The sequence below is a fragment of the Daucus carota genome, chromosome 2 (assembly GCF_001625215.2).
Source record: "Daucus carota subsp. sativus chromosome 2, DH1 v3.0, whole genome shotgun sequence".
NCBI lineage: Eukaryota > Viridiplantae > Streptophyta > Magnoliopsida > Apiales > Apiaceae > Daucus > Daucus carota.
Window position 1 is genome coordinate 29607031 of NC_030382.2, and position 72089 is coordinate 29679119.

The following is a 72089-nucleotide window of genomic DNA, read 5'->3' on the forward strand; positions in this document are numbered from 1 at the left end:
GAGAAACACTTGTAAGTACTACCTGTATCAATGGATACTTCCTCTCCTTGGAGTTCAAAAACATACCAGAGCTTGTCCTCACATCACTCTTGATTCCCTATCCATTTAGATCAAACAAAACGTTGCAACAATTCAGAATTTGCAGCAGTGCCTAATTTGGATATTGAGCAATGTTTTATACTTTTATAATATATACAATAAGACTAAGAAACTTATGTGTATAGTGCTACTTTCATAATTAGCAGTGTCTTGGTCCTTGTTTGCACTTCAAGAGTTAATTGTGGACCATCCTACGGTAGCATGTAGAAACTTATATGTGTAGTGGAACTCGAAAAAAATAAAATGGAGATATGCTAAAGCCCCTTATATACACCAGTACTTTAAATTCTGATTTAGTCATTTAGCTCTTCAGATTAATATTTGATAGCATATTATACATATATAATTATATCTTAAAATATACATAACATTTTAATACAAATAAAAATAATACAAGTACACATTCACATAGTATCGTCTTACCTGGTTTAACTAGTAATAAATCATCGATCCTAATAACTTAAAGTAATTATTAGTTATAAAAGATATAAAAATTCATGGGATATCTAATGATCAAATATGATCTGATTGATGTCAGCACAAGGACACGATTGAGATTTTGTAAAATAATTTAATTAATTTGGACTGAACATTCTGCTACGTAAAAATCTAATTGAAATTTGTGCAACACTATTCACTTGCACCTGAATGGTTCAAGTTACAGAATCTGGTCAAAATTTCAAATAACACAAAAATGATTCCAGACCGTCCTCGTCGTGTTGCATTGCAGTTGCCCTTAGGAAACTATCTGGATCCTATCCTTGTCATGCATTTCTAAAAAACGGCCACGGAGCAATATTTTTGCAAACCAACAATCACTTAGTCATAAAACCACATATGGGCACAGTCATGACCAGAGCCTTGTGAAGAAAGCAGCAAAAATGTATATTTTTTAAGTTGAAAGAATTTTAAGTTAATAGGAATAGAATTGTAAAGGCTAATATAACGACCTTTCTCAAACCCAGGAATGGGTTGCAATTTCGGAAAAAAATAATTTGGATTCAAAATTCTGCCATGCAGATAATCTTGCACAAAATTTTGTGCAATACTATTTACCTGCACCTGAATTTGAATGATTCAAGTTATAAAATCTGCTGAAAACTCATATTATACCAAAATGATTCCAAAGCGTCTTGTCAAGTTGCAAAAAGAGTTGCCCTTACGAAACTATCTGGATCTTATTCTTGTCAAACATTTCTAAACAACAGCCACAGAGCCATATTTTTGCAAAGTAACAATCAACGAGTCATAAAACCACATATGGCCACAATCATGACCAGAGCCTTATAGTGATGAAAACAGCAAATACACAAAATTAATATCTAAAAAGGTTTTAAATTACTACTAGGATAGCTTTATAAAGGCTCATATATTAAACGTTCTCGAACCCAGGAATGGACAAAGGGTTCTGTAAATACTTCACACAATATATATAGCAGCAAGAAGCCCTTAAGATTTTTTCTTGATAAAACTGATGAATCTACTGATAAAAATAATGTAGAATAACATTCCACTAACTAGCTATAGTGATATCGAATTTACCTTTCCTGTTTTGGCATCTACAACAGTTGAAACTTGAAGTCGAGGCTTTGCAAGTGCTCTAAGGTAATCACATTCCTATAGAGCAAATGGAGTTACTTTTCAGAACACGGCAGTGTCATATGCAACTAAAATTTACCCTGTTTAATATTTATATGATCACCTGAACTACACTGAGATAGGAAACAGTATTCATACATTTTTTAGGCATAAAATTTTTTACGAAAGGCAGCTGACATAGAGTATTTGATTTCATGATATATTTTTGCATATCAGTGTAAACTCATGATCATAGGAACACTGTACAATATTGCTGAGTAATTAAATTCACGAAAATTTACTGATAGTGCAAGGCTATTATCTTCTGATATTATGTCTCAGATTTTCCAATATCTTCTTCTCCGAAGGTCTACCTAGTCTCTGGATTAAATCCAGGCATAACATTTGAAAAACAAACATTTCATATTACTGTGATTTTCAGTGACCAAATGGTACTAGTATGATCTTGGCTAACCTTCAAGCAATGGTGATAGAATCCAAGTATAAACATAAGCAAAATAAATATTTACCAAGTACTTGAGCAGTACATAGATTTTAGTTAATTATAGTCTCCAAAAGGTCTTTTATACCACAAAAGACTTCACTTTCGGACAAGCCTCATTTCTATTGAAGGTACGAACCATATCCAAGGATATTTACAGACCAACCATGAAAAACCCCAGTTATCATAAAAACAAACACTAACAATAGCCAAGAGCACGCTTGGTCTAAGCTTCAAGAACACGCTATGATTTAATAAAAACTTAAGCATTTTCACAAACACATAAACTACCTACTATAAGACATGTAAATTGGCATACAACCTATTTAAAGGAAAAATTTTGATGTGGTTCAGCAAAACACTGAATTTACCACTATTTCCATGCCAGTAAGATATTTAGCAGTATCTACAAAACTTAATTACTTTTGCATCCTTTTTCTGGCTATTCGGAAGAAGTAGAGTTTTTGAATCCTTTATAGTGCAGAAATTTACTCCAGATCAACTCTAAATCTAGATGACATTTGTCCTTTATCTATCTCTATGTCTTAAATATAAATTCATAATTATCTCATGTATCTCAAAATTTTTCCACAAAACAAATATGCAACTTAATGCCACTTACTTTCACTGCTTGTAAACGACTTCATGAGAGAGGTGCATGTTTTCCAAAATCTACCTTCACTGAGTGTATGCTTTACCAAATATCCCCCCCCCCCCCCCCCCCCCCAAGCTCAAATATTCTGGAGCAATGGAGTTAGGAAATTATGATATACAAACCATTAAACGTGGCATACTAATATACTATGCACCTAAGTTGAGCACCAAGATTGGTCACAGATTTCTCCACTAAAAACAAATATTTGAACAGCAAAGTTTTATGATCCTATTTATCACTGAGTACGAGACAGCATTAAAACACGAAAATATATATCGTATGTTACGGGCAACCAGTTATTCAGTGAAATAAAATTATTAAGATATGCAGGAAAGAAATTATGATAACCAGATGATGCTTCCATACCTCCCTACTTAAAAAATCATGTAACACGATAATGCGAGGTGACCAGCTTATTATTTCTGGTTTGACCTGCATGAAAAATATAACAAAACTTTCAGCTACAGGCAGCACAGACCTTAAACTCCCCCGGCAAATCATGTTCGAAAAATTAATGATAGTAAATTGTCTTCATATTTAACAAAGACAACTGAATTAAGAATAGATGATGAGCCCGTTTGACTAAAAGCTAAAGGCATTGCTTGTTACTTGAAGTTACTTAGGGTGTTTGGCAGTGCTTATAGATACGAGCTTAGAGTGATTTTTGACTTTGTTTGAAATGGTGTATTTGTGTAGTAAGTCGAAAAGTAACAATAAAATAACTCACAAGTCACCTTCATAGGTAATTTTAATGTTAAAGGTAACTTATGAGTTATTAAGAAAGTTATAAACCTTGATAGGTTGTACATGCAAATGATGATATTGGCTTTTATCAAATAAGATTACAAACATAATATGAGCTGCACAAAAAGGTAACCTCGACCAAATTCTGACTTTGGGCTATTTTTTTAACTTGCAAGTAACTTTTTAGTTGACTGAACAAACACATACAGTATTTTTTTTAATTTAAACCCAAAATCACTTTATATCCATGACTTGAAACTAAGACAAACAGGCTCAACGACATGTACTGCTGCTGCCGGTATAAATTAAGTATACAGATTCAGTTGGGGGCTGCAGTTCGTCAATTAATCTATCACATAGATCTCCCTTTAGGGTAAGAAATTTTAGATTTGTATCAAGCTCGATATGTGTTGATTTCAACTTCTCTTCTGATAGATCTTGTTAGGTCCAGTTGTCAAATAACTGAGCAAATGTCTTTATTAATTGAAAATCCCTCTTCTTAGACTCAATGTTAATCCAAAATGAAGAAGACTAGTAACACAAGACTCTAGAAAGTAAAAATTATAAGTGACATAGCTAGCTCAGGAAGCCAAGCTCCAAAGAGTGTTTGTTAAAACAAATTTTATATATAAGCACAGATGCTTAAATATAGATAGCAGTTACAGAGTGAACAGCCATAAAAGTATGGGATTTGATCTTGACAAGACTCTAATGTCTAATAGTTACAGTAGCAATCAGGTGTTGGAATCCCGATATCACACCCTTCTTAGATGATGTGATGCCATTGTAATGCACTACTATAGCATATTAAGTTGGGTATCAGACAAACTATTGATTGTTTAAGCTTGTTTTCAAGCACAAATTTTAGATGAGGCTTACAAACACCGCTATAAAGCTTAATATCTTAAGTAAGTTGATCTAAAGCAATCTGTGAACAAATCTTTTTCATAAAAATGTATTCTTCTAGCACTGAACACGGCAACAGTACATGCTATAGTCATGGACTAATTTTATCCTTCTAAACTTTAATATAGATATTGATTGGGACTAGATATACTCAATTTCTTCCCCGCGGTAGTGAAAATGATAAAACATAATACCGACCTCAGTTAGAGTAACTAGAGTTTAGGTAAGACCTTTGATGACTGTAAGACTAAATAGTAAATACATCAAAATACAGATGCTTATGTAAGTAAGATACTGGGATTTAATAAATGATGTGTGATAACACGACACAGAGAGGATTATGAGAAAAGGTTATTTATTAAAGTAGATAACTACTGGTGAATTCAACAATGATTAAGCAGGTATTTCATGATTGTTAAAAAGATGCCTGATTCTTGCACAGTGAAGATATGCAGTAATGACAAATCAACATTCAACTTCATCCATAAGAACTAAGGCGGAGAACATACATAACCAACACGTAAAGTTATTGCATCTTTGTCATTCGCCCAGGGAGAAAATCCTGGAAAAGAAGGCAAAAGAAAAAGTAAAAAAACTTAAGTAGACTCATTTGAACAGCCATACTCCCTCATATGGAAATTAGACTCATAGCTTTCCTGATAGGACGTGCATTGACAAAATACAGTTGGAGAAACATGTTTTCTTCAAAATATAATAGGGTCTATGATAGAAGATAATTGGTAGCAAGAAAAAAGAACAACAAAACTATTACGAAAAGAACTGAAACTTTTTAGTTGGATGCCAACATAGGTGTAAATGTGATATTATGAGGCACATAATCAATGAATATGTGAAATAACGAATAAACTGAAATAAATTAGAAGGTTAAGTGTAGCTACAATAGGAGACGCACCTGGCAGTTTGAGATTGCCTAAATTACCGCGTACATGCTTTCTCCTGAGTGAAGGAAATTCGGACCCTGGAACAACAAAAATCACATTGGTTGCAACAGATGAACAAGATTTAAATATTAAATGATATGAAAAATTAAGATCCTCTACAGCAAGCGAGAAAATAGGGCGTAACTGAAGAGAATTTTGTGGCTCTATATTCATTATTATCTAGGCCCCGGCCCGGCCCTACTAGGCCCCACTTAGACCCTGTCTACGCCCATCTCGGGGTCCATCGCCGGTCCCAAAACCACCATCATTCTACTAAATCGCATTGGTTTCTATTTAGTTTCTATTGGAGTAGGACCCTATATGTGTGTGTGTGTGTGTGTGTAGTATTATATACATACATTGAAAAAGGGTGCAGGGAGGTTTAAAGGACCAGATAAATGCTCTAAAGCATTAGTTGAAAATGTTAGGATCTGATAACACACAATAAGAATGACTACCAGATAAAACATAATTTTGTAGTGGTCACCCCCTCAAGGAAGGGTAAATCTGGTATGAATGTAAGAACGCCACTGGAGTGTTGGCACTTTTAAATACAATGAATTCACTAGGATGCAAAAACTCAATTTCGTGCATCTTGTTTTTCGAAGGGGATAAAAAAATAACAAATAGTGGAGATGAGACAGTAATTTGTACAATGATAATTTGATCAAGGCACAATTCAGTATTTAGGCATATAAGAAAATTTATAATGCACCAAACCAACAGGCCAAAACAGTAAACTAAGAGGTCTTAAGATATCAACCTGTAGAATCTTCGAGCTTTCGGATGAACGCTAGTTGAACCAAAGCTCCTGCATGCAAGGCAAAAGATATTACCAAATTTATATTTATGTATACAAGTAGGAGAAATTTTTTGGTCGTCATGGCAGTCTGACACTAGTAAAATAAATAAGGATCGTAACTACATAATATTATATGATATCTATCAATATAGTAATTATATACAATATATATATTCTATGCTTTTATATTTTGAACTAAATATAAGTAGATTTCCTAAATAGAATAAAACTTCAATTGTAAAATTTGTAACTATCCTTTTTCTGAAATTTCATTTATATTACAATTGTTAAATCACCAGAGATTTGAAGATTCTTTGTGAGTTCCGTGATGTGTAAAATTGTAAAAATGTTTAAATCCAAACATAAGATATTGCGAAAATCGTAAAGATAGTGTTCCCTCTAATTCCACCAAATTTAGTAATTATCTACTAAAGTTGAAAAGTTTGGTTTGACATTTGTAATTAGTGATAAAAAAATATTAGTGCAGTACTTTCTTAAACATTATTAATATTTTTTCCTCTTTTCGTTCAAAATTAAATATTCAATTTCAATATTAAATACTAATTTTAAATGATATATGAACATACAATGAATTGCTATATGATATGTTATATCACCCGATTATAAAATAAATAACGCACAATATAATATTATAACTATCGTTAACTATAATTACAAAAAAATGATGTGTTAGTACCATTAAAGAGTTTAAAATATCATCTTATATGTGAAGATTAGTATTACATTCCCAAAAGACAAAGAGGGGCTATTTAGATTTTCTTCGAAGTTATTTCTTTCAAAAGAGACTTTTAGTATTTTAGAATCTAACTTGCAAGTTAATCCACAAGTCAATTCTAATAATTATACAAAAAATTCAAAAGTAACTTATTTTTTACTTACCTGCATAAACAAACATAATAGAATTTTTCATATAATAAAATATTTGTGTTTTAGGTAAGTAAGCAAAATTAAAATACAGAATATAGTTTTTTACTACTCTCCCCGTCCCTTTTTAGTTGTCACATTTGGTATTGTGCCCGTCAAATTGACCAAAGTTTGACTGGAATTTATTAATATTTTATCAATTGAAATAATAAAAAAAATATGTTGCTGGAGATGTAATTTTCAGTTTTTTAAAATAATAAAAGAGTAACTTATAATCTTTGGTCAAAGATTAGTCAATTTGACCAATAAAAATAGAAATGTGACAATAAAAAGGGACGGAGGGAGTAACAGTTTTGTAATACTAAAACTAAATTTGGTAAGTGATTTATTTTGGGTTACAATGAAAATTAACTTCTGTAAAACTATCGTACTTTTTTCTAAATAATATATTTTAAAACAAATCATTGCATCTCAAATATCAAGAAAACTGAACTTGTAATGCTATTTTAGTCATAAATTATTCTACATCACAAAACAAATCTCAGCTTGCAGCAAGCATTTTACTGTTTAGTACTCTTTCCCCCTGTAATTAGAAATTTAATGCGATTATTCAATAATTGTATTCAATTCAAATCCTAATGGACCAAAAAAATTCTGAATTTGATTGGATTCTAGTTGATTTTAGTGATATACAATACAAAATCGTTGCAGAGTCGAAAGATTATGATTGAACTTTCGACAAAGCCTTCCGAAGTTGTGGAATCTGAAAAATCGTTTGAAACTCGATTAAATGTAGAGTGAGATAGAAGAAAGAGTTACCTAAGATCATGCCGAGAGTTACAAGAGTAAGCAATCCAAACACGATTTTCATTGGAGGAGCCATTGGACCTGCTGCCCGAAAGCAATGGATGCGGACCTGTTATTGTGTATGTATTTGTATGTATATGCTGTGTCTGTATATATGTATGTGGGCGGAGACGAAATTTGAAGCGAAAAGCGGTATGCGTGTATATATACGCCCCGAGAAATCGCCGTTTCTCTTTCAATGCTGTCTTCAATTTGACATTTACTCTCTCGCTCTTGTTTTTTACTGCTGTTTAGAAACCAAGTCCCTGCATTTTTTGTCTGATTCCGGATTGAGCTGTCTATGCTCGAAGGAAGGACACACAGCGAGAAATGTAAAACTGTGTATTTACGATGTTGTATTCGACTGGGATTTTAATGGATTATTGTTAATTTATGCATTTTAATGAATTATATGTGATTTTGATTTTGTGTGGATTTTTGATAAAATGTCGCAGAGTTTATAGGATTTAAGTACAATGCTTCAAAATCTCATTGATCTTGGTGGAGTTTCAAAAAAATTAAAATACACTGAAGAATGCCACAAAATTCATCGTTTTATGAAATCCAAAAAAATCCATCAACATTTGAATACCATCAGATTTTAATGTATTTTAAACAATCCCAATGAAATACTATCGGATTTTAAAGCAAAATTTAAAATCCCAATTGAATACCACCAGATTTTGTAGCATAATTTAAAATCCTAACTGAATACTTCAAGAATTTAATGGATTTCAAACAATCGCAATCGAATACCCTCGGATTTCATGAATGAAAAAAATGCTTTAAAATCCTAATCCAATACAACCCTCATAAATTGACTTTAAATAAAAAATAAATAATGAACTAATTAAAACTTTGGAATTAGTTTGTGGTATTTTTTTAATAAAACTTATATATAAGTTATAAGTTACTTACAAATCACTTTTTTTATAACTCACAAATCATTAATAAGTCAAAATTAGATAAACATATATTTTAACCTCTCAGCTTATCGTATTAAATCATGTTAAGTCATAAGTTATAATTTTAAACACAGCTAGACGGTTTGAGCGCAGACAATTTGAGTACTTGGGTAGTTGGGTTACCCTGGGATGATGGAGTGCGCAAACAATTCGGTTTACTTTGAAAATGAAAATAATTCAGTTTGATTAATTGTGTTTAGAGGTGTGCGTGGGTCCGGTTGAGAGCGTTTTAACAAATTAACTAAATTAAATAGTTTTGAAAATTTTCAATCCAATCCGGCAAAAATATATTTATTGTAGATCGGTTCGGGTCGTTAATAACGTCGATATTATTATATGACAATGTTAACTCATATTGGCATACTTAAACTTTATTCTTTGAAATTAATTTCATCTTGCGGGACACGCCGTCCGACCACCTTTGTCGGAAAGACTTTCGACACAAGCCGTCCAAGACCTCCAATCGTAGTTCTGGAGAGCCTCCCCCACATCACACAACTGCAACCCGCAACCCCAAGATCAACTTTTTAACCTCGGCACTGATACCACTTGTTGGGCCAGCTAAGCGAGCCTAACTCCACAATAGTACGATATTGTCCGCTTTGGGCTTAGCCCGCACTGCTTTGTTTTTGGGCACCTCCCAAAAGGCCTCATACTAATGGAGTTTTTTTTGCTGCTTATATTCAAGATAAATCTCTTTTATCTTTCCGATGTGGGACTTGGGTTGGCACCCACTCAACACTTAGGTCGCTGTTTAGGTGGTTCTGTAGGACGCTTCAGCTGTAGTTATATGTTCCGGCTGTCAAGCTTAATAAGTAGTTTAGGTTGGTTGTGTCTGGTTAGTTAGCGTTGTTATGCTTGCTTCATGTTCTGTTTTCTCTAGGTCTGCTGTCTTCTGCTTTCTTCCCAGCTTCTTGTTGGAGGCTGTGATTAATAAAATTGTCTGCTTATCTAAAAAAATTCTTGTTGGAGGCTGTGATTAATAATATTGTCTGCTTATCTAAAAAAAATAAAATATATCAAGCCTGATCTCCACGGCGACTGATTTAAACCATTAAAGTTCTATTATATATCATTTTGTTATCTTTTTTTTTTCAAATCCAAGAATTAGCCGTTGTTGGTTTGTAAGATGCATCATATTCCACACTACCAAGAATCTAATACATAAACTGACTAGTTTCACTTGAACAAGCAGCTTTATTTTTATATTTTTCTATCTAAGTTGAAGTTACAATTGAGATAGTCTAAAAAGTTTTAGTTGTAATATCAGTGCTTTCTTTGATTCTATTCACAAGGTAACGGAATTCTATTATTACGTCAACAATTTCGTTAATACCAATGCTTTATTTAATTGTATTCTCAAGGGAACGGAATTTCATTACTACGTCAACAATTTCGTTACCATATCAATGTAACACTGGTGCCAATTTTTTTTTGAAAAATTAAAGTAATGATATATAATAGTATTTTAGCGGTTAAATGAGTTGTCGTGGAGATCGGTTAGCTACTTGATATATTTAAAATGTATAATAAAAGAAAATGTTAATTAGTGAGAAATTTGTAATTTTGATTTGCCTTTAATATGGCCCAACATAATCTTGAAAATATTGAAAGTAAAATTCAAAAATATTAAAAAGGAAATATAAATTGATGTAAAGGTAAATTATATAAAATAAAAATATTGACATAAAATATTTTTTTATTAAACCTGAAAAAAATACTCAATCTATTATATTATGACATAATAAATATCGGTATTATCCAAACAGAATTATGCTAACACTTAAATGAATTATAATTCAGATTATCTAAACATTTTAATAATGTATTTATAATCTATTTATCATTTACAATTCATTTTTCATTTAAATTAACAAATACCCCCTCCGTCCCTTTGAATTATATACATATGGAGTGAACACGGAGATTAAGAAAAATGTGTAAATTAGTATTAGTATATAAAATAATGAGAAAGAGAATAAAAGTTACTAAAGTGATGAGACCTATCAATATTATTTAATAAATAAATACGAAAAAGTAGATGAAAGTAGCGGGACAGTGAGATTTTTACTATTTTTCATAAATTTGAAATGTATAGAATTTAACTTTTACATCCAAAAAAGAAAAATGTATACAAATGGGGACGGATGGAGTAGAGTTTATGGATGTGAAATATGGAATGGAGTTGTACCGGTTGGTCCAACATGACCAACTATGATTTAACTGTCTGTCTCTCTCTTTCTCTGTATCTCTTTCCCACCGGGCTCCTCCTAGTTTGACTCGCCCCGTGTATTCAAATAAATACAGTTACACACATACAAATGATCGGATAATCTTAACATTAAAGTCAACTGAAACAAATTATGCGATGATTGGAAGAGCAATAGGCGTTGGGTTTTTGATCCCGTCGTTATGGGAAGTGCAAGTTACAGTAGCCGCCGCCGCATTTGTTGTAGCCGCTTACTTCTTCTTCTCTTCATTCCGCCAACTCCCCGCCGCCCCCCTCCCCGATACCCTCCACCACCAGGTTACTGACTTCTTGCATATACAATTTCTTTGTTCACTGTTTTTCTTTCTTTGACATACTCATCATTCTACATTTATTATTATTACCAGCCTGCACGGCGAGTATATAGTTCGATATTTGTTACTTATAATTTAAAATTAAATATCTTTTTATTAGTGTTTTAGTATTAATGAATTGAAATTAATTAAATTATAGGGAAAAATATCAAAAACATCATTCACTTATTTAAAATGTCTCAAAATCATTTGAGTGATTTTGAGACATTTTAAATAAGTGAATGATGTTTTTGATATTTTCCCCTTAAATTATTGTTGGGCCTCAGCCCACTTGGAGGATAAAAGCCCAAATACCAAGCCTAAATCAGGAGCTCTATAAATAGAAGAAAGGAAGACTAAGCAAAGGGTTGGAATACTTTAGAGTAAAAGAGCTTGTAAATGGAGGGAGCCATATAATCTCAACAATTATATTAAGTTTTCTTTTGAAAATTTAGCTTTTACACTAATTTTTTTATATTGTACATCGGTAGTATAAACAATAAACATTATTAATATGTATTTGTAAATGTTTTTCTAATATTAATATGTGATAATGTGATTTTCAATTAATTGTAAATCATATTTTTCATATTTCATATATCTTCATTTGTAAAGAAAAAAATATTATTTATCGCTTCTTGTTTGTGTTGGAGGGACAAAATTAGAGTTAAAAAGGGGTACATGATGGTCATATCAGGCTGATTAAATGGACTGCAGCAGATGGAATTAAAATTTCATCTTTTTTGCTCCAAATACTAATTTATTTTTTTTATTATGGAATTGATAAGTAGTATTATGCAATACAACTACATGTATGTTTTGTAGGATCTGAACTTCAGCTCGTTACTGTATTATATAGTTTTTTATATTTTTCTCATGAAAAATTAATGTGTCACTATGATAAAATCACAATATTGTGAGGGTTTTTTTTTCCTTCAAATTTTCTGTTCATGCAGTAGTTTTCCAGGCTCTTGACATGCAGTTCTTCACTTAATTTGTAGATGGTTCAGCTGAAAGGAGAGTCTCATGCTAATTCTGCATATATAGTTAAGGTAAGTTTATTAATAATGGAATTAAAAAAAATTATTAACATGCATTATGTTAGTGATTGGATGCTACCCTGTGGTACATGTTTTGGATTTACTCTTATGAGTAGTAGCACAATGATGTGTCATATATCGTATATCTTTTTTGTTTAATGATATCCGACCTGGCTTGCCTAAGGGCAAGGCCAATGGTTCCGCTAAAATAGATCTTTTTGGGGCTAAAATAGCACCATGTCCCCAATGCATTGTTCTATATCTTGTTTCAAATTAAACTAACTTCCAATACACCACGTTTTTTAATACAAATTTAAGTAACTTCCAGGCACCCCACACTTTCAAGTACCTCCTTTATATATTTGCCTCTCTCCTTTCACTTTTTGATGAGTTGGCAAATATAGCAACATCTATAATTTGTTCTATATATAGCACAAACTATAGCATTGTGCTATTTTTAGCACAATGTTAGCACAAACTATAGCATTTTGGCTATTTTAGCACAATGTCTAGCGTACCATTGGAGTGGTGAATTTTGTTTCTGGAGTTGTAATATAGATATAGGCATATAGCACCAAGTATGGCACACCATTGAACTTGCTCTGACATGAGTAGCATATCAAACTGTATACAGCTTGCATTTAAATCAGCAAGTGTCTGAATTTCATGTTTGCTGAGCTCGGTTTTTGAATTTTTACAGGTAGAATTGCTTGCAGCTAAGAATCTTATTGGTGCCAACTTAAATGGCACATCAGATCCCTATGCAATCATCACATGTGGTGCAGAAAAGCGATTTAGGTGATTGGATGTAAAATATTTCTTGATGCACAAACTTTTTGGTATGGATTAATCATCTGTCGTGATTCTGAAATTCAGAATTCAGTTCTTGATTTTTGGGGTGGTGGAGGATTTTTTGTGGAAATTATATGTAGCTGACCAATCCACAAGCAGTGCCATAATAATGTATGGTCATACTAACAACAACAATATCATTAAAAGTTATCAAGTAAGTAGGTTGTTTTCCCTAAAAAGCTATATTTAAGTAGGAATGCAGAATGAGTGGCCATGAACATTTGTGGCTGCACAAGGAACACCTGCTTTTCTACTTATCATACTATACGTATTTTACTTTGGAGATTGCTCTAGTGCCGTTTTTGGAAGAAAATTGCAATACCGTATTGCGTTTTTAGTCTTTATTGATACTGATGCTTTATTAGCTTTTCTGTCTTAAAAATTTTTTTATCATTACTTTATTGCTGCTATAATCTGCATCACTTCCCTAATTTGGTCTTCATGAATCCTGGCCATATATAACTCCAAAAGATTATATCTATATAAATATATATAAAAATTTCCCCTCTTCATCAGTATTCTGTATCTTCCACTCATACATACCTTGTATAAAGATCTTGAACTTGCGATGGTACGAAATTATTCTTCAAAAAATAAAGTATAAACTTTGTATGGTAAATTACTAAGCTCTGTTGTTAAGCGGGACACTTGGTTTGTTTATAGTGTACATTTACATAAGACTAAACAATATCCTGCACATCAGGCACTTCCATTAAAAGTCTGTATGAGATCTTTTTCAGTGTGCATGCTGTTGAGACTCCTGGCTAGTTGAGTTGGGTATTACGTATTACTAAACCTGAGGCTTCCTGCTCAACCTTTAAAAGACCTTTGTGTGGAGGTAGAATCAGGAAGCAGTTTACTAGTAACATAGTGGTGAGTAACAGTAAGGTGTTGCATAAGATTAGAGAAAGCTTGGAGATGAAGCGAAAGTACTCGGTTAGTATATATGGTTTTGGAAGTGAAAGGTTCTTTGGTTCAACTTGAGGTCCTTAAATGTTATTAACATATTACGGAGTACCATCTTATATTCTATTAGATAAATAAGTATTATATGATAATTAGAGAGATTTATCTGTCATTTTGATCAATTGAGGCAATTACATACATTATTACTTATTAGGAGTGTTTCCTTTATTATTGTTAAGATGTTGGTTATATAAAAAATTGTTATATTGTGATAAAATCAAGGCTTATGTCTTCAAGGTTGAATTCAAAGAGAAATCGATTATTGATAGAATTCTATATGTATTAATATTTTATCAGCTGTACTTTCTTTCCTTCAGTTGAAAATATATGATTTGTATGGTGAGTAAGGTCAAGTATGTTTACTGGTTATGTTGTTAACCCCATTACTTTGGTAGTTGATGCCTTGATATAATAATGCTTATGCAGGTAGCAAACCTCGTAGGAGACTGAATGAGGTGTATATGTTTGAAGATATTTCCACTAGTCTATTTGGATCCATTCTTGTAGATTAATGATTAACCTTAATGTTTGTGCCCTGTCCACCTTGAACAATACCAATCACCTTGAACAATGCAAATATGTTCTCAAGGTGGTTATTCAACTAAATAAATTAATTTCGGTTCACGTGTCGGCCAGCTTAATATTCGTGCTATCTTCATCATGTCTAGTTTGCTATATATGTTTCCAAGGCAAAACGAAATTTTAGAATAGATGTTTGGCTAAAATATTACAATGCTATGGCATCAGAGGTTATCAAAGATCTTGTTCAGCTCAGGAAGTTAGTCCCCAGAGTATTATGTTTGTTTGGTTTTGGTCTTTTAACTATTTGATAATGGATACATTTCACATGTCTACAAGCCATCTGAATGCCTCAAACCTACGCAGAGATAGATGTATTATGCTATCATAGGGTTTTTAATATGAAGTGCACTTGCCATGGGATTGGGATTTATAGGCTTAAACTCAGATCTTGGTTATAGTAACACAGGAGCCTTGTGCTTTGCTTACAACCTAATGTTATGTATTTGTTGTTTTCATGTATAATCCCTTCTTGTAAATCAAAGTTAGGTACCCTTGTAGGGTTAATTTAGGCCGCACTAATATCTAATACTGAATGAAGGGTCTAGGAGTTTCTTTGTTTGGGAGGAGACTGGTTCTGCTTAGCAGTTTGGCTACCTCCATATAGTATTCATATTATAAATATATATTACTGATCTCTGTTTATTAGTCTCTGGGGGTGAACCTTATATATTAGGAGGATGTTTGGATAGAATGTTTAGGGTAAAAGCTTGCAAGGATAGGAGATTAATTTGGATTTCAGAAGTTAGTCCGAAGAGTGCAGGTTTATTTGGATTAGTCCTTTTCACATTTGGACTAGGAATGAAATTTCTCACATGCCTTGCATGAACAGTGTGCCAAAACCTACTTCGAGAGGATTATTATGCTTAGAAGCAATACTCTATCATTGCCCTAGTTACTACTTCATAAGCTACATTATGGATAAGTTGAAATCTTAACTCTTGCACTCTTGAAACAGATCTGCCTGACTTCATATTGTGCTACAACTTCTTCTACTCATCTGTATTGTTCACTTGTCTTGTTGTCCTGTCTATTACCTTCATATACAATTAATTACAAAATGTTGCAGTGGTCAGGTTAAGTTTCTGTGCTCATGAAAATGGTTCAGTTAGTCACTTCTTTGTCCTAGACTCCTAGCTGTTTCATTCTTGATAAGGGTAGACAGTTGTGCATGAATGGGTTGACAATGAGAGATATTGACCTCACCCTGTAGGTATCTGCAGATCTTTCTTAACACATTCCTCAATCCATATGATTTAATGCTGCCATAGTATGAAGATTTAAACTTTTTGAATAGTGTTCCTAAAAGTTGGAGAAAAGGTAACTACTCCAAATTATTAACTATTACCATATACTTAATAATACAAAATTTATGATGGAAGAATAATCTAGTCGTATCATACTTCCCAAACTAAACTAATCACAACTAATTTATCTTTTCTGATAATCCAACAAATTATATTTATAAAAAAAATAGAATAACTTGTAATCATCAACTTGATTCCATGCGCTACATCACCTCTTTAATTCAGTTTGGCAAGTGATTGAGGGTTTAAGTACCCTAGATGCAAAGTGTATGTAGTCCAATTAGCTAAAAATTATGTTACAATAAAATGATTTTGAAGATATCCTTTTTCTTGGCTATTCTAGTCCTTGTTCTGGTAGACTGTTGTAATTGCTTCATTGTCATTGCTTGCTTGATAACTTGTTTTTTTTCTGTGATCTTGGTTTTTGATTCTCCTCTTCTTCTCTTTTTATAGCAAGTCTGAAGATTAGGTTACGTTCAGCCATTACTGTGCTTTCTGACACAAAATATGTCTTTTCACCATCTTTTTGTAGTTCTATGGTTCCTGGATCACGGAACCCCATGTGGGGAGAGGAGTTTGATTTTCCAGTTGACGACCTTCCTGTCGAGGTATGAACCTCAAATGATAATGGGCATTACATGGTATTGGTATACTAACTGTTACTAAAGGATGTACATAACCTTCTATATCAGCTTACTGTATCCAAATTGTATTGCCTTACTTCTGTTTGATTTCGCATTACAATAAATAATATATAACTTGTTATATTTTTGCACTGCAATATGAAGATGGTGAAAATATCAGGAAATGGGTGTTTATAAACCGCGAGGTGTTGACAGTTATTATGTTGTGAGTAACTTTACAAAGTAAATCTTATGTCATGTGGGGCTAACGTGTAAGTGCAGTTTGGTCTTGTCTTTTATGTTTTTGTAACTAATATTGTGATAATGGGCAGATTAATGTTACAATATATGATTGGGATATAATATGGAGAAGTGCAGTTCTTGGCTCAGTTACTGTTCCTGTCACAAGTGAAGTTCAAACTGGAGCAGTATGGCATACTTTGGATAGCAGTTCAGGGCAGGTAATTAGATTGTTAACTTTTGTAGTTCAGCACTCGATAGGTACTATATTTCCGTAGTGTCCTTTAGAAATTGAATGTTGGTTTCATGTTGATTTTTATTGCCAGGTTTGCCTCCATATACGGACAATAGATCTTCCCATGAGCTCTCCCAGGTTACGTCGCTTCCACTTTTGGTTTATCCTGATTCTCTATAGTTCCGACTTTAATTTGCTGTTTACTACTGTAGTATTTACTGCATATGCATTGATCTTGGCATGCTTAGGGGATATAGATATGTATCATACAGATATAATTTCTGATCACGTCAAGAGCAAAAGAAAGTTAGAGTTTGTATGTGGGTTGCATATTACAGTTCAGCAAGCGGCAGAGTTTGGGCACGCTACTATGTTCAAATTTGGTTTTAGTGTTTGAATTTCTGATGCATGCACTTACTTTTAAAAGGCACTTTAAGCCAAAAGCCTTAAATAAGCCAAAAAAAATTCTTCGCTTTAATAAAACTACATCAGATAAAGAAAATCTGAAAAACGCTTAAGATAACACACACACACACACACACATATTATTATTATGTATGGATAAATTATATCTGACATTTAGCGCACTTATAAAACCAATTTTGCACTCCCTCGCGAATTTTTTCCGAAACTGCTTGATGTACGACCTCTAAACCTTTAGCCCTTGTGAGCCAATTTGATTGCATGTTCCATGACAAAGTAGTTCTCATCTGCTCGTCACCTTTTAATTTTTGAGCATCAAATTGGAAAGGAACAACAGTTGGCAAGATCCATTTGTCTGTAGTTTTGTGACTAAATAATATCTAGTTGCCAAGATATGTATCTTAAAGATATATAATTGTCGTGAATATTCTTGTCGTCTCAGCAACTCTGGTATTCTTCTAGATTCTAGAGAAACCTCCTTGGAACTTATTTTACACATTCAGCCCCAATTAAGTTGTTGAAGTTCCCACTTCATGCATTTAGCCATGCTGCAATTGAAAGGACAAGAATGTTTACAACAATATGTGTGAAAATATTAGTAACTACCAAAGCAGATATATAACTTTAATTTTTTTTGCAAATAAGTTCCCACTCCTCTGAGGTTGCTTGACAGTGTGCATTGAGTTTGAGAGTTGGGGATCCATCACATTCGGAAAGAACACTTATTAAATACATAATAACTACCAAAGCAGATATATAACTTAAATTTTTTTTGCAAATAAGTTCCCACTTCTCTGAGGTTGCTTGACAGTGTGCATTGAGTTTGAGAGTTGGGGATCCATCACATTCGGAAAGAAAACTTATTAAATACATAATACTAAAAAACATTACATAAATATAAAATATCCCCTCGACATAAGTCCTTATTTTTATCATAAGAGACCAGCCAAACCCGAATGCTAAACTCCCCTTAAAAACTTAATTCCAGAAAATAGTATGTAAATGTAAATTTTTTCCTCAAATTAAGTCCTTATTATTAGATTCTATCAAGTACTGCAATGAGAAGCGTAAGCACGCTTATAGTTTTTTTCACTAGTCAATAATTTCTGTATCCTTGTTCCATGGCTGTATTTATTGTCAAATAGCTTGGGGAAAGAGCTGGATAGTTTCTCAAACATGGTCGTGAAATAAGGGGTAAATCATTCAGTGATACATATGAGTTCAGGATTCTTCATAATGTAAATGAAGAAATCATATTTTGTGGGGAGGAGATGTGTACTAGATCTGGTTTGATAGTATTATATTTACTTAGTAGCCAAGGACAAGAGGATATAGTATTTTCAATGATACATATATGCAAAATTGACGATGATGCAAATATTTAGAATGATAGTAGGGGCAAAAGTATAAAGTTATCAACACCGTGACCTTTTTCCATTAGCAACACCACATACTCGACCAAAGGACTGCTGCTTAATCGTTTTAAATATCGAAAGCACACTTATGTGGTTTTACGAGAGACTATAGTACATGTGTACCAAAAGAGAGAAGGTCCAAATCGCCAAATATGCCATTAATAGCCGGACCATTCTCACTGGAGAAATGAATCATTAATCTATAACAAACTCGTGTATTGTTGTGACACAGTTCCAGAGTGTTTCCACTCCAATGAAGTGTTGAATTATGTATTCAGTATTTTAATATGGAAATGTTTTAGAATCCCTTTCCTTTTCCCATTAACCTTGTTGGTAAATTGCATCTGTATTATTTAGGTCAATGTCTTTAAGTATATAAAAACATACAAATGGTGTGTTGATAAAAATGTATAACTTGTTTATGGCAATGTGATATTAATCAATTTGTGAGCGTTTTTTTCAATAATCACGCGTATATTTTGGTAGATGTATTACATTTAGCCGAACATTCTTGAAACACCAATGCATTAGCTGAATATCTACAATTGAAACGCAGTCCTAAGTCTAAACAAGTATTTGAGAATATGATATGACTATATGACTGAACATGGTGTTTTGCAGATGTTATGATTACATAAAATTCTACAAATGAATATATATAAGTGCAGACTTAAAGTTTTGAACTGTTGAAAAGGTTTACCTCAAATTTTTATTGTTTTTGATTCTGTCGAACGCTCATAATCAACCCAAATTTCTTGCAAAAAAACTTATAAAGTATCATTTGATTTACTAGTCGTCCAGTATATGTCCAGTCTCTTTGAATGATTATTTCAATCATTTTGTTCACGAGGAGTACATTTCCTTAAGACTGATGGAGGGGAGACACTTCGGGAACCACTACTTCAGAACAATACAGGAGTTTGTTACACGTTTCACCTTATCTCTATCCGATGTGCACCTAGATAGACAAGTGCACTTTTGAAAGCTGTAACGATTAACTGGCCACTGCTTTTTTAAGTTCGAGTATGTGGTGTTGCACACTTCTTATTGTTTTCCTTGATACTTTTGGATTTTTGTATCATTGTCAATTTCAAGTGTGTTTACCATATTCTTTCTATGGTTCAAGTATTGAATTGGGTATAAGCTTGTATTCATAATAATGATAATATATCATCGAGCGACTAAAACAATTTCATTTCATTTCATACTTAAACATTAGTATGTACTTTAATGAATGTAACTTAAATTCAGAATTTTAGATAGTACAATAATCTTAAAGTATTAGTGTTTTATACCACCTTGACATTATTAGGAATGCTTTAACATTTATTTGATATATGTTCTGTTCAGTAATGTTCTAAAAAAACCACTTTTGTAATCTTGTGCTTGCCTAACTTTCTTAATAGGCAAGATTTTAAAGATAAAACCTCAAGATATATTAATGTTTGCAATTTTACATACAGTAACCAATACAGTAAGAACTTTAAATTCTTCATTATAATGGAAGATTTTGATCTCAAACTTGATTCTTGGTTAATCAATTATGACTCAGTTAAGTAAATGGTATTGCCTGGTGAACCTTTTGGCTGTGTTTGTATGTCTTAATAGCATTTAATGTGGTTGTGTAGTAGTTAGTGTGTAAATGGGTGTGGTATAAGCTATGATAATAGTGGCATGTCATACATATTCAAATTAGTCTACAACGTGAATGCAGAATGATTGTGTTCCACATTGTCTGATTTCTGGATTGTTGCACAATCAATATGCTAGGGGATTGAACGGTTATGCTGGAACTAAGCCTCGAAGAAAACAAGGACCCACAGTAGTTCATCAGAAACCTGGGCCACTTCAGACAATATTTGATCTTCTTCCTGACGAGGCAAGTTTTATGTTGCATCATCCCTCATTCGTATTTATATGCCATATGTTTCTCTTGACATCCTACTGAGGTGTCATGTTGCATCGTTATGGTGACAATGAGGAGCTTGTAATTTTTAGGTTGTTGAACATAGCTATTCTTGTGCACTTGAGAGGTCATTTTTGTACCATGGCCGAATGTACGTCTCTTCCTGGCACATCTGCTTCCACTCTAATGTATTTTCAAAGCAAATGAAGGTTAGATTGTCTTTTCCTTTTTGCAATTTGAATTCACCGTAGAGCATTGGTGGTTCATAACATGATATACCCTGACCTTTTTTCTTTCTTACGAGTAAATGTTGAACTTGATGATTACAACCGAACAGCTGCTACAAATCTTTCTATATACTAAAACAAAAGAAGGCTGATGTCATCCATGCTTATTATTCAGCTTCTCATTAAATGGATGACATCAGCATTCCTATGTGTCAATCCTCATTAATTCTCCATTTTTAAAATAAGGGTGTTTCTAGTGTGTGCCCACACTAACAATTACTCCCTCCGTCCCTCTGATTTCTATACACTTTCCTTTTCGGGATGTCCCATTCAATTCTATACATTTCAAAACTTTCCTAAAATAGTAAATTTTTATAATATTAAAATCCCACTCACCCACTAACTTCATCTACTTTTCTAAATCTATCACTTAAATATTAATGGGTCCCACCACTTTACCTATTTTTCTTTCTCTTTCTTATTACTTTACATTACTTTATACACTTTTCTTAGTCTCCGTGCCCGATACAAATGTATACATCTAAATGGGACGGAGGGAGTACTTTTTACCTAGGTGGAAGAATTTAATTGGTGGAGATTTCTGTGCATGCAAGGGGGGCCATCATTAAAAATGGGATTGGAGCCATAGAAATCCACCACCTAACTAAAAAGTGGTTGTTGGGCACACATTAGAAAATTTTGTTAAAATAATTATTCTATATAATCTTATCTTACTCTACTAATTCTCTCTCATCCTCCACTAATTTTCTCTCCTTATTCTCATTCTTCTATTATTTCTCGATATTATTTGCACATAATTTATTTTATATTATTTAATAAACATTAATTTTATATTTTTTATATTATCAATATTTAGTTAAATGTTTTGATCTTATATTCAAAATAATTACACTTTTCACAAATTATAGTTATCATTAATATTATCACACGTCACCTATATATTATAAAATTATTTTTTCTCTAAATTGAAATACTCCCTCCGTCCCTTTTAGTTGTCACCTTTGGGTTTGTGCTGGTCAAATTGACCAAAATTTGACTGAAATTTATTAATATTTTATCAAGTGGAAAAAAAAAATGTCACCGGAAATAACTTTTAATCTACTTTAAGATATAATTTTCAGTTTTCTAAAATAATGAAAGAGTGATTTATAATCTTTGGTCAAAAATTAGTCAATTTGACCAACAAAAATAGAAATGTGATAACTAAAAAGTGACGGAGATAGTATAAGATAATTATAATATATTATAATTATAATATAACCGGGCATCCGCCAATGGACTAATCTAGTTTTCATACTAATAAAGGTTGGCTCTTTTTCGTTGGACATATTAGGTATACTTGTGTAGGTTCATTAGCAGGTTCATGATATTGTTTAATCAGGAGATAACTTGACTATGAGTCTGTTTGTCCCGACTTAAAGCCAGGACTTAAAGCTGTTTACAGCTTTAAGCTGAAAAATCTTTATTTGTGTAATAAGCAGCCAGAAGCCGACTTAAAATCAGAAATAAGTCAGAAACTTAATTAAAGCCAGAAGTTAGTTTGAGGTTCTTTTTATAGTGAATTAATTATTTAAAACTTTTTTTTGATAAAAATTAATCATATGACATAAATTATCTATAAATCACTTTTATTTTTAATATTATATTTTTAATAACTCATAAGTCATCAATAAGTCAAAAGTACCCAAACAGATATTTTAAACTCCCAGCTTATCACATAAATCGCGTTAAGTCATAAGTCACATTAAGTCATAAGTTCAGCCAAATAGGTTCTATAGCATATTAACGAGTCATGTGATTCGAAAGTAAATTCACTATTAATAAAGGACCCTAATCCATGACCAAGTCAGCTATAGTTAATAATCTACTATGCATGTTAAGAAATTATCATTCTTAAGAACTGCGGGTGGTTATACTTTTTATATTTTGCATTGTTGTTGTTGATCATACTTAAAAATATGAACTTTAAAAATCAAGGGAGTTGTTACGACATTTTAGTTTGTTTAATGTTAAAGCCTCGTTTGGTTCATCAGTTTTGTCGTTACTCGTTACATAGGTAAGCTGAAATTTAAAGCAAATAGTTTACTATATAGATTTCCTTGAAAATTATAAAAACATGTGTTTGGTTCAGAGTATGTAACGAATCTTATAAAATTTCAAGTATTATAACAAAATGACTTAATTATATAAAGAAATAAATAAAAGTAGTTAGATAAAAGTAAGAAGTATATATATATACACATTATTTAAAATAACTTTCAGAAAATAATTGATTATAATTATAATTATATTAAATTAAAAATAAACTAAAATGATATATATGCATATATCAAAATGATTATAAAAATTATTGACATATGTAGAAATGTTATCACAAAAAATTATTATAAAATTAATATTGAAAAGTATTTATTAGATATAATAGTATAAATAATAATAATTAAGAGAATTAACATATTATAAATGGACACCGTAAACCACGTTGGGAAGTAGGTTCTTGTGTTTTACTGCAACTTGAAATACCGAGGAAGTATGAGTTACATTATCTTAAATTAAAAGTTACAAACCCAAACACTGTAACTCGTGTCAGTTCCAAGGCAGTAGAAGCTACAGGGTTGGGTTACATCCAAACAAACGAGGCTGAAGTTGATACACTAATTTTGTGTATATTTGGCCCTTAAATTTGTCTATCATGAAACTTGATTCTGGGGTTTGGTGAGCAAAATTATTTTCCTCATTCATTTTGTTGTCATGCTTGAAATGCTTTGAACGATCAATTGAATTTGCTGAGTGGAAGAACTTAATTTTGGATTCATTTTTATACATTTCTATTAAATAGTTTAGTATATCTCATTTTGCATTCCTGCTCATGAAGTTTCTTGATGCGACTCCGTCTCCACTAAAGTGATGAGTTACACATATGGAGTCAGCTCTAGTGGACTAGTAGGATTTTGCCCATATACGACCTGAAAAGGACTCTACATGTCTTGTTGATCGGTTATTCGGTTGTAAGCAAAATCAGTTGAGCTAACGTGAGATCCATTGCTGAGGATTGTTGCCTACTAGTATTTTCAATAAATTCCCAAACTTCTATTATTTGCTTCAACTTGTCCATCTGTTTGTGGATGATAGGACCAGCTAAACTCTAGAAGAGTTCCTGAACTTCTTTTAACTGCTTCAAGTTGTCCATTGGTTCGTGGATGACGGGACTAGCTGAACTCTAGATTAGTTTCCCTTTTTCTATATGTACCCCACTAATAACCCGTAAATTTGTATCACAATCAAAAGTTATTATTCGTGAAACACCATGAAAATTCATAATCTCTTAAAGTATAGATCAACCACATCAGAGGCAATTAATGTTTTATGACGTGGCATAATATGGAGCAATATGTGAATATTGATCAACCACCACCATTATTGCATCTTGCGTCGCTGAGTTCTTAACCGCAAACTCTAGACTCATGTCTGCCCAAGGTGCACGCGGAACAGGGAGTAGAGTTTTTAGTCCTTTGTTGGCAAGTTCCATTCTAGACCAGTAAAAGTTATTTGTACACGGACAAGAGAAATCTTTTGTAAAAGGGCAAGAGTGTGTCCGCCATATTGCTCAGCAAGTCTCTATGGGTAGCTTCTCTTTTAATGAACAAACTGGAGCGCAAAGATGATTATTTTAAAAAGAAATCCATTTTGAATGACAATAAATCCATCTCAAATAACAAATATTATGACCTGAATTTTCCCAATTCTGACTTAAACTCTTATCATCATTGTATAATTCCGTTAAAGTGCTAGCCTGACTTGAAGAATATATTACCTTGCTTAGAGCGCCAGATTTGTGCTCGATAATTATTTAAATAAATGAGAAAATTCAACCTGTCAGGGATGGGGAGTACTCAAACTTCTGTTGGAAATGATATTTCAGCGCCTCAGGAGTAGGAAAAGAGAATAAAATATCTATGCAGAAGATAATATTTCTAATCTTTCAATACCCGAACAATAGCTTAGAATCTGTTTATACTTTTTACTAGCATCATGTTTAGCCTTTTCATATATTGCCTGGGTCTGTCAAGAAGTAAATGACATGCATTCACTGTAACATCACACTTTGTCCTAATGCTTATATTCTGTGCGAAATTTCACTGGCCATTCTTTATCAACTTTACCTCATTTCCTTTGTGGAACTAGGAAAGCTTATTAGGACATGGATGTTTTACCGTTTTAACCATCTCTGTTGGATATAGTTGCGAGGCCAAACTTCTGTTATACAGAAATTTCCTTATGAAGTGCATAGCGTACAGAATATGTTGCCATGGAGCCGAGAAACTTCTTGAGATGACATAGTATTTTAGCTTTTTCGAATACCAAAAGATTTCCTTAAATTTCATAAGTAATCTTATCATCTTTTTAGTCCCCAATTTAGTTTCTCTTGTATTTTCTACTTTAAATATTGTAACGAGTTTACGCGCTGGACAATCAGAGGTGATTTGTTTTAGGTATTCAATAACCATCAGTTTTGCAAGAAACTAGACTATATCTTTTCAGTGGTATATGGAACAATACCTAGATAGATAAAAGCAACTCATTGTGCCAAATTGGGTCATTAACAGCTTGAAATTTGTTATTTTCCGTGACTCTTTATCTCTCCGTCAATATATCTCTGAGATCTTAACTTCTTGTGTCAATCTGAGCATCTTTTTCTGATTTTAGTCAAATTTTGTAATAGCAATATGGGAGCTATGCCTTGCTTCATGCAAAGAGAGAAACAATAATGTCTTTTTTGTTATATAATTGTTTGTCTTCAATAATTACTTTGTGCATATCTTCAGGGCATTTCTCCTACTAGTATATGTAGAGATGTAGAGATTGAGAAGCTCTTTTGTATTAAGTATATGCTCTATATTTTTGGTAATTAAATCTGTTAATGTACAAAGGAATATAATAAAATCTTGTAGTGCCTTCTTTGAGGTATGATTTATCTACCTCCGAGGATAACCACTTTTTTCTTAAAATACAAGAATGACTGATGTTGCTCTCATTTTGACAGGTTATAGTACCAATCGGAGATATAGACGAGGTATTTTGTTGTAACTCTTCACTTTATAGTGTTAATTGGCTTAATTGGCTTGGCTTACATTGTAATCAGTTATACAGTGAAGGCTAATGTTATGTCTAAAATCCAGATAAAAAGGAGCCAGCATGCATTAATTAATCCTGCCATAACAATAGTTCTTCGCATGGGTGCTGGCGGGAATGGCGTTCCTCCTTTAGGAAGTCCTGATGGTTAGTTAATTACATTTGAACTACCTGTAACCCGTCTCTTAGTGGTTAGCAGTATAATCTTGTTCTTAACTGTAAATCAGGGTACCTAGTGTTGTACTGTTGATCAGGGTAATATACTTTGCAGTTTGCCTCATACGATCTTTTATACTGCAGCTCAAGTTTTGTCCAGGGATTTTCACTGATTGATATTTAGAAGGCCATGGGTTTTAGAATAAAATAATATAATATAATTTCCCTTATTGACCCTGACACCCTTCTATTATTTTTGCCCATCTGATCTCTTCTTACCTTCTGTTTAGCACCTTTTAAAAGGAGATGAGAATATTTTTATGCCTGCCTATCTTATGAATGTTTTCCAATTACATGATTAGTGAAGTTTCTATAATTGCTTAAAAATACAGTTTTGTTGGCAATGTTCTTTCTACTCATGTGCAGGCAGGGTGAGATATATGTTTGCATCATTTTGGAACCGAAATCATGCATTAAGAGGTTTACAACGTGCAACCAAGAACTACCATGCAACTTTAGAAGCTGAGAAGAAGGTACACTATCCCATGTGTACTTTAACCATTTCCCTGATGTGCGTATGATCTTATATCTTATACTCCCCTCCTTGGTTCAAGCACTCTTAACATTTTAAAGGTAGCTTATCCATTTTTAAAGAATAATTAAATAAAGAGAAAACGTAAATGACCTAAAATAGAAATTGCTAGTGTATTATGGCACATGTTAGTGATTTAGAATCTTGAAAGAGACTCTACCTTTTCTAGTTTAATATTTGTTTGCATTGCATTTGGTAAGTTTAATCTCCCTGTATTTTAAGTAGGGCCTATGGGGTTTCTGTTTCTCAAGGCACGCTATATAGGTAGAACACGAAAGTCTTATAGTAGTAAACAGCTAATAGTGCTGAAGGTTTTCTCCACGTTTTTTTAAATTGATGTATTGATTGGCATAAGCAAGCATATCTGAGGTTTCATTTCAAATGAGATGTTAAAATATGAGACTGGAAGAAGAAATTGCGGATAAAGATTACTAAGGAGCACTGCAAATCAGAGGCAGCTGTCTAATTTCTAGATCTGAATTTAAGTATATGTCAGTATAGTCACTCAAGTGCTGACACATTACATGTTACTTAGTACCCTTTTTAATTTAGTGCATACTCCTAAATATCAATTTTGTGTATTACTCTTAGTTGTAAAGTCTTAAATAATTGTTAAATATATTGTGTGTATTTATATTAATCCTAGAAAATGTGACACAAGCCCCTTGTTAAATTAAACGTTCATTTTCAAAATTATAGTGGCAAAAAGAATACTCCCTTCTATTCAATATCTTTATGGGGTAGAGAAGATTCAAAAAGAATTAACAAAAATTTTAGTTTATTAACAATGAAAAATCCTGAGATTTTTTCTTTTTTATCAAAAAAAAACGTATCAAATTGATCAGAATGCAAGAAACATCACACAACCCTTTATTACTATTACCCGTTTTGGAAATAAGAAGTTTTTTTTCGTATCCTTATGAATCGGATAATACTATGTTATTTCCTATACTTGTATTGGTTCTATTTACGTTGTTTGTTGGATCCCTAGGAATTCCTTTCAATCACGAAGGAGTGCGTTTGGATATATTATCAAAATGGTTAACCCCGTCTATAAAAAAACCCCATTCTTCAAAACATTATATAAAATGTTTTATCATATATAATTAATAAAACAGAACAAAAATTTTTTGTGTACGTGTCTATCTAGCTGGTCATACTTTAATAATATAAGATAGTGTTTGAGAAAATGAAAGTCATTTCAAATGATATGAATAGAGTAGTCGTTTCAAAATCTCAAAGTTATGCTTATATCTGATTGTCTGAAAGTAAAACAAAATACTAATTCTTTTTAGGTCCCCTGTTTTGAGGGACAGTGGCAGCAGAGTTAGAGTACATCAAGCCAACTTTAAAGAGGAAAGCCTCTAGCATAGATGTACTCTAGCTTCAGGATCATAAATAGTTTCTTTTATTTAGGGTACATCAAGCCAACTTAAAAGAGGAAAGCGTCTAGCATTAATACTCTAGCTTCAGGATCATAAATAGTTTCTTGTATTCAGTGGGATCCACTCATCTTTACTTTATAAAAGTATTAAAAATGCTATTGATTTTGTGACATTTGTAAGCATACAATTATGGAAGGGATTAACTTTTGATAGCATGTGTCTGTAGATTCTCAAAAATATATCTTATATACCCTTATATACATGTGAAAGTCGCACAGTACAATAGTTCTGACAGGTATTATGGTATTAAATGTTAACATGAATTTGTATTGCTGCACAGGAGAAAGAACAGTCTGCACTTCGTGCTCATAGTAGTTCTATCAGATGCACTGAAGGGCAGATTAAGATTCTTGAAGAAAGTGTTCCCACTTCTGGAAAATTACAGCCTTTCATCAAAGATGAAGTTCTCGTCGATATATACAATGTACCTATCTGGTCTCCAAGAAAGTTTTAACACTAAACTCATATATTAATTGGCTAATTTAAAAGGGTTACTTTCTTCTAGGGTGTTTTTCCAGCAACTGCTGATCAGTGCTTTGAGTTGCTGTTTAGTGACAATTCCAGTTATACAAATGAGTATCGCTCAACTAGAAAAGATACCAATCTGATTGTAAGTGTCACACATTCTCGATTTTATGCTAATTTCTTTTATTTAGAACTGGAAAGTCCTTAGATTTGTGAATATTTTTTTGGAATTTTAAAAGTCTGTAGAAGTATACTGTGTTATGGGGATAACAGAAAGAAAAAGAGTAGAAATTCAATAGAGTCTCCTCTGGAGAAGGAGCTTTGCAGATTGCAAGTAACCAACCTTAATCATTCAGAGGCTGTGAAATTTCTTTTAGGGCATCAGAATGCCAGTTTTATGTGTGCTGTTATATATGTGCAATGTCTGGTTTGTTAGTGCCGGATAATATATCGTAATGCTGAAAACATGCAGGGTAATGCCACATATACACTATTGACTTTTCTTGGATAGTTGTTCTTCCTTCTTCTTATTTATGTGTGGACTTGGTTCGGCTCTGGTCTTATACAAAGTGTATTGAGGCATGCTAACATCTCCCATATTTTTAAAAAGAAGAAATACGTGAAGTTTATAACATTATGTCTTTACTCATCTTCTCATTGTTTTTTTATACAGACTCGTGTTCATTTCTGTGACCTCTAATTGTTTTACTTTTGACATAAAACATGTCAGTATCAGAAGCATATGAATATATTATTATTGTGACGATGTGATCTTTTGCCTGCAACTGGATGCAGAGTGATCCAAAGTTTCTAATATTGGTTTATCTTATCGTTAGATGGGTCAATGGCATTCTGCTGATGAATATGATGGTCAGGTCAGAGAAGTAACATTTAGATCCCTGTGTAACAGTCCTATGTGTCCTCCTGACACTGCAATGACTGAGTGGCAGCATGCTGTTCTCTCACCAGATAAAAAAACTCTGGTAAGATTTGCAGCTTAGTTACTTATAGTGATTTCTGCTTTGATTTTGAAAATTGTTGTCAGTTTTTATTAGTAAATCATCCGTATGATGTCCTCTATTCTCCTGAATCAGGTGTTAGAGACTGTATCACAGGCGCATGATGTTCCATTTGGATCTTTGTTTGAGGTATGATTACAGTATTATATAATGTGATTCCATTGCTTTGCTAGGCCTTAACTTAAAACAGTAGAAAGCAGTATATTTATGCCAAATATATTATCTCATTATGCCTTTTCGAAATGCTTTATTAGTTTCTTTTTACTAGTCGAATATCGTACTAATGTTTTACCAATATAATAATATCGTAAACTCTGCTGTAACCCTCTTAGTGTGAATACCTCAAACCTCTCTGTGTTTAGACTCTTCTATAATATAATGAACCAATTATTTCAAGTTTTTAATTTTAAATAAAAACAGTGTAGAACTGTGTGATGAATTCAGCTCTAGTAACAATTAAAGAATAGCAATTAACACTTAAACAACACTAATCCTTAAGCTCCAGGAATTTCAAATTGAAATGAACATATAAACTAGGTTTTCAATTGCCCCAATTCGAGGAAAGGCAGCCTCCAAAGAAAAAGATACTACTAGGTAACAGATTTCTCAATGACCCACTCTACATCTCTTTCCCCTATCTGTATTTTCCCAAATTATTTCTTTTACTTCTTACTATCTGCTGCATTTCCCCTTTGCCCTTCCTTTTAAAAGTCAGCAATGGCATTTGACCATTTAAGTTCCTTGCATTACCCCGGCCCAAACACTGACCTTGTACTCAAGGTAGAAATCCGGGAACAACCCATTGATTTGCTGAAAATCTTCCCACGTTGCCTCCCATTCCGGTAACCCTTCCCCACCAATGAGAACTTGCACTTCGCTCACGGTGTTGTGGATGCCTAGGAGAGCAGCTGGTTGTACATTCAACACCAAAACAGATGTCCACTGTGGTGTTATTGACGGATTTGCCGGCCTAGTGCTTGTGGCTGGTTTCAGTTGGGAGACATGGAATACATAATGAATCTGTGCTGAAGCTGGAAGTTGTAGCCGATACGCCACTTTGCCAATTATTTGCAATATTTGAAAAGGCACGTAGAACGTGGCCCCCAGGATTTCAAATACAAATAGAAGTATATGGTGACATTGTCCCGGGTGTGTCTCAGCAACCCAGAAAACGAGGCAAAACGTGTAGGGCTAGTAAATGGAGGAATATATAAAATACTAAAAACTAGCTTACACCCCCTTTCAAAGTTCGTATATATTTTTATATTTATTATTTTTATTTTTAATTATTTATTTTGTGGTGTTTAAATTAGCTAAAGTTTCTGGTTTTGTTTCGAGACGAGTTGTAATTAGAATGTTACTTTAAAGATAGAAAAGCTATTGTAGTAATTTGGAGACGTGTTTAAATTTAAAAAGCTCTTATAAAAAAAAGGACCATGATCTTGAAGGCCGATTGATCAAAAAGCTCAAATACCGACCAACAAGTGACTACTTAACTTTTAATGTTTTAGTTTAATTAACATAGTACAGTACAGAATGTGGGACCCACAAAAGATGCTTCAAGTTTTTTCAAACTGGTGGTAGAACTATGTTCCCCAAGTATATTATGAAAGTAAAGCTTAGTAAATATTAAGTTCTAAATGTTCGCTATAAATTGTAGTGAGGGAGTCCTTTTATTTTTTTTTCTTACAAATCTATTTTAGTATATGGCACTCTCTTTCAATTTGTATTTATTGATATTAATCTTTGTTGTTCAGATACATTGTAGATGGTCAGTTGAGACAAACTCCGAATCCTCATGCACAATTAATGTAAAAGTGGGTAAGTGTCTACAGTAATTAAAATTATTCTGGCACATGTGTTCTTCTTTCTTTATACAAGGTAAATTCTAACTTGTATTTCTAGTAATGTTTAGTTATATCTCTATATCCTAATTATGTCCTGTTGTTTAGTTGCCATCCTACTGCTACCTGCTGCAATGCATCTACTCTTTAATTAATATATAAGTGTTGTCCTCTGTATGATCCAAGTTATTAAAATGCCATCTTGACTGACCCTCGCCTTCCACAGTATCAAATTTATCATAGTATTAATGTATTTACTAATTAAAAGTTTTTCTTAACAACTCTTCGCCACAGAATTCATCAAAACTGAATAGAAACAAAGAATGAATAGTGGGATTCCAAATGTTCTGCTGAATATTGATTGCATGCAGTATAGGACGTAGGAAATACATTTTTGTTTTTAAAAATTTAGTTGAACTAGGTTGTTAAACTGGAGTGTTGTTAATTATTTTGAGTGTATTCGATAGTGCTTTTAAACTTAATCCACTTGCAAAGTGAAGTTAATCATTTCATTGGGTATATATACACAAAAATGAATATATCGAGATCAATATGCTACATTTTTTTAGATGGTCAATTTATTAAATTTGTTTACTTGTAATTTTTGTTACCTTTGCATATCCTTCACCTGTTTCACTTTGTTGAATGGTTTTTCTTAACCTTTAGTCAAGAAAGATAAACTGGGTATTGTTTTTTTTCATTTGGCAATACATAAGGCAGTACTAGTACATAATTATTTAAGTATGACAGGACGGGGGTGTGAGTTCTAGCCCATTGTTTGAGAATGAGGCGGGAAGTTCTACCCCCATGCTGTCCTTAAATCATTTAACATTTATTTAACAATATGTATCTGTTCACACATATTTATCTATATCCATGTGTAATCAACAGAAGGCCACATTTGAGTAGGAGTTTCTTATATTTGACAGGTGCACATTTAAAGAAATGGTTAATCATGCAGTCTAAAATCAAATCCGGCGCCATAAATGAGGTACACTTAGTATATCAGACACTTTTTCGTGTTTTAAACTTTATCAAGTTTCCCAACGCTTCAAAATTCAGTAAATTGCATAACGATCAATGCAGTATAAGAAAGAGGTGGGTGTGATGCTTGATGTGGCACAATTGTATATTAAGTCGAGAACGACTGCCAGTGTTGTTAATGATGCTGATGCTCCTGGTTCGAAGAATCAACAGACAATGTTAACACATGCTGAAACTGAAACCATCTAAAGTTGAAGTCATATTGATTGTTGTAATCTTGTAACTTAAACTTTCTTCATTCTGTATAAATGTGAAGGACAGAATCTACGACGAGTGAAATATGTTTACATGTATCATATGTGCTTTCATCCTATCTTTGCAGTTGACAAACAGCTGTCTCCGTTTGTAATCTTTCTTGTGCAATGAGAATTGTTTGATGTCTCAAATTTGGAAAGAATTGCATGTTTTATGAAACTACAGCGGGTTTTCCTATTCTCTGGTAAATGATTTGTCGTACAGTTGTTAGCAAATAAAAATAAAAACAAGAATTTATCATACAGTTTATAAATTATAATACTTCCTCAATCACATTTTAAAAGCGTCTCTTACCGAAATTCACCTCTTATCTAATCAAATCATTTTCACATTTTCAAATGTTTACTATATTGATACTTCTTAACATATAGGTTTTTTTTTAAAGGTTACTCTTTAATAAATCATTAACTGAAATTCAAATAATGAAAATTATTAGAGGTATAAGCGTTAAAAAGCTAAAAAAAATTACGATAGTTATTAGGTCTGTTCTGAAAATCCTAGATTTAATCGATTAATCCCCGATTAATCCCATGCAAGGTCGGCCACTGATCTAATTTTTGAAATCCGATTAATCCTTATCTAAATAATAAATAATATTTTATTATTAAATAAATCCGATTTTCACTTTGATTAATCCTTTTGATTAATCCCTGAATTGGTAGTTAAACCAATTAGTTTCGATTTCTGATTTCTGTAACACTATGTCTAACCATTACTTTTTGACAAGAAAAAATTTGAAATAGGGAAAAACCTGGAGGAAGTCTGACAAAATTAGAAAGCTGGCTACTTTTTTATCTCCTAGCATTCTTCTAGATTTATGTTTCTTGAGTTTATACTTCCACATATTCCAAATTTTCTAGTGTTACTGCCAAATTAAGTCATGTTTCCGTTTAACTGTCAATGTTACTGTTATGCAGGAAAATTTAACTTTTTAGCTTCTTGCTTGCAAGTAGAGTCGGACTAGACACCGCTATCTTCTTGCTTGCAAGTAGAGCCGGCCAGACTGGCAGTTTCAAACCCGCTAGTTTTGTCAAGCCAAATACAATTTCCAGATAGACCAATTCCATAATAATGCCAGTTTTTATACTCTATTATATTATATTTCAGGAGGGCACAACTTCAAATATCATTTAGCTTTAACCCCCATGTTTCTTTAACATAAAACCGTTGGCAATCATATGTATAGGGAAAGAAAATAAAGTGAACCTTCACGGATAAATTTTGTATAACAGACCTACAATAAAGAGGAAGAATCCATACACAAATGACGCACCTGAATAATATTTAAATAAGAATTAAGACTTCAAAAAATGCACCTGATTATATTTCGAAAGAGCCGAACTTTAAATATTGGTTACAATTTATACGTCACCAAGAATACTACTCTCCTGATTGACTTTCATTTGACATATTTCAACTGTCCTCAGAGACAAATTTCTAAATTGTACTAACATGCTCCTCAAAAAAAGCGAGTCTCAACCAAGCATTCAACATTCTAACAACAAAAATTCAAGATGAATCATATTCTTCATTATCAGAAGAAGAAAGTGATGCAAGATACGCTTTTATCATGCGTTTATACTTTGTTGGGCTATCCCACCATGTAGGGGTATTAAGAATCGCTTTCTCCAAGGCATACGGATCTTCCTGGTACTGAGTTTGGTACTGTCTCCCAAATCGGTAAAACATGTTGCTAAAACGATTATTTGGCCGTCTTGCAAGGAATCTAAGTATGTCTTTGAAAAAAGCAATCACTTCATCTCCAGCAATGATATAAACATACTGAAATCCAACAGATGGGAGAAGCCGAGTCATAATTGGATCACTACTGCATGCTTGTGCACAAGATGATAAGAGTAAAGGCCGGAAAACATAACTACCATCCATGTCAAATTTCAAACAGTAACTACTTGCATACAACGTAAATATATGAATACACTTCTCCATTTAATATTTTACTTGTTTCTTATACCAATGACATCTCCACAAAGATTCCTCACATATGGTATGTCAAACCTGTGAGATCCTTTTCCACTTTAATTGAAAGTACCCTATAAGTGCTAAACACAGCAAAGCTCACATGCTGGGCTTTTCTTTCAAAAAACTTGTAGAAGAACAAAAGCCTTGCTTAAGTTCGCCAACTATCTAAGCGAAAAGCACAAAAAAAACCTAAGAAAAGCAAGCTTCTATGTAGATGAGAGTTCTGAGCTTGCTATCTAAGCGAAAAGCACAAAAAAAGCTAAGAAAAGCAAGCTTATGTGTAGGATGAGAGTTCTGATCAGATCTGAACATGAATAAAAAAACTGAGCCACTCTATTAGTTTACATACAGGAATGAGTATAATGCTTATGGAGTTAAAAAGCCACAACAGAGATCAGTTCCAAAATCAAGAGCAGTGACCAATGCAAACAAAATATATTGAGACCGAAGAAGAAAAGGAGGTTAAATTTGCAGAAAATAAGCATACTGATCCCAATTATTATGAAGATAACTAAAATTTCAATGATGAAGATGTTGATGCATAAATTTACTTTTTATTATCTTCTTAATGTCTTAAATTATCATGAAACGTGGACCTAGCTCTTTCTTTAGAAATTAGAATAGGCTAGTAAAGTTATTGTAAAGTTTTAGCATGTGTAGGTTTTTATACCATGAAAAAATATACATGAATTCATAGAGCGCACTTCAAAAAAGCCAGAACTTCGCACTTAAGCTACAAAAGGCCCCTTGAGCTTCAATGAGCTTTTTGCCACTAATAACACTGTCTGTCCCTTTAGTTTATATCCAGACCTTTATCAAATTGTTCCAAAATAAATGATTATGGAACAGTGAAGGATATGATTATGAGATCAGTTTTGAACTTTTTTATTTGTGGAGTGCAAAACAACTGTTATTCTTTGTGCCATTTCAGAGATGAACATGACTTTCACTAGTGTATGGAGGTTATTGATCACAATTCACAACTATGTGCTAATTGGTTACCTGTGCTACCTCCAAGCTAATTGATCACAAAGATTGACATAACGCCACCTTTATTTATTAGAAAGGCTAGATCATCTTGTTCGGTATTGTTAATGGAATAAATTAATTATATTTAAAGTAGGTTCAGGATTTAATACTGTATATGGTATGGAAGTTAGATATGATATCGATTACAATTTCTAGTCGGGGAATTTTATATAATGAAAAGTCTAGCAATTGTAAAGACTGCAAAAACTATATATATATAGAGAGAGAGAGAGATAGAGACAGGTAAAGCTTTATATATGTAAGAGAATTACGAAAATTACCAGAAGTATGAATCCCAGTGTTGCCATGAATACTTGAAATGCCTCATCCAATATACCAGAAAAGCCTTCATCTTCTGACTCACCGAAACCATCACCTCCACCACCTCCACCTCCACCTGGACGTTTTCCACCACTACCTCCATCATCATAGTACTCTTTCTTTTCCATCTGCTCCCTTAGTACATCCTCTAGTGATTTCTCCTTTTTTAAACCACTCATAGCTTTCTCGAGTGATTTCCATGGGGATGCCTAGTACAAAAAATTGTCCACGAATCTTAAAATCAGTAAAAAGAGAAAGAGAGAGAGAGAGAGAGAGCACGTAAATTAATTTTCCACTTCAAGAAACACACTATGGTGTCCAAATTTTTATTAACTCGTCTGCAAGTAACTCCACACTGTTGATGCAGAATTTATAGTTTTCAAGTATTTTTAACTATCGTCCAGTTTCCATTACGTCAATCTTAGATGTTTGTTATGGAAATTAGATTTTGGTAGTAGCTAATAAAATCTTCGCTATCTGCACAAGAATGCATGTTATGTCAGTAAATGTTTTAAAACTTATTTTTCCAACAAGTAAATGATGGCACCTAATATATTTGTGTTTGAGACTCTCCTTCTTCTGTAAGATATAATTCTTCCTATCTTCTGTTCACTCCCTAATATCTATAAACTCTTGTGGTCTCTCTAAATGTCAACAATTTGGTAGAAGAATACATTTACAGGTCACTTCTACAATTGTTTTATATTTTTTCAATTATATAATTTACTAGATCCATGTTATGGAAACTCACAAGTAACCTAAACTGCTTTATGAAGCTAAGATGCTCCTTCCTCTTCATAAAATGACCAACAAATTCATTTGCTATGACCTTCTGGTTGGACATATATGTTTAACCATCCATAAGCTCCAGAGACCATATCTATCTAAGGAACGAATCCCAGCATGATAAAAATTGACAAGTTCTCCGATAGAGAAAAACAGAAAGGAACAGTTGATCAACTTTTCACAAGATACCATCAGCATACGACATCTATAAGTGGAATTATCAACCCTGCCTCGGGAATGTCAATATCAGAGTCAGAAATGAAGTACTAAAACAAACCCGATTTACCAACCCAGTGATAATAATATTTATCTTGCTATTTGTTATCTTAATATTCTATTATTTTCTTTAAAAAAACTATCAGTTGAATCTTTAATCAGAGAGCAATATGAGTAGATAAATCATAAAAGATATAAGGTAATATTCATGAATAATTTCCTCACATCATTATCGTCTGTCGAGTTTCCCTTGCCACCAAATACGAATACTGGTGCACATCTCTGAATTCCAGAAGTATACGTCTTTAGCCTGGATGAAAACTCTGGAACCTGGCAAGCTGAATCCCTAGAAAATCGAACGACAGAATGCAACCCTAACGAAGAATAGCGCCCACGAGGTATGCTGAAGACATTAAAGGACGGCTTGCAGGCAAGCACTTGAAAGCTGCTCATCTCTTACAAAAGTTGAAAAATCCAGCGCCCTAGAATTTGTTCATAAAAGAATACACAAATTAAACTTTCCAATTAACCAATAAGAACTAGCAACGGTTGATATCACCAGTTTAATAAAAACTCAATCACCAGGCAGGTAGAAAAACAAAGCAGTATATTTGGGGGACTTTTATCATGATTGATGGTCTCCTTAAGAAAATGAATTAAACAATAATTGGGACAAATGAAATCAAGAAATGAATTAATACAACAAAGCAAGATGATTACCCGGCCGCAGGCCCTTGTATTCAATCAATCCTCAGTCCACACTCATGAGCGCAGATGGATAGATATTAAACCCCAAAGTTATTAAACCCGGAGCGTTTTCAATTAAAAAAACCCGCTAGATTAATGTTTTAACGACGGTAAACGTCGTCTATTAACCAGATGATAAAAAAACCGCTCAAACCGCATAGACCACCCGCACCGCACCAAACCGCACCACAAAACGTGGCTTTTAATTTTTGTGGTGCGGTTGCGGTTTGATTTTTTCACAAACCGCGCGGTGCGGTGCGGATTGTGATTTGACATATTACTAGTGCGGTTCAAACCGCATCGCACTGCACCACAATATTATAATATATATAAATATATTAGTGATTGTCAAATAAAATTATATTATATACATATATTATTTATAATTATATCAAATAAAATTATATTATGTTAAATTATATTATATATTTTAAATCTCTTTAAATAATAGTTATTTATTATTTTATCAATCTCACATTACTATTATACCAAATTTGTATGAAATAATTATATTATTATAATATGTCTGTTAGTACTCATATTTATTATTATATTTACACTTTTATGTGCATTATTTTAGTAGTCGTTGTTCTGAAATGATAAATATCATATAAGTTCATTACAAGAAATTTTTTTAGTTATTTTATATTTAAATTTTATTACTAACTTCAACTAAAAATATTTATTCTCAAACATACACAAACCGCACAGCATTTTTTGGTGCGGTTTACGCGGTTCTTATCCTAACACGATGCGGTTGCGGTTTGAGTTTTCAACAAAACCGCACACACCGTTTGGTTTGCGGTTTTGAAGAAAAACCGCACCGCCCGCACCGCGATCACCCCTAACCATAACAATCACTTTTTTATATAGACTAAAGGGTCGCGCTCTAAAGAGAATCATGGAATCAATTCTCAGCCGTTAGATTCATTTAGATTTAATGGATCAAGATGATAATCTTTTAAAATGTTATGACAATCAGCATAAAATATGTATAATCAATTATAAGGATAGTGGTGTAATTTCACATATATTGTCATTTATTGAAAATCAATCAAGATCAATCATAAACGATAGTTACAACTAAGCTATATGTAATACTTTGATCAGATTAATTTTCATATTTCGCCATCACTACATCCCGTGTTCTTTCATTTGATACTCAATGGAGGGCGTTCATGAAAAAACAAGTATGTATACTCACGAGTCACGTCTCTTTATTTTAGGTTCTATTGCTGCTAGAGGTGTGCAAACGGTTCGGTTAACCGAAAACCGAACTGAATAATCGAAATAATTTCGGTTCAGTCAACCAAATTTCATAATTCGGTTTAATTTTCGGTAGCAGATTTTCTGAAATTCGGTTTTTCGGTAATTCGGTTTTTAACCGCGGTTAACCGAAAAACCGAATATAAAAACCAAAATATATGTTACTAATACTTGATATATTCATTCTATTCTTAATTTACCTAAAACAAAACATACCCAGCAGCCAGGCCCAGCACAGCCGCAGTACAAGACGATCTAATTTGGAGTCTAAATCTGAAATCACAGCAGACCCTAATACCTAACAAGTAACAACGACGCTCGGAGCACCTTTAATCACAATAAGCAAGGTGGGTTTAAATCCTTGTGAGTGTGTGTTCTCAGTTTTGTAGAGTGTAGAGACATTGTAGATTTGTAGTAGCTGGGTTTGATTATTATATTCTTAATCTTTGAGCATAGAATCTCTGCTTTGATCTTTGAGCACACTGGCCGGTGGCCATTGCAGTATTGCACAGTAGCATATGCACTGCATCTCCAAGTAGCACAGTAGTCACTGAAAATTTCGGTTTTAATTTTCGGTTTTCAGTATTAACCGAAATTTAAACTTCAGTTCGGTTCCAAAACCGAACATATTTCGGCAGCAGTTTTTTCATTATTTCGCTTTCGGTTAACCGAAATTCGGTTCGGTTCGGTTCAGTTTTTACCGAATGCACAGCCCTAGTTGCTGCACACCAATTTTTATATATTTTGACGATCTACGTGTTTATCTTACAATGTAGTTGTTGAAAATAACAGATCACAGTCTGCTACTCAGCATTTCATGAAGACTAATGAGTTCAATGAAGATATTTATGTGGATTCATACGAGTACACATCACCTGACGGAGAAGAATATTGGATACCGAAATGTGATAAGAAGTCCAAGCCATATGTTAATCAGATTTTTCCAGATGTTGAAGCTGCATTTGAATTTTATACTGAATATGGGCGACCATGCGGGTTTGTTGTGCGTAAGAGCTCATACATCATGACTCTGAGGTTCTGCAGTAAAACTTAACGGTCCATCAGCTAAAATAACCTCTTGTAGTATAATTCTTACAAAATGAACTCCACCAATCTTGTCAGCTCTACTATTCTTACTCATTTTCTCTTCAAATTTAAGGAAGTCTCATTGTACTTTGTTTTTACCTTTGCTTGATTCCTTTTTTAAGGTGAATATACACAAAGATTCTACTGTAGGACCCTAGATATTAAATAGATTTTCATGATCTAACATGTTTGTATCACTTTTTTAACGTGAATATACACAAAGGTTCTGCTCAGAACCCTTTTTAAAAGTAAATATACACAAAGGTTCCGCTACAGAACTCTTGTTAATACTTGAAGATTTAAAGGGTTCCTAGGCTAAGGGTTCCAAGAGGAACATGACCTCTTGTACCACGATTAAGTAATGAGGAATAAAATAAAAATCTTCAAACATAATCAACCCACTATATCTATGATTCACAGGATCGAAAATGCATAAATCAATAAAGGTAGCTAATAGAAACTTGTAAGTTTCGCATCGAAAATTTAGCTTTTGTGATGATATTTCAATCAAATGATCTGTAATGTATCACTTTTTTCCCAATGAAAACAAATACTCAATCCATCATAACTATGCTCAGTCATTTTGAACAACCAAATTGTAAACTTGGTGGATTTGACTTCTTATAGGCAGAGGTTTAGCATATGAACTCCAATGTTAGTACCACTTTTTTCCAATTCCACACAAATACTCATCCCACCATAGGTATGCTCAGTCATTTCAAACAACCAAATTGTAATCTTGTTGGATTTGACTTCCTGTATACAGAGGTTCATCATATGATCCTTTATATAGTTCTTCTGAATTTTAGAATTGTAATAACACTTCAAATCAAACGCCTTCTTCATTACAACATTCTTTTTCATATCAACACCAAAACTTGTTGGATTTGACTTCCAATAGACAGAGGTTCAGACTATGAACTTTACTATTTGTGCTACTTTTTCCCCATTTCACACAAATACTCTTTCCACTATAACTATGCTCAGTCATTTCAAACAACCAAATTGTAATCTTGTTAAATTTGACTTCATAAACAGAGGTTCCGCATATGAACCTTTATGTAGCGGTTCAGTTAAGGTGGAATTTTATGTGCCGCTTTATGTGCCACTTCAGTAATGGGGTAATTTTAGATTTGTAATAACACTTCAATTCAAACGCCCTTTACTGCATAACATTCTTTTTCATATCAACACCAGTACTCATTCCATCATAACTGTTTTTAATCACCTCTGACAAAACACTTGTAAACATGGTGGATACGACTTCCTCTAGATAGAGGTTCAACATGTGAACCTCAATATCCCCTTTCGTAACTTTAGCTTTGTGATAAGACTTATAATCAAACAACCTCCTTCATACACTATTTTTTTCAAATTTACACCGGTATTCATTTCACCATAACTATTACTGGTCATTTAAGACAAGACACTTGTACTCTTTTTGGATACGACTTCTTATGAACAGAAGTTCGGTATATGAACTTCGACGTGTTATATTATATATTTAGGTCTTATACTAGAACTTCAGTTAAAACTACCTCTAGTGTGCCACAATTCACCAACTCAATACCTATACTCATTTTATCATTACTATGCACAATCATTTTCCGACAACAAACTTGCAAGTATAATCAATGAGTCTGATAGTAGATGGGTTTCGTTAGTACATTGACGAGTGTATGTATATTCTCACCTTCTGCAAAGAAGCTTGATTCGAGGATGCTAAAGATTTTATGATTCGAGGATGATTCGATGCTGCTAATGTAGTAGCGTTGGTGAATATGGAAAAGTTGTCAATCAAATCGAAATTGGGCGCTGATTTTTATCCTAAATATTTTGGGTCTATACTGCCCTTGGCTATGTACCAAATATAGAAAACATCAATTAAGTAAAACAGAAAATCTTTCTTTAATTATATTTTAAGAAACCAAAATGGATAATAAAACAGAACATGATTCTTGTACTATATTTCAGGGAACCAAAATGGATAATACCTTTGTAGATGCCCTAACAGCTGTATTCTTGTAATTTCATATTTTGGCCATTTAGTTGCAACTATGCCACTAAAACGCACCAAGTACCTGAACACGGCATTAAGAGCACTCTTCTCAGAAACAAACAATATGCAAAATTTTGTACTTTGAACCTTCTCTATATGAATTAGATCATAGTTTATGTAAAAAGCATATAAGAGTACAAAATAGAAATTTACAAAGCTTTATCAATTTACTATTCTCTCTGTCTATAAACTTATGCTTCTCTGTACCAGACGAATGTCTTTCAAATTTGAAGAAAGAAATTATTATTCCTACAGTAGAGCAGCTGTAAAAATATCTATTACATAGTAAAGTAATCTTAATAGTTTATTAACTAATTCTACAAAAGAATTCACACCCAAGAAAGATAACACCCTAAATTCCAGCAACTTGCATATTCCTGTATCTACATGCAATTAGCATTCAGAGACAGAGTAAGCAAGGCCTGCGGATCAAAACAAAATTTGGTAAGAATGAGTAAGGGTACACCATCTCTAAGCAACACAAATGAGAAAAACAAACATCTAGAATAGACTAAAGCTCACCAAAATAGGAGATTTCCAGTTTCCACCTAACCTTCGCTGCGCAGATTCAACCGGAACACCTTTCTGCATCTCCGATCTAATAAACTCAGAGTGAAATTTGTCTTTAGGCATTATAAAATAGCAAGTACAAGACTAGTGCAGCAAAAATAGGTGGATCACCACATTGTCGGGTTGAAAGGTGGTTTGTTTATAAAACCTAGAGTGTATCTGGAAGTGATTCAGTTTACCCCTCCACAATGACAATCATTTTGGGACCAGCTCCTCACTCCGAATCTGAGTCGATGGAAAGATAGAGTCTAGGCCTTACGGAACGACGTTTACGGGGAAACAAGAATGGGCTTTGCGATCTTTCCCGATTTGTCTTGGAGGATCCATTACCATTCACGGGAAAATTATTAGATCTATTGTCATTCATACCAAGAAGCAATGAAGCTGCAGAGAGAGACGGAAAAATATATAGGCATTAGGTACATGTTTCAAAAAGAAGTGCGTGTATTCCTGGACCAAACACTATTTTAATCCAAGTCACTAAATGATTCAGATATTACATGTAAAACCAGAATAAAAGTGCCAAGAGTTATATAAATGGATGATCTTCAGTACACCCAGTTACATCTCAACCTGGCAAATGGTAAATGCGTTGTGTTCTACACTAGTAGTATTTTCAAGTGTTGTCAAACCCATGCATGCAGTAGAAACTACAATTGTTAAATATTTATTGTAATCACATAGTTTTTAAAGAATATTATTTCTGTATATTTAAAGCAGGATTATTATATTAAGAAAATAAAAAAACACACACACACACTATAAAAGTATAATATTATCTTCTCCCGTACTTCCGGGTAACACAAATCAGTTGGTCGAAGCCTACATAAAATATTTCCATATGCCAAAAACATGAAACTCAACACCAGATGTGCAAACTCAAATACTAATTCTCAGCATTATTTTCAGGTCGGTTTTTGTGTTTGTACCAAATTGCTGAATCTAATTGTATCCAATATACTTATATGGACAACAAGTGTCACCCACTTGACTTAATTACGTGTTCTCGGGCAAGTGTCCTTTATGCAAATATATATTTTATACAACTGGGCAAAAAAGATCAGCAGACATGATTTGAGTCCAAAGATTACATATGGCGAGTTAAGAGGCATCCAATAAATGGCATATTAACACCATGCAATCCGTTTGCACACTAGTCTAATACTTAATCAGATGTGTTCTCCAAGTTGACACCACTCCATGCTGGCGCCACCCGAAGTTGACACAATATGAGTATTTAAACTGGCATAATGGCATTACAAATGGCTTCCATATACATCTAATTTTTTTAATATAAGATAACCCCCTAAAATAGAAAGAAATAACAGATTGTTAAAAATAATGCATACCAGTGTCAGCCAATGAATCCAAAGCACTTTCTTCAAAGGGTAATTGCTGTCTTGGATTTAGTTCATTTACACCTCCAGGCTCTTCGCGGCCCCCACTGCCACAACCCCCAAGGGTAAGAGAAGTCCAATCTTCAAGACATATATTATTTGAAACATCTGACTGATTTCTCATATTGGCCTCAGTTGCTGCATCAGAAGGCCCGGTAGGAAGAAATAGCTTAAGTGACGGATCATCTCCATCAAATGCAATGGGATTATTAGCGAATCCATCATTTATATCAGTTGTAGAGTGGTGACCTGAAGAATTGGGACCAAGAGCGGTAGGACCCATAGAAGTCTCTCCTGTTAGTGTGTAACCATTAATTAAAGGAGGACAATTAAGGGAGCCATGCTGCATATCAACTAAGGGATCTGTATCAGAACCAAAAAACTGAAATCCTGGGCCTCCCTGGCTACTAGAGGCTAAGGACCATAGAGGTGGCCCAAACTCCTCTCCGTTGGCACCAAACAATCCCAGGCATGAACTCCCTCCAGCCCCAGTCGAAGGATCTTCAGGATAACTAGTTGGATTTTCTGGTAGGGGAACCTCGTATGAAACTCCTCCAGCATTTGACTCATTGCTTCTATACGCGGGACCAGAAGCAATAAGGAGGTCATTATCTTCATCAGAATCACTCAAAATAATAACTTCTGCATCCCCGCCTACTTGAGCAGAAAGAATTGGGTCCGGTAAATTATATACTGTTTCGATGATAGGAGAAACTGAGTCGATGTTAACACCACCATCTTGATTGACACTAGGATCATCACCATCCCTACCACTACCAGTAGCACTGCTGTTTATAGGAATACCATTAGGATTACGGTTTTCATTCTCACAAGGTCTATTGCCAGAGTAATTGTCAGGTTTGCTAAATTCCCAGATCCCATTCCTATTCTTCTTGATTCCAAGCTTCAAGCCAGTATGACCTTCAGAGAAACATTCCTCTTTGACCTGCTTAATAGTATCTGCCTTTAATTTAGCTTCCCCATCTACTCGTACACAGACAGTACCATCAGGAAAATGCCATTGGGTAATGTCCCCAAGGCCCCTACGATCATTTTCCGCCTTCACACGCCATGAACCATCAGGCTTCACTTCTATATCAGTTACATCTTCTCCACAACTCCGCATCTTTATATATCACCAAAAAATCACTAAGAATGCATCTTTGAAAAAATTAATTAATGTGATATTATGTCAATGCATCAAGGGAATTACCTTGGATGTAATACGATTAAAATATGGGTCAATAATAACATTCTCCAATGAATAGTTTTTGAGACAAATTGGGCATTGCCACTGCAACACAGAAAACCCTTTTAAACACGCCACAAAGAGAAAACAATATCAAATTGCAAGACGGGCTAAAAAATATCATAAATCGCTAGTTAATTGCCTTCCGAGACCGTTGATTCATTTCGACAAATACGTTAAGATCAAAGCAGCCCATATGTACACAAGGCTTAAATCTCCCAGCAACCTTCATTCTTGAGCCACTCATCTGTAAACATCATATGTTGCATATCAAAATAATAATCACAAACTGATATTTGAATAATAAAGTTTATTGTACTATCTTATCATCATCTTTAGTATCCTAGCATCTAAACTCTCTCCAAATCTCAATTAACTTTTCAAACATAATATAATATCAGGTGTACTGTTACATTCCTTGACAGTCAACATAAACTGATGCATACATTCGAGCAGCTCCACGTGTAGACTATTAAATTCCAAATCTAAACTCTGAAATCTCCTAAAGACCTAAAAAAGTAACTGGCAAAATTTATAGAACTTGCAGAACTACAGTACGTCCTGACAAAATTTGCACTGTCATTATGATACTGGCACGTAACAAGAAATACAGTGGAAGAACCACAAAGAATAGCATTTTATGAAAAATTACGTCAGCGGGAACATCAAATGAATATTTCGCAGGGCAAACAACGAAGATCACTATGGATCCAGCTATGATACTTGTACTATGCATGCTTGTTGAAAAAGATCACATGGATCCATATATGTAATAATGTACCAGAAATGTACTTGCTACCAACTACAAACTATGGGAATTAGTATACGACAAAACAAGCCAGAAAAGCCTTGCTACTTACTGGACAACGTAGACTAACTGGAATGGAATCAGCAACAACTTCCAGATCACTGTCACTATCAGCATTCTCAGTGGCAGCTCCACCACCAACACATCGACGCACACGGAAGAGAGCATCTTCAAAGCTCTCACCATCAGATTCCTTTGGAATCAAGTTCAAAATCTATATAAAAAAAAAAAAAGATTAAAAAATGTTCAACAGCTACAGAATGTCAAGTTACAAGAGTACTTTTTACAAACTAAATTATTGATCCTTAACTTTGAGCACCTATAAGATAAAAAAACTCAGAACAAGTAAATAGTGATAAGGTCTGCAAAAGCCAGAACTTGCCAAGAAGATAACTTGAACAAACCAAACTGTTTACAACTGAAAGGCAAAAGCTAATGCCCAGAACATATGTTCTGAAAGGACTTAAAAACAAATTGTACTCCAAACAGGAAAAGGCTTCAAAGTTGATCATGATAATGTCAATCACCAATTACTATGTGGCAATATTATGGCATATTTAATGAACTAGCTTGCATTCAAAACCATACTAAGAAAATAAAGGGGAACAAAGAAAGCCATGTGATAATGGAGTGGATTTGTTGCACACCGCAAGTTAAAAATATCTCTACTAAAAGCTGTAGATCCAACAAAAAAAACAAAGATATGGACCTACCTGTTGAACTGTACGCCTCTTTATTATTCTGACCCCAAGACAGAATACCCGAGCATCACATCCCGTTAAAGATATTTTATTCATCCCATCTCTGGTGCAAGGTGTAATCTGAGAAAACAGGGAGCTAGTATAAACATTATGAAAATATCGCAAAGACATTACTACACACAAATCAATAGAACTAGTGAGCTACTAAATGGCAAATTTATACTCTCAACATAGTTTCTAATTCCGCGCAGATAGTCTGCAACAACACCATGATCACAGAATAAATTGTCTGGTCTTTACTCCTCTATAAGTATAAAAATATTAGAACTTTGAACTCTGAAAATTCCACAAAACATAAAGGTCACAAACTTACAACAGGACCATCATCGCGACCATTAGCCCCCAACAATTGCGAACCAGGCCTATTTATTGCTCGTACAGGCACACCTGTTACAAGAAAAATGGCTTTAAGAGAGAGATGCAGATATACAGATGTCGATATAAAAAGATATATGTAAAAGAAGCCCATGCAATTTTTTGGTTAAGCACAGGCAATTACAATAGGTAATACAAATACAAGCCATTATTTACTACATTAGCTAGAAATTTGAGATATATCACTTCTTCAAAAGAATTTAAAAATGATACAGTCTCGAGCTTAGACTGACCCCTCCTTCAATCTCTAAACACAAAAAATCCAGACGATACAAAAGTTGAAACACGTACCATTGACTTGAAGGTCTGCATATTGTGGCCATTGCAACCTAAAAGAAACCTTGTCATTAAGAAGCATACACCATGCCTGCAAATTGATACAAACTATAGTTGGCAAAAATTATAATCTTCATCGCAGATCTAGGTCATCTACGTCCTCTGATAATAGTGAAACAAACCTGAATATCATACTCCGGCTTTGCCAGCAAGTCCTTGTCAGTTCTAGTGAGTTGAAATGTTTTCTCAATACTCTGCACTGGATTGGTTCTGCAAACAACTTATTAAATTAAGTGCAACTAACTCAAAGTTATATGCACTAGAAGCTATACAAGTTTTGTAGCTCCGCAATACAATTATGCACACATACAAGCACCATGTGTGCATAAAAACTGCCACTTTCGTTAGTAATGATGAGCTTTTTAGCAGACATATAGAACAGAACCGGGTAAATAGCCCTGCATCCTACAAAAAAATTGCATAATAGCAAACTACACACCTAAATACTATGCTTCCATTCTACTAACCAAGTGCCGAATATTATATTTTTCACAAGAACTTCATGTTCAACATAGTGCAGATTCTTAAGGTGATAAAGAAAAACACAAACAAAAAAAGCCAGAGGGAGCAAATCAATGCAGATGAGATGAATTGAGATAAAGGTTCACAAGGTAGATGTTCATAATTAAACAAATTTACAAAGCTCAGGAATACAAGTGAAATGTAGAAGATATATTATATTGCAATTGTGTTCCTGTGTTTAAAGGTATATCTTCAAATACTAAAAGCAAGACAACAAAGACAAGTTAAGATTCTAAAACCTTCACAAAACATCAAGTATGAAGCATGAAAGCTAAATAGCTAACATATGAACAAAACCCATTATCTATCAAAAAAGAAGGACTAGATGAAACAAGCAACTTAAACTCTAATGGTATATAACTATAAAAACCTAAAAGTCTCATCTAGTAAACAGAAGAATTAATATCAAATTAGCGTATGTGCAAAACACACATAACTGTTGGCTAACTGGCTGGCGTATCAGACAATAGTCATATTAACATTTCACAACAATCAATAAATGACTGATTAGAGTTACTGCATATATCAATATCTTAATATGTGTTATCAAAATCATTCCTGATTAACACCTTGCATTCTTAAATTAATCCAATGTAGTCAGATTCTGAACAACAGGACATAATATAAATTTAGCTTGAGAAGCAAGACACAGTATTATAGATTCTACTTTTAAAAAGAATACCAAATGATAGATTCTACTCAAAGAAGATACAATAGAGGATAAGTAAGAAGAGATACAATCACTGACCCATCTGTTGGACGATTTGCAATACTCAACTTCACAGGATATAAAGGATGGGCAATTGTCACCAAGAAGCTGCAAAGTTGTCAAGAAACGAAGTAGCTGATGAAACAGTAAAGAAATATAACTTATATAAGTGTTGTCTAAAGCACACATGAGCAGGTACAAAAAAGTAGCATCAAGGTTTTTCTAATTTTCCGAAGTGAGGGATTAAAACCTATAGATCATAGAAGAGACTCATCTGCACAATGTTTCACATAAATTTCTACCTGAAAGATTATAAATGTAGAAAAAGGCAATGCAAGCAGGAGACAGACAGACATGCATCAAACAAAGTGCAATCCATATAAAAAATTGGGGTTTTTTTTTTTGTGGGGGGGGGGGGGGGGGGGGACTGTCAGGATTAGAAAGGGCAACATGTTCTTTTAAGAGTTTGTTACTAGTGACAGATGTAAAAAGACCTTTGTAGTGCCACACTTGACAGTTATGAATTGATATGCAAAATGGAATGTTATTCCAGCACTCTCTCTCTCTCTCTCCCCCTTCCTCTCTTGTTTCTCTCTCTAATCTCTTTATTTCTCTGCAAGTTTCTATGTGATCTCTCTTCTCTCTACATTTCAGACCTAATCACTATTTCTATCTCTAAACCTTTTATCTCAAATATACAAAAAACTACTTTTTTACAAATAGATCAGGAATTCACCAATTCCTAACAGACGCCAACAAAATAAGATGAAGTGGGACATGGAGTAAAAGCCTGCTACAGTAAAACCTAACTACTAAGCTATAGACTTCCCAAAACTAAAAGGTCAAAGGTATGCAGCAAAAAAATTGTGCAACCATGTACTTTAAGCTGATATCTAAGATAAATAACTGCAGCGAGATATGATCTGACATCATATGCATAACAGAAGCATAAGTTTACAGAGATTGCATAGACAAAGTAATACGTGAATGAAGCAAAAAAAAATGTGGAAATGACAGAAAAAGAATGTTCGAATTACTGCAATGTTATTCCACAGAAAAACTTGATCACAATACAAGCCCAAAATAAAGAGCGAAAGAACAAAATCCATATAACACCAGTCTTTTAATGTAAATAAAAAAAAATATACTTACGGGTCGGCACGATTAAGTCTACAGAGTTCACAGTAAAAAACATCTGGAGGGGCTGGAATAAAACCTTCTGTAACTTTATCTGGAATAAGCACACAACCAATGTGCTGCCACACATTGCATCTATAGTCTTCACACTGCACCGAAAGTAACAAACAATTACAACAATACGAATCACAGTAGTAGAAAGTTGAAACAAGTTACTCAAACTTAGAAAATTGTCTCCAGATCGGATATCTTTTGCAGAATGTGGTACAATCTAGTACACTCACTCTCTTTACATAGGTTATTTACATCACGAGGTGACTGATCTGAATTTAAACTACGGTTGTCTCATGAATTCAGCCAACTTGGGGAAAAGCATACAAGTGCATATTGATACAAGTGATGATGATGAAGCCTAATCTGTTTTAAAGCTGAAGTAATAACTAAATCATTCCGTGAATTTCATAGGCGCAAAGAAGCTGGATTGTTTTATCAAATTCTTGCACCTTTGTTATATACAAAATTATCATAGAGCAGGCTATGGAAGATGTGAAAATTTTGGGGTTCATACTGGTCATCGGCATTTAGATTGTCTGTTACATTGATATTGTTTATGGTGCGGAATAAATAATGGATATATGTGTGTTAGTTCCGCTAGGGTATGCATACAGCAGACTCATCAATCACTCTTTCTTCTAATTGGTAAAATTTGGATCAGACTCTGTTACATATTGTACTGAAGCAAAGTCCAAGGTCAACCATATGCCAGAGAAGAGAATTGTGCAGAGGCAAGCAGTATAGAAATATAGCTACTTGCCTACTTATCAGGGAGCAAACAAGAAAGTGATTCCAACAAGCACCTTCTGCATAAAGTGCAGCAAGCTGACTTGACTTCAACAAAAACGTTTTGACTCTAAAAATGATATAAACTAGTAAGATTATAAGAGCAATGGCAGATTGACAATCAAAAAACAAAAACAGTATAGCAACAAGGGAAGGAAGATAAACTTTTACAAAAAAGGGGTCTGCAACTTAACGTTACCTTAATCATTGAATCAGCCTGTAATGAACTCCCACATAGGCATCGAACCTTTTCTGTTTTGTGAGAAATTTCAGGTTCGGGTTCTTCTTTGAATTTTATATTACTGCTATCAGACACACCCTGCCCTTTTGAAGCTAAATCAGTTGTTGCCCCAGATACCTGCATTTTTCTGGGGGGCATTGTTGAACAAGGATGTAAGATTACAAAAAAGGAAAATCACTGACTATGTATGACTTAGATGACACATTATGGAACATATGGTACACACCTGTAAGTATCATCTACAAGTTTTGCTACCTCTTCCTTCCTAACAGCATTTTTCTTTGCCCACATTCCAGAAACTATTCACAGCATAATATTCATTGGGTAAAATAAGAACCCATATTCATAAACAAGCAAAGTTGAAAAATAATATTCTGAAGAAGCAAAAGGGCAATCACATGTTTACAGGTAAAACTCTCAATTTTGCACTAGTAAATTCATAACATGCAGTGACATTTATTAGTAATATACGGTAATAATGTATGTGCAGCAATAGTGAGGACCACCAGATTGTTATTAATTTAATGATAAATGAGAATTCATACCTTGATCATCAGATAAAATGGCTAATATCCTGTCAACAAGGTCCTGCAAAAAAGGAGGGAAACGCACCATGTTTAAAACTATACATGCAATCATCTTGAACACTATTACAAATATAATATATATATATATATATATATATATATATATATATATATATATATATGTCAGGCACACAATAAGAAACACATAACTGCAGGCAGGGTGTTGAGGATGCTGAGTATGAATATTAAAATATATTAAACAATTTCACTTCAGCCTGAGAATGACTGGTCAAACCTTCAAGGCACGCAGTATGGACCAAATACTGCTCTTTGCCAAACTAGTCTATTACTTTTAAGGAGACTGCTCCATGTTGTGAACACACTGAAAGACCTTACATGGGGAATAAGGTCATCCGAGTTGAGAAATAATGCTATGCCATCCCCAATAAGCAAAGGGCCCATCCTCACTTTGTAGGGACTAGAAATATTCAATACATTTCAAAATTTCACTTCCAAAGTTCTGATCCAACTTTTCCATAGACTTCCTAACTATCGCCGTTTTGACTCAAGTGTGAACATCCTATGGCCAGCACTTTCTTAAAGCTCTCACAGAGTTTTTTTCATCAATTCATTGTTTGATAGTCAGCCTCCTTGTCCATTACTTAATTGACAATAAAGAAATTGTGATGTACGAGATGGTAGCAACCAGAATTGCAATACCCTCTGTACAGAGCAACAATTACTCAAAAACAAAGCCAAGTTTTCGCAAAGGCATGGATCACTCTGAGCAAGCCCTCAAGGCTGATATTTTGTACATGTATTTAGCCAAGGGAAATGTTATGAACAAATGAATATCTGATCTTATGTGCACTAGAAAGCAGGGATACTTCAATCTGATGAAGAACTACGTATCCAATGCGTTTAAGTGTGGGGGTGCCCAGGGATTCATGCAGGATACGCCACATGGCGTATCAACAAATTCAAAGAAGAGGATATGCGGGGGTGCGCAGATGGGGATGGGGGTGTGAGAATGGCAGTGTTTGTAAATTTTGGCAACTTTTTATTTTCTTGTTTTTTTTAAGAGGTTCAGGAAAGACGTAGTAAACGGTTCAAACAAATCTGACACGACAATACACAGATACAGTTCATCTCTGGTCAAATCCGGACCTCCAGTCAACTTCTTAACTTCAATTAATGATTAAATTACTTCAGTCATCTTGAATTACTACAGTTATTTCATGTCTTATATTATTTCATGTCTTATAAATTTTAACAGTTAAGAATTAAGGATGATAAACTTATTTATTCCACTAATTTGTTAAATTGAAATACATCTTTTAAATTATATATATATATAGGCAATTGCTCAAATACAAACCACTAAAATACAAACCAAGAGAAACTACCCCTAAACGACATCAAATACCCTCTATATATCATCACCAACCCCCTATACGACATCACCCACCTAGAGCACACTAGAGCCTTGTCAAGGCTACGGACAGGCTCCAACGAACCCTAAGAGCCAAAATTGGCCCCACCACGGTCCCAAGACCCCACCCCGACCCTACAAGGCCCCAATCATGCCCCACCTAAAGCCCACCTCGGAGTCCATCCCAGCTCCAAAACCTTTTACATTCTACTTACTTGCATTGTTTTGTATTTAATTTGTATTTTGGTGATTTGTATTGAAGTAGAACCCTCTATATATTTTTGTGTGTGTGTGTATCCAATTGCTCAAATACAAACCAAGAGAAACCACCCCTGTATGGCATCATCCACCCCTATATGACATCACTCACCCAGGACCACCCCGGCCCTACTCAACACGCCCCTGCCCCACTAGAGCCTCACCAAACAGCCCCCACGCGGCCCCATCCACGCGGCCCCATCTAGGCTGTTAATCACTAACAACAATCCCAAAAAATCAATTACTTAGTGGAGTGTGGCTGGGATTGTTGTCATGGTGCTCGACTAGTCGAGGAAAAAAAATTCGACTCAACAGCTCGACTTGCTGATTGTCGACACAGATAGGTTGACATTGTCGACTAGTCAGGTCGACTTATCGACTAATCGGTCAACTAGTGCAAAATCCAATCAATAACGTGCCCAAATTGAAGAAAATGCAGAAGAAAAAAACTTATTTTCTAAAACCTGAAAATAGAAGCCAAATCAGCTGCAACAAAACACTCCTATTCTAATTTCAATTGACACTAACACACACACACACACATACATGCATACATACATACATACATACATACATAGATACATACATACATACATACATACATACATACAGACAGACATACATACATACATATATGGGTGGGTGGGAAAAATTGATATATAAGCATATATCATCTATACTATCTATACTATCTATACTATAATATAATAAGCCAACATGGGTATAATTTGTCGTCGTACAAAATTTTGGTTTGGTCATGTTGGTTTCGTGATTCACTTTATAACTAAAAGTCTGCTACACGTAGAGTTCTCATAGTCTTACATCTCTAAACAATTTGATATACTACAAGATAAAAACTCCACCATTATACTTTTAAATATAAATTTATAATTAGTTAAAAAATAAAAATAGTAAATTTACTATCATTAATATATTAATATATATTATTATTATATAATAATTAATAATTAGTTTAAAATTATATAGCCGCCCGTGCTTTGCACGGGTTTAAGGCTAATATATGTATATATGGTAACTCTATAATTAGTATATATGTATACACGAAGATAAAAACTGAGAAAACCAGATTTTTGTTGGCTAAAATATCTTTTTGTGAACAATATATTAAAGAACGTGTAAATTTTGTTAAGAGAAATCAAATAATTTATTACATAATTTATCGACTAGTCGCCCAACCAGAGCCCCGTCGAATCGACTCAACTTATCACCATGACAGCTATGGCAGAGGGTTAGTGAGAATCCCTGCTTAGCACAAACCAAATGTTTAAAGTGTATCAAGGAGACAAATATGAGCCTCACCCTAACAGTGGAGCATTGGGTTTATTGAAGGTGGCTAAAATCAATGAAAACTTTTGGAACAATTAATATATGCAGACCTGAGCCTCTGAGTAAAAAAATGATGTAGCTCACTATTCAATATGATATATGTGATTGCAGACATATAAATGTTTACTGAAGTTACAAGTGGGCAACAGAAAATTTTAATATATTTGGGAGCCAACTGGGCTGACCAATTCGTAATCCTGCTTCCTTTTAACATTACAAGTCCAATCCTGATACTCCATTATTTCTATATGAATCCAATTCATGAAAAATACAGTGTCAAGAAAAGCATGTTCTTTTAATTTCATATTTTCGTCTAAAAACAATCAAAGAAAAAGGGGTCGCATATATTATTACCAAATGAGGTTGCAAGTATATATTTACCAACTGGAGGAATTATAATTCACAATAATTTAGCAGAAGCCGTTAATATTAAAATAGAAAGCCAAAAATAACAACCAAAAAAAAAAAAAAAATTCAATACCATACCTGCTTCTTTCCTTGCTTAGAAAGACCAAGTTGTGTAAGGACATCCTTGAGCTCCTTTATTCGAAAATATGCCAATTTGTCCTGTAACAATGTACATGTTATGAAATCAGCAAATGCAAGAGGAAACAAAATTTTGATGACAATGACGTAAGAAGCTTAAATCATAATCTGCACTTTGCCAAAACTAACCAACCAATTTAAAATTATACATTCATAGATAAGATTCTTCACCGGCTAACCAAATGGAAACTGCACCTAATACACGGGTTTGTTAAGGAGATAAAAGATTATAAAACCACATCTGCAGTTATAAGAACCACATAGAAACAATAAAGTAACTAAATACTATAGAGCATGGAGATAAAAGAAAAGGGCTCCCAATTTTAAGATTTCAAGTTCCCAGCCCAGCTGGAGAAAACATTCATTTTGAAATGTCCCCCACCCCCACCCCCCAACCCAACCCAACCAACCCAAAACCAGGCAAATTAAATAATCAACATCCTCTAAACTCTGAGAACAAATGCAACACTCCCCTAGCAGTTACCTCACCAATAAATAACAAGTTACACATTAAAAATAATGAAGTTTCTGCCGTGAATTAAAGTGTTGCTGGTATGTGATCAACAACTCACACACAATTTGGTAACACCTTTCATACCGCAAAACACGATAAAAAAGATAATCTCTTAATATAATCATAAGTTTTACATGTAAAACAGAATCAATCATTTTATAATTATACTCTGTCCACTAATATCTGTCAATCAATAAGTACTATTTATAGACAGAACATTTATGCTAGGTGGCTAATTTTAATCAAGCAGGAGGGTGGGGGTTTCACGTGTCAACGAAGTATTTGATATATGCCTCCTTATACCTGTGAGGATTTGTTTTAGGGATGCGTTTCATCAGTGTGAATTTTAATTGGAGGATCGGAACCTATATAAGCAGTGTAGAACATGATGCATATCCGAGTATTGGATTTGGCATTTTTGAAAGATAAGGACACAGATACACGTTCCAAATTTTTGACATGCATACGGGGACATGGCATAAATTTATAGTAAATTTATATAATTAATATTTTTAAGAAAATAAATTATCAATATATTTTATAATATTTTTTATACAATGTTGATGTTCGGTAATTTATTTAAATTTACAATGATAATTACTTCAAAAGGGAAAAAGGTGGTATGATTTCCAAACACTAGTACATTACTAATAATTAATAAGAAATGAATCTAGACGGCATACATCCACATACATTGACTATATATCGTCCATATATATACTATATAAACTGTAGTTATTATTTGCTTAAACTCGACCAATCAAAAACCCTACCCCTGAATTAATCAGGACCTTCGGATCTTCCTCTTGGTCAAATGACTCATATCGTGAAACTTGGTGAAAAACATATTTGTATCTTCTTTCTTATCATCATCTTGAGTCTTCAAGCCTCCTCGCCTCATTTATTTATATTCTCTCTGTTCTCTCATCTTTCTCTTTCCTAAAACATCTTCCTATGTAAATCTGTGTATGCATCACGAAATAATTCCAGCAACCTTGAAATACTCCAGCGACAGAAAAGACATGTCCGATTTACAACCAACAATTCTGACGAGTTTCTGGTGTCATGTCAACAAGGTTACACCGGCCAAAAGTGCCATGTCAGAGCAACATAGATCAGCACGAATCACAAGAAATGAACTACTACATGAATAGCACGTGTGATTAAATTATTCAATAGCGCCTCATTTCGATTGGGGAGAGGGGTTGCAAATTTCAATTGGTCAATAACTCTTGCTGCTGCTGCAATATTCAATAAGACCACAGAAATAACTAAAAACGCAAAATACCTTGCAATTAGCAGCCAAATCCATCTCAATACTTCCAACTACTTCTTGCAAAATATTACTACGTAGGTATGTATCTATAATCAACTCCTTTCCTCTCCGATTCACGATCAATCTGATACACAATAAAAATCAATATTAACAAAATTCACATCATATTTTAATCATCAAACAGCTAATTCAATCCACACATAATCGATCACATGTCACCATATACTAATTACAATAAAATTCAATAAATTGAGACCAAATTAAAAAATACAAGTACATACATATCTGAGCGGTAAATTAAAAGAGGTAAATTAAGAGAAATAGTTCCGATCGGAGAATATGAGAGCTGCGCTTACCTCGATTGAAGCGCCTACAATTTTGTATGCGTTGGCTTTGATTGACCCAACCTAGCCACAGCGCTGACCCGACGCGTCGGTAATTATTTCAGAATAAGGATTTGTTCAGTGGACGTGTCGGTAATTATGTATTCGGGTTTATCGTGTCGCTCAAATCCGGGTTAGGATGGTGCTGGGTAGGGGCGTGCACGGGCCGGTTCGGCTCGGTTTCTACCTAAAACCGTTACCGAACCGTGTATTTCGGTTCGGTTCGGTTTTTGGGTAGAAACCGTAACCGAACCGTTTCAAATGGTATTTTTCGGTTCGGTTAACCGTGGGTCGGTTTCGGTTTTTTTCCGGTTTTTATATGATTAGAAACTACTATACAAATTTAATATTTTTATTAATTTTAGAAAAATATTTATATACTTATTATATCAATTTCTCTTACTAAAATATATAATTAATATATTGTAGCACACATATATATATAATATGTTATATATAATAATATATAATAAATATTATATTTTTATTATATATTATATAAACGGTTCGGTTTTTCGGTTCGGTTTTAGGGGTAAAACCGTAACCGTTACCAAACCGTTATATCGGTTCGGTTCGGTTACGGTTTTTTTCGGTTTTTGTCGGTTACGGTTTTTTTCGGTTTTGTTTTTCGGTTTGGTTTTTCGGTTTTTCGGCTCGGTTTCGGTTTTCTGGTTTTTTTTGCTCACCCCTAGTGCTGGGGACTACTGGGAAGACCTTTGAAAATTTCTTCTTGAGTTACCTCTTTGCCTAAAAACATATAAGAATTAATTGCAATTGTCACTTCTTTGATTTCAGCATATTACACATTGCACTTAATAGTTTTGGAAAATACATTTTGCAGCCTCAGACTTTTAACCTATAGACACTTTGCACCTTTTAACCTTTTCCGTTACCGACAGAGTCCTATTAGAAGATAAAGACAACTTCTTAATCTTTAGAAACACGATCCTAGTGGTATTCTAACACATATCTACTACTGATTTGGGGATAATAACGAGGAATTGATGATAAACTTAAAGACTAGAGCTTAGGTACATCAAGGATTTTGAGGTTCACAATCCTAACTTCACAAGGACTCTGGAAACTCCCTAAAAACTATGAAATTAGTGTTTGGATTAGATTTATCTACTGGAGGTATGTTCTTTGAGAATACAAAACCATGAGAAAGCATGACTTAGAGGACAAATCATTGAGGTTTAGAATTACATTAGTTTGATTCTCTATATAAAGGGGTACGTAGGCACTTTACAGTTTACGAAGGACGAATCATTCTTATGAGATCGAGAGCACTCTACACTTGAGATACACACATCTCTGGTCGATTTAGAGTGGCTGTGAAGAGAGTTGCATCGATATATTCACCAAAATCGCGTAAACACAACTCATGTTATTTATCAAACAAATCCAGTATACGATAAATAGTCATGAACCTCTTTTGAGTGGCTATTCTTTTCCTATTTTTTCATACATTTAGTTCAGGTGTTATACCATTCCTCTGTCAACAAATCTCAAACTTTAAATAATTTACTAAAAGTGTGTTCAATTTTTTTTTTAATATTCATGTTTGGAGTTATGATTATTGTGGTAATCGACATTCATATAACTTCATAGAGATTTTATTGTATTTTATGTTATGAATCTTTATGATTTAATGGTGACCATGACATTCAAATTTTTCTGTCTTACAGAGATGATGGATATCATATATTATGGTTTATTATTGACGATTTTCAAGTTTCCTATATAATTTTATATATGTAAAAAATATTTATATGTTTAATTGTGTTTCAATTGGCTAGATTTAGTTACGTTATATTCTAGTAATTATTAATGGTAGTCATTGATGACATATTCAATTGTTGTTAGAGCACCCCCAGCGCCCCCTGCCCATTTCCCATTTCCCCTGACCCCACTTATATGCCACGTATACTAAACCAGGCCTTGAAATGAAATTGGCCATGTCTGTGCAACGTTATGCTCATTTACCAATTATGTTGGACCCACTTAATAGAATGTTGCCCTTCTCTTTCCCTTCCTTTTAGCAGCTTTTGTACCTTTTGGATATTGAGAATTTGGAGGAGGGGGATTATTTGGATTCATTTTTTCAGAGAGAAAAATTAAAATTTTTGTGAAGTAGAAAATATGAATAATGAGGTGATTATATATAGGAGTAAAAATATAGCTGTTAAAAATATATACGTTAACTTTTTGTAAGTAACGTTCGAATAATTAACGTTCATATGACCGTTCATATGGTGCAGGCAGCAGTGAAAAGAAATAGAAAGTAATAATAAATTAATCAAAGTAGAGCAACTGGCCGTGGCCAGCTTACAAGGCACGCCCATTTCCTTTAATTTGCTCCCGCGCTTAATTTTGAATATGGCCAGGCCATCTTTGCTTTCTCGTGGACCGAGGCGTTCAAATGGGCAGCGTTGAAGCTGCTCTTATGTACATTAAGTACTCAATTTCAACTTGTTTGTTAATATATATATTAATCGCTATATAATCGAAGGCTTTCTTTCCTCACAAAAAAAATCAAAGGATTTCTTATACTAGATATATACATGTAATTGTAGCGGTGATTTTTTTATTGAAGATGCATTAACGAAAGACTAGTATATGCATAAGACTTATTTGGACATATTTCAGTTATATGTTCAGCTACATCTGACTATAAACACCAAACTACTTTTTTATGTGTTTTCTTCTCAGTTATTAACTGGGTCATATATGTATTTTATACAGGTTGGATGATAAATTTTTTGAATGGAAAAGGTTATATGCTCTGGATATTATGTGTCAAAGTGATTTATTGATGTAAAAGTAATTTTATACTCTCCCGTCCCTTTTTGGTTGTCACATTTCTATTTTTATTTTTATTGGTCAAGTTGACAAATGTTTGACCAAAGATTATAAGTCATTTTTACATTGTTTTAGAAAACTAAAATTACGTATTAAAGTAAATTAAAAATTATTTTCGGTGACATATATTTTTATTTAATCAATTTGTTGTGCCATAAAATCTCCATGGGCTTATTTTATAACCCATCATATTATTTGGGCTTCATTTAGGCTTATTGGAATTATTTGGTTAAGGATAATGGGCTTCATCATAGCTGGGTGAATCATTGAAGGCATACGAAGAGGTATATGGACTTGCATTTGAGGCACAATGAAGACTGTCATCAGAATGTGGGGCTGCAACTGAAGGCGCTTTAGGGGTTACCGCTGCTAGGGGTTACCGCTAAGTGCATCCTAGCTTGCAGTTACGGGGCTGCAGTTAGGGGATGCCGCTGGCAGGGCTTCCGCCGCCTGGGCGGAACGGCAGGCAGACTCCAAACATGACTCTTCTTCCTTGTTTCTAGGAGGACGAATTGGAAGTATATTGGGAGTATATCAGCTGCTATTTATCTACGAATTAAGGGATAAATACGTGCATTATGAAGATATTTACAATCGGTGGAGATAATTCATGCATATTCGGATATCTATTGAAGATGAAGGCTTCAAGTGACCTACTTGGAGTGGGATGCCGCTGGATAACTACTGAAAGAAGGCTGTTTTATCCTAAACTAGAGGGGATAAGAGCTTATTGTTCGCAAAAATCTACACGCAAGCGCACGTGATCACAAGTAATATATTAAGTTCGATCCCACAGAGACTGGTGAATTAAGAATACGCACCTATGCAACAATGTATGATCAATTTTCACTGCCAAGACAATTAACAAGGATGGTTTCTTTTATACTAATACTAAATTTACTAATCAAAATCAGAATAGGAAAACACATGGGATTCTAACTTCATTATCGAATTCATCTAGAATTGAAATTACTGATTAACATGCGACTGTTGATCCTAATCAGACAACACGAAAGTAATACATGCCAACTCTCGTTGCACACATATCATACCAATCAAAATCCACAATTAAGATAGAAATCTCATGGACACCAACAAAGCTCAGACCCTATATCTCTATAGCGGTAGTGTAAGCAGAGAGGTTTAATAGCAAGTCGTCTATCGTGATTACACAGGGTGATAAAAATAGTTCAAGTCTACCACAAATTATGTTTCATTCACATAATCCTATGTTTACATGGCAAAGTTCTAAATTCAATCATCCACTCTCGCTTCAGAAAGAATTAACAAACAACTTAGAAGTTAGCTACGCTCCTAAGAAGAATAAGCACGGCTCATGCAAAGAAATCAACGTACGTCACAAAATCAAGTAATTAATATTCGTTACTAGACTACATCGATAAATCCATTAGAATCCCATGAAGGCGGTTAGTTCATAATCGAACTAATCGACATCATGGGTTCTAATGAAAACATGATAGAAAAGAAACAAGAATTGAATGGAATAAAAATGCTTGAATTAATAATAATAAAGATCACACGTTACAGATTTGATGTTCACGATCTCGCTCGAAACTGTCACTTCCTCGCGAAGAACGATCCAATACAACTGATAATATGCTTCGATAAAAATTAAACTATGATTACGATATTGTTCTCTACTAAAACTACTTCTATGAGGCTAGGGTTTTTACACACGAGAAAATAAAATACATTGACCAAGTCAACCGGGCCTCGACCGCTGCGAAAATCCATCAGAAAGCTTCAAAAATCGGCCCGGGAAAGTTCTGCTGGGCGCGGCCGCGCTAAACTAGCGCAGGCGCGCTAGTGACAACAGAAAGTAGCGCGGGCGCGCTAACACTTAGCGCGGGCGCGCTAACACTTAGCGCGGGCGCGCTAGTGTCTGCACTGGCAGCCCTGTTTCTTCATGTTCAGCTCATTCTCGCGTGTATGTCCTTCCTCGCTTCTAGTACCACTTCCGTAGGTGATCACGGTTGCATTTAGCACATGCAACAAGCCCTTTAAACCCCTAGATAGCTCTAGTGGACGAGTGTGTTCTCGTGAGGGTTTGTAGAAGATGTACCCACAAAATCCCAAGTCGTGATGAATCCACAATTCTCTATTCTTGCAAATAATGCACCAAAAACAACCTAAAATGATAGGAAATCACTTCATCACCTCAACTCGTGACCTGCACAGAAAAACAATAAAAACATATCAAAAGACACTAAACACTTAAGTACAACCAACCAATTTAAGTGGAAATGAAAGCCTATAAGTGTGTATAAATACCACTTATCACACTATACAATAATACAATGCAATGCATGAATGCAACTACGTGATGAATGAGTCAACTATGAAGTAATTGTCTTGTCAATTATAATACCTCAGATTGTGCTAATGTTCTCGAATTTCATCTCTCTCGCTACTAAGTCAATTACTCTTCTATTTACAAGTGTGGAGTGCCAGTGTGTGCAAGCATGTTCTTTCATTGAGACAAGACAAAAACTACTACTCCCACAGAATCCCAATCAAGAATCGTAAAAGTTTAAAACTAACACCCCGTCACTCAAGTCCAACTAAAATCCAAGGTCCCAAAGAATGTCCACACCCTTCTATTTTATTCACTATATTTTTTTTCTTTTTATTGGTGATTAATTGCTCGGTCTAAGGTCAGAGCGCTTCGCAGTGTAAATGCGTTACGAACACCATAAGACTTCACACACCAATTATTCACTCTATTCTAGTGGTTTATTTAACCGTGCAATGGTTGAGATCCCTAAAGATTTATGCACTAGTACCCATGTAGCGAGCGTTGGGTCAACAATCCCAAACCACGAAGGGCTTTAGGTTGTTAGGCACAAAGTCCCCTCAGACTTAATTACTCGAGTACTAATGAGCTCAACCTAGTTAATTCTACCACTTATTTTTTTAGTGAATTTATTTACTACTATTTCTTTTTTTTTTCTTCTCTTTTTTTTTTCTTTTAGAAAGGCATATTTACTCCTCAGTTCCCCCAAACTTAAGATTTACAGACCTAAGCTGAAGGGTGTTCAATTCAATCCTAGAATTCATGGAATTTCGTCTAAATCCTATCTCAAGAACATATGTGAATTACAATTTCCAACACAAGCAATTTCCAAGTACTAACCTAACATTGCAATTGAAACTACTAATCAAGAACTACGCACATAACTCATCATAGGCAATTAACTTGGCTTAACTTCATAATTCATGCAAGTGCTCGTGATACTAACTACGACAATTACCACTAAACATGTAAAATAAAAAAAAAATATGAGAAAAATAAAAAAAAATGAGAAAAATAATCAAAGCAAAATAAAATAAACGTGAACTACATGAACTAACTAACACATGCAATAATAAACAAAATTACAATAACATGCTCTTCCTTAGATTACCACCCCCAAACTTAAAATTTTCAATGTCCCCATTGAAAGTGATAAAAAGGCTAGAGCACCCACATACCTACTCGGAGTCCGAGTCCTCCCCCTCCTCTGCAGGAGGTGAATCAGGTGGAGGATACTGCATCCCCGCTCCGAATACTGGCCACTGAACTGTGACCCCCTGTGCCTGAAAAGCACTACCTAGAGCCTGTGTCAAATCAAACGCAAACCTCTGGTGGATGTCATGCATGGTGTCCATCCGTCTCGCTAATCGGCGATAATGAACATCTCCCATCGGTTCGGAGCTCCTCTCCGTCTGTGAAGTACCAGCTCCAGAAGCTCTAGGACGCTCCCTCCTAATAAATTCTGGACGTCCCCCTGGCATCTCATCATATAAGTACCCGAGGCCTCGAGGGTGGGGAACTCCTCCATCCCACTCTGTCATCCGACTGATCGCCGAATGATCGATAGGTGTCGCCGGCAACTGTAATTGCTCGTTGGCTGGCCAACGAACACCGCTCGATCGACAGAGCTTCGTCACAATTGTGCCATATGGAATGGCACCAGTGGTTCCTCCCTGTAAGAACCTCAGAATCCCCTGATGAATAACATGTCCCAGATCAATGTACTTGCCCGAGACAATCCCAAAGAGCAGAATAGCTCTATCCACTGTCACCTCATGCCCATGTGAAGATGGCATGATGTTAGCACATATGAAGGCGTTCCACGCCTTCGCATACCGGTTCAACGCGGCTGCTGGAAACGAAACATGTGCCGGCAAAGGAGGTGCTGTCATCTTCCAAGCTGTATCCGGCACACACATATCATACACCAATCGCTCAAGATCAACCGGATCATCATCAAACCGGCGTTTGGCACGCCCAATTCTCTCAACCACCCAATCTTCTTCATTACGGCGCCTGGCACGCCCACCAATGATTTTACGGATCGCATCCGCACTATAATCCACACGGATTCCCCGCACCACCGTGAATCCATCACGATTCTCCTTGGCATTAGCATAAAACTCTCGAATAATAGCCAAGGGAACCGCCTCCGGAGCCTCGCAAAAAGACTCCCAACCCCGTTCTTGAATCATGTTCAAGAGCTCACCATCTTCCGCCGTGGGTAAGAATCCCCTCTCCTTAACTAACGACTTATTCATAAGCCGTTGAAACTCGGTTCGTGCACCATCGGAGGTGAACTCAACCTCACCCATCGAGGAAGAATCGCTAGATGCAGGGGCTTGGGTGCTCGGTCCTTGTGATCTTCGGGCTCTTTTGGGTGCCATTGGTAGAGATTTAGAGTTGCAAGAGGTTTATGTGTAGTGGGTTTGAGAGATTGGATAAAGATTGTGTGTATGGATGTGTATATATATAATTAGGGTTTAGAGAATTATAATGGGATTTGGAGATGGGTTTTGTGTTTATATAAGGATTGGAGAGCTGAGTAGGGTTTTATAAGATGTAATTCGGGCTAGGCATGCAAAATTAGGATTGTGGGCTTTTTAAAACGAAAAGAAAATATTTTTGGGAGAAAAATCGCCAATCCCGGCAGTCAGTAGCGCTGCCGCGCTAAGTGTAGCGCGGGCGCGCTGTGCAACTTAGCGCGTGCGCGCTGGACACTAGCGCGGGCGCGCTAGTGTCTGACACCGGGGGTTGATTTTTCTCGATTTTTGTGTTTTTGAGGTTTACAATGGTACAATGTGGTTCCAATGCGTGGGTTGCCTCCCACGAAGCGCTTGTTTAACGTCGTTAGCTCGACGTGAAGTCCATAATTAATCCGATTCCGATGAAGTATCCTGTGGAGGATACCTCGTTCCATAACCAAACGAATCCCAAGTAATATTAACATCTAGTGCCAAGAATGCTTCAGCAAGAGAGTCTGTTAATATATCAGCAAAGCGACCAATTCGTTCTTCCACCGCGTCAATACGCCGGATTATCCTTCGGTACTGTACGTCATTCAATGTTGAATCAGCAGGTGATTGAATTACAGATTGGCTACTCGCACTGCTAGAGAGTAGAGGACAAGTGTCTCCACATGCATTAGGATTTGAGCCTGAGTGGGCTCTAATTCTGTGCCAATTAGTCATCTGAGTTTCCTGAGTGACTTCGACCGCTTCATACTCCTCTGATTCTTCCTCTTTTGGAATTTTCCACTTTAGGTCTCTGTGCTCAGCAGCGGCCAGGTTTTCTATCAGCTCGTAAGCATCATCAAAGCTCTTGCTCCAAAGATTTCCTCCAGCTGCAACGTCTAACACTGCTCTACATTGACCGTTAAGACCTCTGTAGAAATAATGAATTGCCATTCCAGGAGGCATGTCATCTTCATTGAGATTTTCGAGAATCTTTTTGAATCGGTCCCAAGCTAGACAAAGATATTCTCCCGAGAATTGAGAGAATTTACCTTCAGTGTTTTTGATAGCTGATACTTTGATTAGAGGATAAAACCTTGTGCAGAATATTTTCTCTAACTTGTTCCAGCTATTAGTAGTGCTTGCCGAGAGAGAGATAAACCACGATCTTGCTACATCACGTAGCGTGAATGGGAAGAGTCTCAGCTTCACCAGATCCTTAGGTCCGATATTGAAATCCAATGCAGTGATGAATTTCTCGAAATTCCTTAGATGCAAGTTTGGGTCCTCAAGAACAGATCCCCCAAATTGAATAGTATCCTGCAGCTTGAGAATGATTGATGGCTTGATTCGAATACCGCTGGCTGATATCGCTGGTTCAATTGTGTCAGCCAGATTATCATTGATTTTTAACTGCGACAATCCACGTGACGCCTCACCAACTGCTGTCCTAGCATACTCCATTGTTCCAGAATCAGAAGAAGAAGATGAATCCATTGCTTTCTTACGGGTCTGAGAATGTGTTTGCATAAACGCGACCCAAGTACCTGAAATAAAGAAAAGAAGAAAAGTGAGAGAGAATAGAATCCTAGTCAGTGAATTTTAATGCACACTGATGACAAGTACATAAACTAATTAATTAACACCGAGTCCCCGGCAGCGGCGCCAAAAACTTGTTCGCAAAAATCTACACGCAAGCGCACGTGGTCACAAGTAATATATTAAGTTCGATCCCACAGAGACTGGTGAATTAAGAATACGCACCTATGCAACAATGTATGATCAATTTTCACTGCCAAGACAATTAACAAGGATGGTTTCTTTTATACTAATACTAAATTTACTAATCAAAATCAGAATAGGAAAACACATGGGATTCTAACTTCATTATCGAATTCATCTAGAATTGAAATTACTGATTAACATGCGACTGTTGATCCTAATCAGACAACACGAAAGTAATACATGCCAACTCTCGTTGCACACATATCATACCAATCAAAATCCACAATTAAGATAGAAATCTCATGGACACCAACAAAGCTCAGACCCTATATCTCTATAGCGGTAGTGTAAGCAGAGAGGTTTAATAGCAAGTCGTCTATCGTGATTACACAGGGTGATAAAAATAGTTCAAGTCTACCACAAATTATGTTTCATTCACATAATCCTATGTTTACATGGCAAAGTTCTAAATTCAATCATCCACTCTCGCTTCAGAAAGAATTAACAAACAACTTAGAAGTTAGCTACGCTCCTAAGAAGAATAAGCACGGCTCATGCAAAGAAATCAACGTACGTCACAAAATCAAGTAATTAATATTCGTTACTAGACTACATCGATAAATCCATTAGAATCCCATGAAGGCGGTTAGTTCATAATCGAACTAATCGACATCATGGGTTCTAATGAAAACATGATAGAAAAGAAACAAGAATTGAATGGAATAAAAATGCTTGAATTAATAATAATAAAGATCACACGTTACAGATTTGATGTTCACGATCTCGCTCGAAACTGTCACTTCCTCGCGAAGAACGATCCAATACAACTGATAATATGCTTCGATAAAAATTAAACTATGATTACGATATTGTTCTCTACTAAAACTACTTCTATGAGGCTAGGGTTTTTACACACGAGAAAATAAAATACATTGACCAAGTCAACCGGGCCTCGACCGCTGCGAAAATCCATCAGAAAGCTTCAAAAATCGGCCCGGGAAAGTTCTGCTGGGCGCGGCCGCGCTAAACTAGCGCAGGCGCGCTAGTGACAACAGAAAGTAGCGCGGGCGCGCTAACACTTAGCGCGGGCGCGCTAGTGTCTGCACTGGCAGCCCTGTTTCTTCGTGTTCAGCTCATTCTCGCGTGTATGTCCTTCCTCGCTTCTAGTACCACTTCCGTAGGTGATCACGGTTGCATTTAGCACATGCAACAAGCCCTTTAAACCCCTAGATAGCTCTAGTGGACGAGTGTGTTCTCGTGAGGGTTTGTAGAAGATGTACCCACAAAATCCCAAGTCGTGATGAATCCACAATTCTCTATTCTTGCAAATAATGCACCAAAAACAACCTAAAATGATAGGAAATCACTTCATCACCTCAACTCGTGACCTGCACAGAAAAACAATAAAAACATATCAAAAGACACTAAACACTTAAGTACAACCAACCAATTTAAGTGGAAATGAAAGCCTATAAGTGTGTATAAATACCACTTATCACTTATCTCTTCAGAGTCCTAAATCGAGAACTACATGGGCTTGATCCCTATAAATATAGGGTATGTAGGCACCTTGCAGAGGGACTTGGATCATTATTCACGAGTTCTACACTCTAAAGAGAGGCACGTGTAACCTTTGTGACATATATTTCCGGGCAATTGCAGGACGAAATTCCGTAATTCCGGCCTCGTTGTTTGGTTCTTTGCAAGCTCAGCCCTTAAACACATTTGTTTTTCTTTAGTTTATGTTAACGGTAGCCCCTAAGAGCTAGCCGTGATTTTCGTAGTTGTAACAGATATCCCTATAATTGTGCTATACGGTTCTGGGGGTGTTGTATCAATTCCTCTCACAACACTTTTTGGCGCTAGAAGGAGGGGATTACTGATCTTAGAGAGGAGAGATGTCAGAAATTCCCGAAAACCCAGAAAATCCCAAAACGCCGGAAGGCGCTACGCAAGATGAAAGCGATGTTCCAAGCGGGGAATTAACCCGCGAGGAGATGAAGGCAAAAATGAAGAGAATGAGTAGGAGGATTGCCTCCTTGAAAAGAAAGTCAGCAAGGTCTAAAAAGGCTAGCAAGGTGACTCCCACCAAGCTAGATTTCGATGCAGAAGGCGGTAGGAAGGAGGGTGTTCGACCGCCTTGGGAGGAAACTGACCGAGCAAGACTTGCGGCACAGGCTTGGCAACGAGGCCCCTAACGGGGATGGACCTGAAGGCTCGCAACATAGGGCTCCTCCCAGTCAGAGACATGAGAAGCCCGTGTCTGAAGCTCGGTCAAAGGATAAAAATCAAAGGCCGTCAAAGGTTATCTCCATTCATGATGATGAGGAAAGCTCAGGGTCGCATAATGACAATGAAGTAAGCAAGAAGAAAGATCAACCCCTGGATGATGACTATGAAGTTGCACTTGATGACGGGGATGATAAGTGCAAGATGGAAGAACTGCTGGAATCCTTAAAGAAGGTGAAGGCCGATAAGAAGTCGAGAGCCGAGCTTACCGTCAAGTCACCCTTTACTAAGAGGGTTAGGGAGTCGCCCCTACCGCGCATCTACCGGGGGGTTGGCGACCTGCGATTTAACGGAACCACGGATCCCATGGAGTATCTTAGCCGGTTTGACACTTGTTGTCTTCCCGCTGATTCTATCAGCTCTTGGAGGAGAATGTGCGAACTATTTGTGGGACAATTCAGGGCTTCCGTCACTTATGCCCCACCTGCCAATACTCTGGCTAATATTAAGCAAAAGGAACATGAGACATTAAGAGAGTATTTCAAGCGTTTCAACGCAGAGGTACCCCGGGTTAGGCCGACATCAAAGGAAACCCTGAAGAACTTCTTGATAGCGGGGGTAAAGCCTGGAACAGACTTTTGGAAGGAGTTGCAAGGGCGAGAGCCTGAAACCCTAGCTGACTTCTTTGCTAGGGCTGAACCCCATAAGGTGATCGAGGAATCCCTAGCTAAGTTGAAGAAGGAGTCAAAGTCTGAAAGCCGTAGCAGCTGGAAAAACAAGAGGGATAGGTCTTACAGCCCAGATAGGAGGAACACCTATAAGAGGAACCCCTACGTAAGGCCTGCTGGTGAAAAATCCTCGAGCCGAGATGGCAAGACCTCGCCCATTACCGTGAACACAACCAGCACGCAGGGCTTCGACAAGTCAAGGTTGACAATGAGGAAGACAAGAGAAGCGAGGTACCATGAATACACACCGCTGACAGCTTCCATAGATCACATTTTTGAGGTCGGAGACAAGGCGAGACTCTTCCGGAAACCCTTTCGAAGTGGACCCCCTGGAAAGAAAGATCAGGGAAAATATTGTGCTTTCCACGATTTGAATGGGCACGACACATCGGAATGCGTTCATCTTAAAGACCACATAGAGAACCTAATCAGAACCGGGTACTTGACGGAGTTCGTAGCCCAAGAGGCTAAAAAGTATAAGGAAAAGAAAGCCGAAAGGACGAATAACCAGGAAGCTAACCGCAACACCCGGGCTGGCAGTGTTCGAATGATCATCGGAGGACCCTTCGTGGGAGCCAGGGACGCAATGCTATGAAAAGATATGTACGAGAAGCCCGAGGGCTGCCCTTAACCAATGTGTGCCATCTGTCTGAAAGGCCTCCCAAAATGTTCAAAGAGGAGACCATGGACATTACCTTTACTGAGGGGGATGCACGCGCGGTACACCATCCTCATAGCGATGCCCGGGTGGTAACAGCCGTGATCGGAAACGTCAATGTGCACAGGCTTCTCGTCGATAACGGAAGCTCTGTCAATATCTTGGCCTACAGTGCGTACCAAAGAATGAAAATGGCGGATAAAGATATGATGGCTTGCTATAATGAGTTGTATGGCTTCACGGGGAATGCCGTCCAGATTGTTGGAAGGGTAAGACTCCCGATCACCCTTGGAACAGAACCCCGGGCTACCACTCAAGTTGCGGAGTTCATGATAGTGAATGAAGACATCTCCTATGACGGGATCCTGGGCAGACCCATCTTAAGGGATATGCGGATCGTGACCTCAATCTACCACCTATCAATGAAGTTCCCAACCCCCAATGGGGTAGGATGCGTACGGGGATGTCAAGCTGACTCCCGGGAATGCTACAGCAAGGCTTTGAGGGCCGCAGTAAAAGCCTGTAAAGAAGCCCAACAAATGGATGAAGACATCCCGGAAAGCTGTTACAAGCAAGTGGATATAGAAGAGGAACCCGAAACTAAGGCTCAAGGAAGAGTTTTAATAAAGTTTGTGAAAGCAACCTGTAACATGGTGATTATCGTGCAACATCCGGGGGAAGACCCTTATCTAAAAGCCTCGCATGCCGTGCATGAAGGGCTTACACCCACGGATACACTCCCAGTGAAAAATATTGATACAGCAGAAACCCTGGTTGAAGGAATTGTGGAAGATGTAACTGACAGTGACTTTGAAGGGGATGGTCAAAAGTAGCCCCAAAATAAAAAGCAAGAGAATGAGTGCGAGGCACCCTGTGACTTCAACAGTGCTATGGTAACCTATCAACTTGGAAACCGGACACGGCTTCCCGTTCATGAAATCCTGGGTACGCAACCCCAAGAGGGAGGCAACAAAGAGGTTACCGTTGAGATCGACCTCGACCCAAGGATGCCAAAAACCCAGGTGAAGACTGGAGCAGCTGGGGATACTCTGTCCATCTTGGTGGATGAGTCCGACCCCACTAAAGAACTAAAAATTGGGGAGCAATTGGGGCCGGACCTAAGGAAAACC

At 35.2% G+C, this 72089-nt stretch overlaps 4 protein-coding genes across 6 annotated transcripts in view; 1 reads left to right on the forward strand and 3 right to left on the reverse strand.

The window, feature by feature from the left end:
• The window catches only part of LOC108205829 (prolyl 4-hydroxylase 1), an 11371-nt gene extending 3098 nt beyond the window's left edge, over positions 1–8273 (reverse strand). Inside the window, exons 1-7 of the mRNA XM_017375922.2 lie at positions 7932–8273; positions 6189–6236; positions 5398–5463; positions 4994–5046; positions 3201–3266; positions 1642–1716; positions 23–97 (exon numbers count right to left, since the gene is read on the reverse strand). Coding sequence (XP_017231411.1) covers positions 23–97; positions 1642–1716; positions 3201–3266; positions 4994–5046; positions 5398–5463; positions 6189–6236; positions 7932–7995 — 447 coding nt within the window. The 5' untranslated portion in view covers positions 7996–8273. The remainder of the gene's footprint in view (positions 1–22; positions 98–1641; positions 1717–3200; positions 3267–4993; positions 5047–5397; positions 5464–6188; positions 6237–7931) is intronic.
• A 2809-nt stretch (positions 8274–11082) lies between these two features.
• Positions 11083–33449, forward strand: LOC108209219 (BAG-associated GRAM protein 1). Of its 2 annotated transcripts, XM_017380020.2 has the most exons (18): positions 11083–11450; positions 12487–12537; positions 13226–13323; positions 16762–16837; positions 17185–17313; positions 17419–17465; positions 20936–21044; positions 21164–21280; positions 26364–26393; positions 26500–26599; positions 27035–27141; positions 28926–29069; positions 29151–29255; positions 29947–30093; positions 30205–30258; positions 31887–31950; positions 32903–32964; positions 33060–33449. In XM_017380020.2, exons 1-18 carry the CDS (start codon positions 11292–11294, stop codon positions 33204–33206), a joined length of 1746 nt encoding a protein of 581 aa, XP_017235509.1. In that variant the 5' UTR covers positions 11083–11291; the 3' UTR covers positions 33207–33449. The 2 variants fall into 2 exon arrangements, with proteins under 2 accessions (XP_017235509.1, XP_017235511.1); XM_017380022.2 differs by lacking the exon at positions 13226–13323 and having other exon boundaries at positions 11384–11450.
• A 1125-nt stretch (positions 33450–34574) lies between these two features.
• Positions 34575–38453, reverse strand: LOC108206139 (uncharacterized). Its single transcript, XM_017376338.2, has 4 exons — positions 38325–38453; positions 37830–38086; positions 36563–36811; positions 34575–35054 (listed from the first exon to the last, which is right to left on the reverse strand). Exons 2-4 carry the CDS (start codon positions 38055–38057, stop codon positions 34782–34784), a joined length of 750 nt encoding a protein of 249 aa, XP_017231827.1. The 5' UTR covers positions 38058–38086; positions 38325–38453; the 3' UTR covers positions 34575–34781.
• Positions 38454–42904: 4451 nt separating this feature from the next.
• On the reverse strand, positions 42905–58106 carry LOC108209295 (E3 SUMO-protein ligase SIZ1). Of its 2 annotated transcripts, none has more exons than XM_017380122.2 (18): positions 57964–58106; positions 57620–57731; positions 55758–55838; positions 52253–52295; positions 51934–52006; positions 51666–51834; positions 50642–50775; positions 49529–49597; positions 48381–48468; positions 48214–48289; positions 47861–47934; positions 47500–47607; positions 46839–47000; positions 46121–46225; positions 45943–46023; positions 44682–45855; positions 43285–43716; positions 42905–43184 (listed from the first exon to the last, which is right to left on the reverse strand). In XM_017380122.2, the coding sequence occupies exons 2-17, from the start codon at positions 57641–57643 to the stop codon at positions 43547–43549; spliced, it is 2631 nt and encodes an 876-aa protein (XP_017235611.1). In that variant the 5' UTR covers positions 57644–57731; positions 57964–58106; the 3' UTR covers positions 42905–43184; positions 43285–43546. The 2 variants fall into 2 exon arrangements, with proteins under 2 accessions (XP_017235611.1, XP_017235612.1); XM_017380123.2 differs by having other exon boundaries at positions 57889–58001.
• Between the last annotated feature and the right edge of the window lie 13983 nt (positions 58107–72089).

What these genes read in the sequence shown, in the direction of transcription:
- LOC108206139 (XM_017376338.2), bottom strand. Translation starts at nt 38,057, where the DNA reads ATGAGCAGCTTTCAAGTGCTTGCCTGCAAGCCGTCCTTTAATGTCTTC. An exon ending in ACTCGACAGACGATAATGAT is followed by an intron (nt 36,812 to 37,829) that starts GTGAGGAAATTA and finishes TTTTTGTACTAG; the next exon opens with GCATCCCCATGGAAATCACT. An exon ending in CACTGGGATTCATACTTCTG is followed by an intron (nt 35,055 to 36,562) that starts GTAATTTTCGTA and finishes GTTGGATTTCAG; the next exon opens with TATGTTTATATCATTGCTGG.
- LOC108209219 (XM_017380020.2), top strand. Translation starts at nt 11,292, where the DNA reads ATGATTGGAAGAGCAATAGGCGTTGGGTTTTTGATCCCGTCGTTATGG. An exon ending in CCGATACCCTCCACCACCAG is followed by an intron (nt 11,451 to 12,486) that starts GTTACTGACTTC and finishes CTTAATTTGTAG; the next exon opens with ATGGTTCAGCTGAAAGGAGA. An exon ending in TCCTTTAGGAAGTCCTGATG is followed by an intron (nt 26,600 to 27,034) that starts GTTAGTTAATTA and finishes ACTCATGTGCAG; the next exon opens with GCAGGGTGAGATATATGTTT.
- LOC108209295 (XM_017380122.2), bottom strand. Translation starts at nt 57,643, where the DNA reads ATGGATTTGGCTGCTAATTGCAAG. An exon ending in AGGCTGATTCAATGATTAAG is followed by an intron (nt 50,776 to 51,665) that starts GTAACGTTAAGT and finishes CTTTCGGTGCAG; the next exon opens with TGTGAAGACTATAGATGCAA. An exon ending in GCAAATCGTCCAACAGATGG is followed by an intron (nt 48,469 to 49,528) that starts GTCAGTGATTGT and finishes AGTTGTTTGCAG; the next exon opens with AACCAATCCAGTGCAGAGTA.